General features: G+C 43.0%; 3 protein-coding genes across 14 annotated transcripts; 1 reads left to right on the plus strand and 2 right to left on the minus strand.

The window, feature by feature from the left end:
- The first annotated feature begins 1,380 nt into the window (after nt 1–1,380).
- On the plus strand, nt 1,381–10,364 carry CERS2 (ceramide synthase 2). Its single transcript, XM_061120888.1, has 11 exons — nt 1,381–1,602; nt 6,492–6,665; nt 7,090–7,207; nt 7,390–7,508; nt 7,737–7,794; nt 7,910–7,960; nt 8,195–8,287; nt 8,468–8,596; nt 8,808–8,914; nt 9,042–9,195; nt 9,368–10,364. Exons 2-11 carry the CDS (start codon nt 6,493–6,495, stop codon nt 9,506–9,508), a joined length of 1,143 nt encoding a protein of 380 aa, XP_060976871.1. The 5' UTR covers nt 1,381–1,602; nt 6,492; the 3' UTR covers nt 9,509–10,364.
- Nucleotides 10,365–10,597: 233 nt separating this feature from the next.
- On the minus strand, nt 10,598–39,251 carry SETDB1 (SET domain bifurcated histone lysine methyltransferase 1). 12 transcript variants are annotated; one of them, XM_061120880.1, is made up of 22 exons: nt 39,129–39,251; nt 37,878–38,148; nt 37,070–37,221; nt 28,382–28,416; nt 27,841–27,940; nt 26,734–26,859; nt 26,367–26,568; nt 25,618–25,691; nt 24,494–24,684; nt 23,592–23,721; nt 22,247–22,403; nt 22,005–22,163; nt 20,746–21,369; nt 20,042–20,158; nt 15,172–15,341; nt 14,022–14,650; nt 13,119–13,147; nt 12,872–13,004; nt 12,215–12,380; nt 11,641–11,852; nt 11,291–11,379; nt 10,598–11,116 (listed from the first exon to the last, which is right to left on the minus strand). In XM_061120880.1, the coding sequence occupies exons 2-22, from the start codon at nt 38,135–38,137 to the stop codon at nt 10,999–11,001; spliced, it is 3,873 nt and encodes a 1,290-aa protein (XP_060976863.1). In that variant the 5' UTR covers nt 38,138–38,148; nt 39,129–39,251; the 3' UTR covers nt 10,598–10,998. The 12 variants fall into 12 exon arrangements, 10 of the variants coding, with proteins under 10 accessions (XP_060976863.1, XP_060976862.1, XP_060976864.1 ...); XM_061120879.1 differs by having other exon boundaries at nt 39,109–39,228; XM_061120881.1 differs by having other exon boundaries at nt 22,005–22,160; nt 39,050–39,223.
- Nucleotides 39,252–54,894: 15,643 nt separating this feature from the next.
- Nucleotides 54,895–55,219, minus strand: CTXND2 (cortexin domain containing 2). Its single transcript, XM_061119906.1, has one exon. It carries the CDS (start codon nt 55,217–55,219, stop codon nt 55,052–55,054), a length of 168 nt encoding a protein of 55 aa, XP_060975889.1. The 3' UTR covers nt 54,895–55,051.
- Nucleotides 55,220–71,284: the final 16,065 nt, after the last annotated feature.

The following is a 71,284-nucleotide window of genomic DNA, read 5'->3' on the forward strand; positions in this document are numbered from 1 at the left end:
TACCATCTGAGCCACCAGGGAAGCCAGAAAAGGGAGAGGGTGCTAAGAGGTTTGGTTGAAGTGAAACTCGTTCAGTTGTGTCTGACTCTTTGTGACCCCATGGACTATAGAGTCCATGGAATTCTCTAGGTCAAAATACTGGAGTGGGTAGCCTTTCCCTTCTCCAGAGGATCTTCCCAACCCAGAGATGGAACCCAGGTTTCCCACATTGCAGGCAGATTCTTTACCAGCTGAACCAAGATCTCAAACTGGGTGAGTGAGAAATCATATTCTTTCCTAAGAAAACTGTCAAAACACCTGAACTTGACTAGATAAACTCTGAAACAAGCTGCCCTCAGAGGTTCTAACTGTGACGGTATAAAAACACCAACATTTCATTAAGGTAAAAAATGGTTACCTCTGCTAGGCGGGCCCTCTCTCTAAACAAACCCTCAAACACATCTTAGTCACACTCTGTCCTCCTTAGGAATCAAGGCCAGTTTTCTAGGATAAACATGTTACATCTTCCTGAAACATCAATTTTACCAGTCTAGGGGAAAAACATTTTATTTTTTTGGGGGGGAACATTTTAAAATATGAATTTGAACACGGGTAAGTAGTGGTCTACATGAAAACTCAAATACGTTTTACACAGCAAAAGTTGGGGACTGGCTCCTTCAGAGTCTGCCGGCAGTAGGGTATGTGTGCCACTGGGGGTAGATTTTACAGCACTGGTGTGGAAACGGTGGGGATTTTAAGGCCGGGCTGGAGTGGGGGACGCCCTAGGGGTCCCAGCCGAATCTCGAGGGCCCATTGCCCAGGTCGGTCCTGGAGAGGTGCTGGGCCTCGGCGCGCGGCCCTTGGGAAGGACCCGCAGGGGCTGCGCGGGCGGGGGGCAGAGGCGCCCTCTTCCCTCCGCTGCCCGGTGGGGGGCTGGAGGTGGGAAGTGTGGCCATCGGTCGGGCCGCTGAGAGAACTGGGGGCCGCAGCCGGCCGGAGGGCGAGGGCCGCAGTTGGGGGCTGCCGGGGTGGTGCAGGGGTACGACCGTTCCGCGCCCCGAGCCCCTCGCGGGTTTGTCCCGGGGTCCTCGAAGCGCGCCCCCAACCGAGACCAGAGGCTGGGAGACCCCACACTGCCTCCCTCATCGGGGGCTTCTTCCCCCCGGTGCAGCGCCTGCAGTGGGGCTCCGCCGCCCGCCGGGTGCAGCGAGGGCTCGGCTCCCCAGGTTCCGCCACCCGCCCCCGGCCGGGGAGGGGGTGGTGGCAGGCGGCGGGGGCTGGGCGCGGCTACCCCGCGCGGAGGCCGGGGCCCCGCAGCCCGCCCGCCCTCCTCTCCCCTTCCGTCGCCGGGCCGTAGGCCCACGCCCAGTCTCCCGGCTCCTGTGTTGCTCGCGGCCTTTCTTTCCCGGGCTGGCTGGGCTCGCTCTCGGCTCGGCTGGGCTCGGGAGGCGGCGGGAGGAGGAGGAAGGAGGGAGGGAGCGGGCAGGCGGGCGGGCGGAAGGGGGAGGAGAGGAGCGAGCGGAGCCAGTCCGGAGGGGGCCCGGAGCTCGGACGAGGGGAGAGACGGAGCAGCGGCTCCCGGCCGGGCCAGCTCCGCGACGCCGCCGCCGCCGCCGCCGCCGAGTGAGTCGGGACCCGCGCCCGGGAGTCCGCGGCGCCGAGCGCTGGGGTGGGGCGGCACGGGGCGCGGAAAAGTTGGGAGAACTGCGGGGGCCGCGAGGACGCTGCTCGGCGGACAGGGCCTGGCGGGGCCGGGAGCGGGCCGTGGAGGGGAGCGGGGCGCGGGGGCACACGCTCGGGCGGCCGGGCGCTCGGCGCCGCCGCTGGCTCAGGGGCCTCTGCCCGGCGCGCTCATGGCGGCGGGCCTGGCTGAGGGCGGGCCGGAGCGCCTCGCGGGAGCGGCCGGGCCCCCAGCGCCGCCGGAGGGCAGGCTGGCCGGGCGCCCGGGCGTCCTCGAGCGCGCCGCCCGGAGCCCGGAGGAGTCCTCCTGGGCAACAGGTAGGAGCTGGGAGGCCCCTAGGAGCTGGGGACGCGGGGCTGCCCACGGACGGAGCCCCCGGAGCCTTTTGTTGGGGAGGAGAAAGTCCGGTGAGCACTTGCTCGGGAGCCCGCTGGCTGGCCGAGAGCCCGCAGCGCGGCCCCTGGCTGGGGGATCCCGTGTCTAGGGTGAGAGGAGAGTTGAAGGGTCTTGCTTTTTCTAATCGGTTCACTGTGCCCACTCCCGGAGGGAGGTCAGAGCGTCCATGTGCTTAACGGGAAACAGGAAGGAGTGGCTCGGAGTGTCTGCCCCTGGCCCCCGCCCCGTGGCTAAGGCTCTTATACCGTTATGGGGTGTGTGGGGTAGGGGGAGCTGCTGGTGAAACTGGTTTTCTGGGCCTCACCTTGCTAATTTCTGGCCCGGAGGCTCTGTGGCAAGTAGGTTAATTGCACATGTGTGGTGTTAATCTTTGGCCTGAGTTTAGAAGTTCACTTCCTAAGGTAGACTCTTGGTGTCAAAATCTGATCCTTCACCTGAGTTGCCAGGTACAGGAGATAGGGGGTTCTGAGGATCCTGAGGAATGGAGTGAGCCCCCCTTTCCGGAGAGGTGAATCAGGAAAGGCCTCCAGCAGGCAGTCGCTCCCACATCTGTGTTAGCAGAGGTTGCAGCCCCATAGCAGAGTCCAGGTGGCTGGGCCTAATGTGGGTGGCTGACTGGGCTTGTGATGGGGCCCCTAAGGGTAAGGACTTGTCTGCAGCCTCCTGCCTCAGGGCCTGACCCTAATCATGCAGTGACCTGCACAAACCCTGTTTTGAAGAGAGAGAGTTCCTTGTCTTCCTTGGTACCCCACAATCCACTCCCTTCACTCGGGCCTCTGGCCAGCTCTCCCCCTGGGAGGGAGGGCCTCCACTTTCCTCCGGCACCGGCCACAGGCTGGCCAATCCTTCACTGTGCTTTTAGCATGGCCCCCACTCCCATCCCCATCTACTTCTTGAACTTGCCAGTCATTCCCTTCCCCTACGGGCTCATGCAATCTTTGGCTGTGTTGGGGCCGTAGAAAAAAACTGAAATTTTGAGGTGCGGAGAGATGACACACCTCTTCTCGGCTTTCTAGTTTGTGACCTGGTGTAGCTGCCTGAATACGTTTTCAACAAGGTGGACTATTCAGGTCCTCTTCCACTTCTTTCCACTTCTTTTTTGTAGTCCCTCGGGCTCCAGTGAAAGCTGGGAGCCTCTGGGATCCTGTCTTTGTCACTCTCTCTTCCCTTACTGATCGTATTGTATCTTCTTCAATTATTTCTCCAAACTCGGAGAGCCTTTGGGACTGTTATCACGTTGAGTCTGTGAGATCTCTTCCTCATAGCCTCAAACTTCTGCCCTCCTAGCAGCCTCGGTCTACAAGTCCCCTTGGGGACTCTTTGCCCCTTTTCATCTGTCTGAGGGTCTGGGATGGGTCAGTCAGAGTTGGAGCAAAAGGTAGCAGCTGGGTGGAGCTCTGTTCAAGTTCCTGGTAACCTGATGCCCACGAAATCCCTGCTCCACTGGCTGTTCTCCAGCCTGTGCCTCATAAAGTGGTGTCTGTGTCTCTGAGGCAGGTGTATTTGTGCATGAGAGAGACAGAAACACATGCACACACCCTATTGTCTCTTCATGTGTGTGTGGGAGTAAATCATTTGAGTGAAAAAATACCAATAGGTGTGATTTTCCTCACCAGGAAATTAAGTAATGTGACCCAGAAATCAAGGGTGTCTCCCTGTCACAAAGGCACATCCCCTTTTCTTGACCCACCTTTTTGTTTGTGGGATCCATTGCTTGGCTTGGTGTGCCAGGGACGCCACTAGGAGTGGACTGGTTTGTTCTGTGGGGATGGGTGTGTGCAGCCGGCGGGCCTGGCCCGGGAGCCCCGGTTGTCTTCCCTTCCCCGTCACATGGAGTCCGAAGTCCTGACCCTGCTGAATCTGGTGCCTCTTCCTGCTGGGCTAGGTCCCAGGGGGTGAGGGGCAGGGTTGAGGCCACCGCTCCTCTGCTAATGCAAGTGCTGGACAGGAGGGGAGGGCTGTGGTCACAGAAAGCCTGAAACCCGGGTGTGAGAGAGGCCCCATTCAGAACTCCCGACACATCACACTCTCTGCTCACACTGTCTTCTGTTCTCCCTGCTGGGAGCAGGCAGGGGCCAGGTGCTATCTTGTCCTGGGATTGAGATAGTTGCACTGTCCAGGAGCTTGCCTTTGACCCATTTCTGACTTTTTGCCTGCTTCTGCAGCTCCTCACCTTTGTAAGCATGAGGCATTCCTGGGCTCCCGGGAGTCACAGAGAGGGACTCTACTCTTAGCCTCCAGGATCCCAGCCAGCCCTCTGAATCTTTAATCCTCAAAATATCTGTGACAAAAGAAACTTACCTGCCGGTTTCCACTGACCAGGGTAGGAATGGGGCCCAATGTCTAGGCCCGACAGTACCCTTGGCTTTAGTCCTCAATGGAGGACAAATTGGGCTCCAGGGGACTGGCAGTCAGGTGACTGAGTCAGGTCTGTTTCTTCACCTCCAATCAGACTAAGCGAAGGAGGCGGCAAGAGGAACCGGAGGTGTGCCACCACATGTAGGCTCTCTGCCTTGTCTCTTCTCTACAACTTCTCAAAGAAAAAAGTGTGTCTGTGTGCACTGTCGTCTGGGGAGAGTTCTACTGTGATAACTGTGTTTAGTTTTGTTCAGTTCCAAAGGCTTCCATCTCTTTAACTAATTAAATATTTATTCTGGCCAAGGTGGAGAGGGAAGGGGCAGTGTCCTCAGGAGCTGAGGCCTGGAATGTGTGTGTGTGTGTGTACATATGTGTGTACGTTCGTGTGCTGTTGGGGGCGGGTGGAGCTGAAACTCCTTTACTGTCAGGGCTGCCCTCTGCTTTCATCTGAAAGAGCAGTGACCAGGAGTGGGGACAAGAGGGTAAAGTCCTTGAGCTGAAATACTGACCCGTGACAGGCTGAGAGGGATTTCGCAAGTGCTTCTCTGGTGGGTGGGGGCGGAGCTGTTGGAGGAGCAGCCCAGCTCAGCTGTGATATGATCAGCCTTCAGCAAGGCACCGGTTGGTCTCCAGTTCACAGTAGAGAACAATCTCCCAACTCTCTTTCCTCCGCAGCTGGGAGGGGACCACCTTCCTTCTGTGTCAGCTTTTAGTCTCAAGGCCAGCCTGGAGACCGCCCACCTGGCCTCCCTCCTGGGAGGATGAGGGCCTGGTAGCCTGGAAACTTTGCCTGTCATCCTACTGGGTTCACTGCTGAGTCCTAGGACTGCCGATTGTTGTGTGGACCAGCATCGCTGATTCTACAGGATCATCTTGCTGCTTCTCTCAGCTCCAAGCAGCTGCTGTCCCTGCGTGAGCCTCAGATCGTACCCTCCTTCATTCGGGTATCCAAGTGGTCACCACCACCCTGTAGATCCTTTTTCTTTCCATGGACAAAACAGGGGCGGGAGGTGGTACAAAACAGCAGCTCTTTGCTGAGCACTGAGGGTATTTGTGATGGGTGTTCCCTGAGCAGACTAGTATTTTATTTTCTAGAGGAGCCTTAATACAAAATAACTCCTAATTCTACCAGATGTCTTAATCTGCTGTATCGACTCTCTATCCTCCAACCCCCAACTCCCTGCAGCCTTGTCTTCATTTTATTTCTGAGAATAGGCTTCACATACAGTTCTTCTGCCTTATGTTTGGGAATGGATGGCTTGGGCATGGGCTCTTAAGCTTGTGTGCAATATTTTGATGTCCATTGATTGTCCTTGAGCTCAGCACTATTTGGGGGCATAATTTTGGTTTATTCTGGCCTCTTAATTTTCCCTAGGACCTGCTGCCCCAGTGGGTTATAGGGAAGGGGGAGGAACGTCTTGCCCCAGCCCTGCAACCCTTTCTTGGGCTCCCTGGCAAGGAAGCTTCCAGTTATGGGTTGATTTGGGAGCTCTGGTGGTTCAGATGGTAAAGAATCTGCCTGCAGTGCAGGAGACCTGAGTTTGATCCCTGCATCAGGAAGATCCCCTGGAGAAGGGATGGCTACCCACTCCTGTATGCTTACCTAGGGAGTTCCATGGACAGAGAAACCTGGCGGGCTACAGTCCATAAAGTTACAAAGAGTCAGATATGACTGAGTGACTAACACTTGGGAGCTCTAGGAAGAGGTTGGAGGGTGGGGGGAAGGGAGGATGACTGTGACTTAAGATTTTTGGCCACGGGCTTCTAGGGCTAGATCCTGTCTAGTTTCCATGTGAGAATAGCAAAATGATGGGGAGACCCCAAGGTTCTTGAATCTAGGGAATCAGAACTTTTAGGGGATGTTAGCATCACCTTTGGTTGATATTAAGAGTAACTGTTAGAACGAGAAAGCCACCATGTTACACATGGGCACACTGATTTGTCCACATGGCAAGACCAGAGCCCAGGGCTTGAGTCTTTGCCCCTGCTCTTTTTGTTACACTGTGAAAACTGTCATCTGTCTCTTTTCACACTGCTGCCTGCTTTGATGCCCTCTACTTCTCCCTTCCTCACTCAGGATGCTCCAGATCTTACATGACTACTTCTGGTGGGAACGGCTGTGGCTCCCTGTGAACTTAACCTGGGCTGATCTAGAAGACCGAGATGGACGTGTCTACGCCAAAGCCTCCGACCTCTATATCACACTACCCCTGGCCTTGCTCTTCCTCATCATTCGATACTTCTTTGAGCTGTGAGCATACCAACCTACCCCCATGCCTTCCCTGGCTCCCAGCCGCAGTTTCTTGTACTTCAAGTTTGTCTCTTGCTGTTTAATTGGTCCTGCACACTGGTGTTCTCACCACCCAGGTCCCTGCCTACTGTGTGCCCCCCACTAAAGGCAGCATTGTCTTTCTGAGGGCTCAGCACCCCCAGGCCCATTCCTTCAATGGTTGTTTGTTCTTGCCTTCCACCCGCCTGGTGGCTAGTGAACACAGGCAGCTTTGTCAGCTATGGGCAGCCCAAGGCAGCCAGAGAGGGGGTTTGCTGGGAAACTGAGGCCCAGGATAAAGTTGCCTGAGCTTGCAGTATCCCCCTCCAGGTCCCCTAGTTTAGGGGCTACCAGGCTTGCCTGCTTTAAGAGAGTCAGACACCCCTCACTCCTATCCCTTCCCCAGTTATGTGGCTACACCATTGGCTGCCCTCCTGAATGTCAAAGAGAAAACCCGGCTGCGAGCACCTCCCAACCCCACTTTGGAGCATTTCTACATGACCAGTGGCAAGCAGCCCAAACAGGTATGAGCTGCAGACCCTGTTCTGGGAGTTACTGAGTCCTGGTAGGGAATGAGGAGTTATGGGGTCAAGAGATGGGAAGGCATCTCCCCTTCCCTTCAGACAGGGCCGACTTGGGTCATTACTGGCAGAGGGATGGGAAGGGCGAGTGAGGCTGAACATAATGGGCTTCTCACTCCACCTAGGCAGATGTAGAGCTTCTGTCACGGCAGAGCAGGCTCTCTGGCCGCCAGGTAGAGCGCTGGTTCCGCCGCCGTCGCAACCAGGACCGGCCCAGTCTCCTCAAGAAGTTCCGAGAGGCAAGGTAGGGGAAGTTGACGCAAGAGAAACTGGGTGGCAGAGGAAGGTCTGACGTGTTTTGCTGGGAGGGGTGGGCCACAGCTGTACATGGAGAGAGTATTCCCAGGTGAGGAAGGACATTGGTTGAATACATCCTTGAGAGGGTATCCAGTGGGAGGGACTTAGGGGTTGGTTGGAGGGCTGTGCCATTCTTCCATTCCACTCTCCTAGCCATTTCTGCTTTCTCTTCCAGCTGGAGATTCACATTTTACCTGATTGCTTTCATTGCTGGCACGGCTGTCATTGTAGACGTGAGTGGGGATTACTGGGCGGGGGTGGGGGTGGGGGAGTAGGGTCTCTGGCAAGGTGGGGTGAGGCCCAGAATTTAGGTGCCTCCTCCTTTAACCTCTCACCATCTCTCTGCAGAAACCCTGGTTCTATGACCTGAGGAAAGTTTGGGAGGGATATCCCATACAGGTACATGATGGGTCCTGATTCCTTGTATGGGGTAATTAATCCTTATGTGGGGTGAGAATCAGTGTAGGATAGGATTAGGACATACACATCCTTGTGAAGAGTTGATCTCAGACATGTGGCAGAAGGGACTGCAGTCATAGTGTTAATAGGTGCAAGGAGGGCTGGGTTTGGAGAGGTGAGACCATTGGGTCCAGTGGCTCTGGGGTCCGTTAACCTTCTTCTTTTCTTTCTCAGAGCATCATCCCTTCCCAGTACTGGTACTACATGATTGAACTGTCTTTCTACTGGTCCTTGCTCTTCAGCATTGCTTCTGATGTCAAGCGAAAGGTGGGTCATGGGGCTGTGCCATTGAGTAGGAGCCAAAATGAAGCCCGGTATGAACCACCTCCCCTTTGACTTCCGGGTGCTTTGGATGGAGTGGTGGGATAAGTGGAATTAAAGACGAGGGGGAAGAACGGAAGCTAGGGAACAGGAAACAGTCCTCTGGAGGCTGCATCTTTTCTACAGGATTTCAAGGAGCAGATCATCCATCACGTGGCCACCATCATCCTCATTAGTTTCTCCTGGTGTGCCAATTACGTCCGAGCAGGGACTCTTATCATGGCTCTGCATGACTCTTCTGACTACCTGCTAGAGGTCAGGCTTCCTGGGCATTTCTTCAAGCCTAGAGACCCTGGTGCAGGTTCTTCTGTCCCTCTACCCTCTTTTTGGGGTAGTGGTGGGTGGGGGTGGATGTTCCTGGGACCAAGGAGGTGGGGGCACAGAGCCAGTGTGGTAAGTGGGACGTATGTATGAATGTATATGGGAGTCAGGAGCCCGTGATGATAGGTGGGGGCTATCTACACAGTCAGCCAAGATGTTTAACTATGCGGGATGGAAAAACACCTGCAACAACATCTTCATCGTCTTCGCCATTGTCTTCATCATCACCCGACTGGTCATCCTGCCCTTCTGGTGAGTAGGATACCAGATTAGACTCCTGTTTGAAGAAATCAGGAATCTTCTCCCCAGCCCCGTTTGTCTCCCCAGTCTTGACCCGCTCCTTTCTGTGTTAACAGTTCTTGTCTTTCCCCATCCCAAGGATCCTGTACTGCACGCTGGTGTACCCACTGGAGCTCTATCCTGCCTTTTTTGGCTATTACTTCTTCAATTTCATGATGGGAGTGCTACAGCTGCTGCATATCTTCTGGGCCTACCTCATTTTGCGAATGGCCCACAAGTTCATAACTGGAAAGGTGATGGTCTGTCCCCATTCTGTAGGCCCTACTGTCCTCAACTCTAGGAACGGCCCAAATTCCCTCCCATATCAGCAACCCTCTAAAACCTACTGTGGGGCCCCTGGGTATAGCTGGAAAAAGCCCAAGGCAGTCCCTTGGGGGTTTGTAACCCTGCTCATCCTCTTAACAGGTAGTAGAAGATGAACGCAGTGACAGGGAAGAAACGGAGAGCTCAGAGGGGGAGGAGGCTGCAGCTGGGGGAGGAGCAAAGAACCGGCCCCTAGCCAATGGCCACCCCATCCTCAACAACAACCATCGTAAGAATGACTGAACCATTGTCCCTGCTGCCCCTCAGATTAAAGTATAAAGCCAAGGAAATACCCCACCCTCCCCACAGGGTCACTTTAAGCTCTGGGGAGAAGGAGAAAGCAAGAGGAGCGTGTTCTCTGTGCCACCCTGCTTCTGTCACCCAGTTGCCTTTAAACCAAATTCTAATCAGCCTATCTCCAGGAATGGGGAGGTTGGTTATATCCTTTGTTGGGGGAGGGGGGTTGGTATTATTTTCCAAGTTGTCCTTTCTATTGATTTTGAGACCTTTCCTCAGTTCTGGGGGTGGGAGTTATAATTCACATTCCTTACTCTTCAGAATCTGGCCCTGTCTGCCTGCCTTTGACTCCCTGACCTCCAGAGCCAGGGTCGTGCCTTACTGTCCCACCTGTGGGCCTCATTCTGCCAAAGTTGGACCAAGGCTCACCTTTCTAATCTCCCTAACTTGGACCAGAAACCAAAGCTGAGCTGACTTCTAACTTTTTCCCTTCTAAGATCCAAATGAACCGAGTGTAGGCGGGTGCACATGACCCTTATCCTACCTCTGCCAAAAAGTGGGGGCCACAATGTGGACTGCTCAGACAGTCTTCTGTTACTTCTCTGCCAGCTGTCCCTGTAGTCACAGGTCCAAGATCTTACTGCCTCCTTTCTCTGGCCTCTTTCCCTAGGCTAGCTGGTTTGGAGTAGAATGGCAACTAGTTCTAATTTTTATTTATTAAACATTTGGGGTTTGGGTTTTAAAGCCTGAATTACAGCTAGCACCTGGCATTTCAGCAGAGGGACCACTTCAGACCAAAATGTACTGTTAATGGTTTTTTTTAATTAAAATATATTAAAGATTAAGTAAAACATGGCAACAAGTGTTTAGACTCTTAAGAACTGAGAAGAGTGATCAACTAAATAAACTAAGGTAGTCTTCCTCATGCCTTCCTCCTGGTTATATAACATTAAAAAATATTACATGGCAAATAAGAGAAAGCGAAAGTAGAGAAGGGTCAGGACTAATGACAGCTGCCTGTTGGGAAGGATGGGAAACTCATCTCTCATCAAGGCCTAAAACTGGGAGCTGAGGGAAAGAAATCAAATCACAGTCTTAGTTTTAACATCTTGTTAAAAGACTTTCAAGAAACAATACAAACCAGGGATAGTAAAATACACAGCCCTCATTCTAGGAATAGTCTGTCAGAAGAATGAACACTTGAACAAATGTAGGATGGGAGGGGTGAGCCACAGGAGGACTGAAGGGATGTCAGGCCCAGGTTAGAGTGGTAACCTCTCCCACTCCCAGTGCCTCTGGAGGCAGGGGAGGGGCCCTGCCTGCTAGCACCACAATGGAAGGGGTCTCCTGATCCACAACCCCCATTTCTATCTACTAGAAGCTGGGGAGTAGCTAGACTAGAAACTTGGGGGTCAGAATTCAACAGTCAGGAAGACCCAGTTCCTGAGGACAGGGCAGTTCAGGAAGGTTCAGGAGGTTAGGAGGAAGGCTGTCCTCTAAAGAAGACGCCCTCTGCATTCAATGGCCCCGCAGCAGCAAAGCAGCTCCTTGCCTTCCACGCTGCCCACCTCATAGTTGTAGTCCCAGGTAAGCTCTGTGCCAGCCCGGATTCTCCTAAAGAGGAGGAGGAGGAAGGGGTGTGGTCAAACAGCAGAAACCCAGGCCTGTGATGACTGAATGTGCAGGGGGAGCTGGATCACGGATGGAAAAGAGGCCCTTTGAATGTCCTGGCCCCTCCCCAACCTGGGCTTTCCCCACCCACCCACCCCTTTCCTGATTCCCTCTTACTTGCTGGCAAAGAAGGCCACCCACGGGAAGCGGAGATCATGAGTATCCACGAAGACATTCTGGACAAACAGGTTGGGGCTGCAACTGTGCTGTAGGTTTAAGTACAGATTCACTTACGAACCAAGGAAACAGAATCTGGTTTTGTGGGGTGAGAGAGAGCTGGATGAAAACAATGCCATTTGATCCTCCGACAGCAACAGAAATTTTGAAAGCCACCTCTTTTAAGATCCTTTGTGATCAAGAATTTATAATGAGAAAAGGTGGGTTTATGTAGTTGCATTTAAAAAAAAACTAGAAATGTGAGGACTAGGGGATAACCAGCACATACAGGTGAGGAAAAGGGGTCTCACATTGAGGTAGCGGCCCAGGTTGCCTTCAAGCTTGGCATCGATGATGTAGCAAGACTCCTCCCCATCGTAGAATTGGCGTGTGTTCTTACGAACGGGTGCACTCTCCCCCTTTTCCACGGATGCCATGTTGGTTGATTTAATGGCAATCCCATGGGTTGATTTCAAAGCAAAACCCCGGGTTGATTTTACTGCCACTTGGCGCTTCATTGGACCTGGACAAGGAGAAGAACGGGACTAGAGCTACCCTACCTCATGAGTGGAACTTCTACTTCCTTTTTTTTTTCCTGCTTCCTTTTTTATCCCACCCAATGCACCTCAGGAATACCAGTAAGCTGGGACTCTGAGGCAAAGGCCCAAGGTGGCAGTTTTTCTCAAGCAGGATTAGAGCTGCTGGATACAGGAGCAGAGGGAAAAGAATAGGGAACTGGAAAGAAGAGAGGGAGGGGATATGTCACAAATTATTAACAGTTTAGCTGGGAGTCAGGGAGTCTTCCCAGGGATGCTTCAATTCTTAGGATCTGAATTCTCCCCCTACTGGTTCCTTCCTACTACCCCACAAATCCTTCGAGACTACCAGACATGTTCTTCTTGTCCTCAAAGTCATCCCCTTCAGAGCCAGAGGAGATGGTCTGGATATCATCACTGTCCACGGCTGTGGCTGAAGTCTGGCCAGCAGTGGGCTTCCGGCTGGTCCCACTTTCCCCCTCACTTTCTGTGCTGCTGGACAGGGTCAGGATATCCTGAGGAAGCAGAAGGGTGAAAAGAAGGAATAAGAGTAAATGGAGAGGGACTTCCCTGGTGGTCCAGTGGCTGGGATTCCACATTCCCAGCAGAGGGGGCCTGGCATGGATCCCTGGTAAGGGAACTGGATCCCACAAACTGCAACTAAAAAAGATTCTCCATGCTGCAAGGAAGATGGAAGATCCCGCATGCAGCAACTGGGACCCAGTGAAGCCAAAAAATATATATGTATTAAAAAACTGAGTAAATGGAAAGGGCCCCTTGGGATCCCTGCTTTTAGGTACAGTTAGGCGGGAAGGGGTTGAGACTATAGTGAGATTAGATGCTGGATGAAGTAAAACAAGGCAGGAAGTCAAGACCAGAGAAATAAGAAAATATCCAACAGCAATTATGGTGATAGACTTGATGACACGAGGAGAATGTTCCTTTACTCACACTCTAGAGTAAAACAGGAGGCTGGGTAAGGTACAGCTTGAGAAAGGTCACTTACATCAGGGTTTGACTGAGCAGAGGCCATGAGTCGTCGGCTCTGATGCATACTAGTCTTACTTGGTGGGCGGCGAAGTCCTTCAGGCTTCACAGGAGAAGGATTATAACCATAATTTCGAGAGCTTTCAGTAACTCTGATGGGAGAGGAAGACACGAGAGGGGTCAGGTTTACTGGCTGTTTCTTAGGCTGCTTTTGTAGGCTCGAGAGAAGGAAGATTTGGAAACAGGTAAAATAGCGAGGCACTTACATTGACATCCTGTTTCGGTCATCAGGGTCCTGGAAAACAGAGCGAGTGAATGGCTGAATGTTTACATGGTTCTAAATAATATATCCAACAACTGTAGACTTCACCTCAGATGACCTCTAAAGATATCAGCCAGCGAGAGGTACACTATCTAAAGTGGGATGTGTGTGGAGAAATTACTCTCCAACTTGAGAATAACGATCATTTTCATCAGGACGCCCCACTGGGAGGGGTCTTTAACCCTTCCCAATAATAGGACATTCCAAAATGTGCATGGAAAACACCCTGGGCAGAATATTCCAAGGACAAGGGACCGTTCACCACCCGTAATGTGGTAAGTTTCAACATCATTAAAAATACGTTAAGATCAATTCTTGTTTTTCTACTATAATGAAAGCAATGATGTAGATAAATTGAGGTGGCAGTTTTAAAAAATTACTTTTAAATCCTCCACTTTGGAATTAATCAGGTACTTTCCCCACAGCAGGCTGATTTTATTTATTTATTTTTTTTTTTAGCAGGCTGATTTTAAAATAATTTGGTTCTTTAAACAAACATGGGGTCACAAGAATCAGACATGACTTAGCAACTACACCACCATAGGAATGTATTAGGGGGAAGATTGATCAGGTTTGCCATAGAAATCCATCAAATAAATCACCTGCATATGAAGACTCATAGAAAGGGAATTCCTTGGCAGTCTATCCTGTGGTTAGAACTCTGTGCTTCCACTGCAGAGGACACAAGTTTGATCCCTGGTCAAGAAACTAAGATCCCCAAGCCATGTGGCATGGTCAAAAACAGTAACAAAAGCACTCATGGTCTCATGGTGAGATTGCATTAAGTCTGTCACCACATCAAACTTATATAACAGCCACAATTCTCAGAGTTCCTGCCACTGCTTACCTCCTTCTTGGCCTGCTTGATGTCTCCCTCATCCTTGAAGCCCAGCCCTGAGGTGGAAGCTTTCTCTGCTTCCCCTTTGCCTCCCCCGGTGCGGCCTTCCCCACCTTCACTAGTCTTGAAGGATGAACGGCTGTCAGAGTCAGCAAAGCCACCTTCACTGACACTGTTGCAGCTCAACCACGAGGCCACTTTGTTCTTAGGTGTCTCTTCAGAGGAAGGTGGATTGCAGCCACCTACAGGGATTGACGGAGGGACAGGAGTATGTGGGGGCCCCAGGTCTGGGGGGCGAGAGTCCTTGGAAGACATCTCAGACAGTCCGTTCTCCCTCTGGCCCCGGGTCTGCCGCCGGGTGGCGTAGCTGCGCCACACCGAGCTGGTGCTGAAGTCCTCGTCCTTACAGAAGTTGTCGTCCGAGCTGTCGTCATTGGACTCCTCGGGGTCCTCTGTGCCGCTGTTGCCATCTTCCTGGTCCTTCAAGTCTACACCACTGCTGTCAGAGGAACAGGGGGCATCACTCTCATACCCCTCCTTGAAGTTCTCCACGCTCTCAATATGGTCCAGATTGGCAAAGTACTCATCACCCATTTCTAGGCCCTCCTTGTCAGCAAAGTCATCTGTCAGGATCTTCCCTGAGAATGAAGAGAAAGCCTTCCAGGGTTATGAGGAGCTTTTAGAAAGAATAAAGTTCATTTCATCAATACCCAGCCCCACAGTACAGAGTCAAATCACATTCATTATGGTCTCTTGTTTCTCTCTGATGATACCTCCTCCTTAGTGTCTTAACTGTTGAGAGTAAGGGGAGCTTTAGATCTTGCCCTTTCTGCCACCCCATTCTTCCTAAGTTATGCTAAATCTCTGGGTGGAGTGATGTGGGAAAAAATGACACATGTCATTTTTTCTACTACCATGTCTGTCTCTGCTGAAACATGTCCACAATTTCATCCCTTTTCGTTCTTGGTCTCCTGAAGCACTTTTGACCCTTCCTGATCCACCCAGACAGGCACATCACTCATGTTCTTTATAGAAGAAAATCCTGGCTGCTTCTCTCTCCTAGTTCACAGGTTAAGCATTTTATTCTTAAATTCAACTTGTCTCTGATTCAATGTTCCACCATGTTCTCACCCCAGAAAGCAACCCTTTCATCACCAACCTGCATAAATACAGACAAAGGAGCCTTTGGCAATGTCATCCAAGCAACGGATACCCCAGCCCTTGTTCTGGGTCTTGAAGAGCTGCAGACGAACTTGCAGGCCATGCTGTACCAACCGGTTTGTGCACATGTTAGGGTCACATTTGCAGCGTTTGTTACACTCATAAACTCTGAGAGGAGGTCACAATAAAATCAATCATAACATGATCACTACAGCATCTGTTACATCCACAGAACTGTTACAATTTTTAAGGTGTCATCATTTATCAGGTAATGATCTAAATAAGCAGACTTATTGAACTGTCTATGCTCTTCGATTTGTTTGGAAAGATAGCTCAAAGAAATAACTCAGAAGGGGGAAAAGTGATTAATACAGATATTTATAGCACTAAAGACAGTTAACAGTGAATAAAAGAATGCCTAACACCTGGAGAAAAGCTAAGTGAACCAGGATGTGAATATGGATTAAGAGGCATTAAAATAAATCAGCCTGCAGAAACAGATACAATAAAATATATTTAAGGAAATCAGAAGCCCATATAATAAGATACTGAAAGGGCGCAAAAGATGAGGAACTGGAAGTTCACGGGACTCTTGCTTTTGGTAAAGTTGATTTTCAGTGAACATTTATTAAACACCAAGAGCTGTACTAGACAGTGGGAACACAGCAATGGAAAAGTCATGATCTCTCCTCTCAGGGAGCTCATTTCTATCTAGTTTAAGGTATTACAACTTAACTATTTAAAAAATAAACTATTGAAGTTAATCAGAGAGTTAGTAAATATCAACATTAAAGGAAGAGAACACACGGAGAACACTGTCATATTTTTAGGGAGTATCTTTATGCTCTACTTCATGTTACGATTTAACTTCTTATTTTCCTGGTATGTAAATTTAAGGAAGACAATTGCTTTTATAAAGATGACAACAGTACAGTCAGTTAATTGATGACATCAGTAAAATCTCTCTAGGCAAAGGTAACAGCAGCTTCTACTTACCAAGAATATATATTTTGTGTTTGGCATTATGTCAATGCTTTATATACAATTCTCTTATTCTATCCTTACAGCAGCCCTATGAAGGTATTTTTTTAACTTATGAAAACATTAAAGCATAATACACACAGAGAGAAGAATATGTAAAAGTCTACAGCTCAATGATTTTTCACAAACTGAACACACCATGTAACCAATACCACATCAAGAAACAACTTTGTTAGGTCTCTTAAAACTCTACTGGGGTTGGGAAGGTATTAATGTTCATATCCTCTGTTAACTAAAAGATCAGTTTGGAAAGGACAAGGCCAGAATACGAATTCAGGTGTAATCACTAACAAGGGCTTCCCTGGTGGCTCAGTGGTAAAGAACTTACCTGCCAATGTAGGAGATGCGGGTTCAATCCCTGGGTTGGTAAGATCCCTGGAGAAAGAAATGGCAACCCACCCCAGTAATCTTGCCTAGGAAATCCCATAGATGGAGGAGCCTTGTGGGATACAGTCCATAGGGTTGGAAGAGTCAGACAGGACTGAGTGACTGAACAACTACTAATCACTACCACATGAAACTTTCAGACTAGCTAAACACAGTATCATTCATCCCTTCAACAGAACTTAATGGTTACCATGTGCTGTGCACTGGGTAAAAATTTGCTGAGGATACAATGGTAAGCAAAAGAAACAAGGTTCCTGCCCTCATGGAGATTACCTCTTAATATAATGGAAAGAGACCAAAAACAAGTTAACAAAATGAAAGTTGTCACAGATACAATAAAAGGACAAACTCTGAATGAGAGAATTAAAGGAGTGAAAATGACCTAGTTTTAGAGTGACCAGGAAAGGTCTCTCTGAGGAGGTGAGAGCAAATCTGAGAGCTCAAGGTTAAAGAAGATAATCATGCAAACAACAGTGGAAGGATGCCCAGAAGAGGGCACAGTATGTACAAAGGCTCTCGAGGTAGGCTGGCAAACACTGGGTGAACTGGATCCAGGCACTGAAGAGTATCAGTGTGGCTGGAACAGTTTTGGAAGGATAGAGATAGGAAGGGGTCAGATAGTACACTATCTTGTGATCCAAAATTAGGAGTCAGAATAAAATCCAAAGTGCAGTGAAAAGCTCTTAAAGAGTTTTAAGCAAGGGAGGAACATATTTGTGGTTATGTGAAAATACTTTTATGAAACATTTTAAACATATAAAAAAGCTATAGGAACACTCACCGGCATTATCAAATCTAAACATTGTTACAGGATTCAATTTTATTACAAGTAAAACATAAATGATACAATGTAGCTAAAGCTAATAGCGGTCTTTCCTTTGCTTAGGAAATGCTTAATGCACTCAGCTTAAATCTATGTCCTGGTTTCTTCTGGTGACAGTCAGACACATGAGGCTTTCTATCAAACCCCCTTTCCCAAAAGTTTCTCCTGCAGCCAAGTCTGACCTGTAGAAAACAGTGGCTGTTTTCTACATCTGGTGCATAGCTGTCAGCCTGGAAGCCCCCTTGACTTCACTATCAGGTGGGATTCCCCTCACTCTTCTTTGGAACTGGATCCACTATTTCCCGGATCAGTATACGCCTTCCTCTCTCGTCTTTCCCCCTCACTTTAGTAAACATTTCCAGTAATTTTCTGAGAGGGGAAATAATGGAAAAATTTGAGGTATTTCATGTCTAAAAAAATGTTAGCCTACTTTAACCCACAACTGATAGTTTTCCTGGGTTTAGAACTCTAGGTTAGGAATAATTTTCCTGTGCTTCCCTGGTGGCTGAGTGGTAAAGAATCCACCGGGCAATGCAAGAGACACAGGTTTGCTCCCCGATCTGGGAAGATCCCACATGCCACAGAGCAACTAAGCCCATGCACCACAACTACTGCACCTGTGCTCTAAAGCCCAGGAGCGGCTACTAGCCCACGTGTACCAGACATCGTGCTGTGCCACCAGGAGAGGCCACCGTGGTAAGAGGCCTGAGCACTGCAACTAGTGGAGCATCCTCCTTGTCACAACTAGAAAAAAGCCTGTGCAGCAACGAAGACCCAGCACAGCAAAAAATAAACAAATAAAATTATATAATATATAAAAGAAAGAATTTTCCTTAGAATTTGGAATAGATTCCTTAATTGCCATCTAGCTACAGACATTATTTTAAGAAGGCTGAAGTCCCTCTGAATTCTTATTTGAGATATCTTTCTCTTATGTAGAAAGTTTTATTGTTTTCTTTTTGTCCTCAGTGTTCTGTGGATATAATGATCACGTTTTATCACGTGCTTTCGTGGGCCTCTATTTTCATCTGTAATGCTAGAACCTAACTTCACTTTGGAAACACAGACCTTTTCATTATGGGGAAACATCTGAATTATTTCACTGATCATTCTTCCCTCTTTGTCCTTTCTGTTAATTATGTATTTCTTATGTACTAGGCTAATTACGTCACATATGCATATACATCCAGCTTACCACTTTCTATCCCACTCTGTTCACTGTCCTCTTTGCCTTCCTGTCCTTCTCCATCTCACATGCTGATCTCATGTCTCTTCTCAGTCTCACACCTGTAAGACTGTCCACACAGTCTTATCTCCTCTGTCCAATTTCCAGTTGCAGATCCCAGGACTTACTTCTGGGCACATTCTCTTTTCTATCATCAATGTTCTCTCCAGATGAACGAATCCAAGCTGTAACTACCATTCCTGAGCTGACAATTCCTAATTCTTTATGCCAATCCTTACAGTTCTCTCTAGAAATCTCAATGCCTTCCTGACATTTCCACCTGGGCTGCCTAACAGACACCTCAAACTTAGCGTGGCCAGAGCAGCTGAATTTCACTCAGACCTGAACTCTAGCTCTAGTCTTCCATTTTGGTACAAAAACCAACATACACCTAGTCGTTCAAGTGTAAAATTTAGGACTTGTCCTTGATTCTCTTCTCCTTCCCATTCCATAGTCAATCCATCACATTCTGTAGCTCTATCTCCAAGTGCATCCCTGAGCACATGTGCTGCCAACTACTGAAGCTTGTAAGCCCCAGAGCTTATGTCTACAAACAGGAGAAGTCACGGCGATGAGAAGCCCATGCACTGCAACTACAGTAGTGCTTCCCCCACAGCAACTAGAGAACAGTCTGTGCAGCAAGGGTAATTCACTACAGCCAAAAATAAATATATACAATTATTTTTTAAAAAGTCATTTTCCTTAGAATTTTGAATAGATTCCTCAATTGCCATCTAGTGTCTAACATTATTTTGAGAAGGCTGAAGTCACTGTGAATTCATTTCTCTTTTGTGGTATCTATCCTTTCTCATTTCTACTGCCACTTTCATACTAGGACAAGCCCCAGTAACCACCACTTCTTACACCTGTGTTCCTGAAATTATCTAATTGAGCTTCCAAATTCTATTGCTGCTGCCCTAAAGCTTATTTTTCACAGAGAAGTCAGAATAGTCCTTAAAAGGTAGACATCAGTAGTCTGCTTAAAATACTCTTAACAGCTTCCTATCACATCATGAATTTGGTTCTAATTTTTATCCTGATTTACAAAGTCCTATAAATCAGGCCCCTGACGACTACTCCTCTCTGAGTACGCCTCACTTGCCAGAGTAAACCACAATCTGTTAGAATAATCACACAGCTATGAGATCAAGGTCATGTTTTACTGCAACAGAAAACCACTAGATACTATTTAATCATTATATGTCTTCATTTAAAAGCTCAAGGAAGAAATATGTGCTAGGTATTTGATAAGTAAGGTTTAATTGATAAAATGTCTGTTTCAGTTTTTTGGTTTTTTTTGGCTTCAATTTTATAATGCTGCTGTTTTGTAGAAACATAAACAAAAACAATAATTCAGTCTCTGAGGTGCTAAACTTTCCCCTGACTACTTACCCTGTGGGCAGACATTCTTCTAGTCTCTTGTACTGGTAGCCAGAGTTGGGGTTGATTTGGCCTCCTGGGGTGCAGGCTGTAGCCTGGATAGTGAGCTGATGGCAGGCACACTTGGACCTGTATAAAACAGAAGGGTACAACTACTACAGCTGTGAGACTTTCTTCAGAGGCAAGAAGTATTACTAATAAAAGGACGGTGATAAGGTAGTAAAATTTCTTTTTCTTCTCCCATACGTGTAAATGAGAAAGGAAAAGACAGTAGGACTATGACAGAGAAAGATTAAGATAAAGAGACACAGAACAACAAGTAGCAACTGAAAGCATGATGGAGGGAAGCAAAGGAAACTGAGAAATCAGAGAAAAAAACAAACATAAGACACATGCACTGCTGTTCAGTTGCTACGTTGTGTCTGACTTTTTGTGATCCCATGGACTGCAGCACACCAGGCTTCCCTGTCCTCCACTATCTCTTGGAGTTTGCTCAAGTTTATGTCCAATGAGTCGTGATGCTATCTAAACATGTACCCAGGATTATGCTGTGGGGTTCCAGCCTCTCTGGAGGCCTTACAGAAGAAGCTACAGCTAAGAAAGCAGATCAAGAAAGGTGAGGAAAGGATAAGTGCAGTGAGAGCAAAGAAAGTGGTGGAAATAAAGGAAATCACAACAAAGTTGGAGGCAGGGCCACAATTCCCTAACCAACTCACTTGTCCCGGCACCCATCTTTGCAGTCACAGCCAACAAGAAATTCAGGGCCTGTGTTAATGAAAACACCCTTGCCCGGGATCCGTTCCTTGCTGTAGGCCACCTGGGGTGGGGGAGTTGTGTCAATCTCGTTAACGCAGGATAGAGGAACGTCTTCCTTTCCATAGGTGATGTCCAAAATATAGTAAAAAGGCTTATAAGGCTGAAACTTTCGGTCCACAAGAACATATGGATCCAAACAGAACATCTCCAGGAAGAGGAAGTCACAGCCAGTCTCAAAAAGGTAACGCTCAATCTCCTGCATTGACCGAAGGCAGAGGCCACAGGGTGTCTTATAGATAACATGAAAGCCCATCTTGCGGTTAACTCGGCGCCGGGCTGTCATTCGCCGGAAGTCATAGAGTAGTGGGACTAACAGAGGGTTCTTGCCCCGATACTGCTCACTTCTCATAGGTCTGACCCGAGACAGACAAGTATAGCTGCAGACATGAGGTAAGTAGAAAAGCTTCTCCATGGGAGCGCGGTAGGAGGGCTCTGCAGGGGCCCGCTCCAGCATGCCATGGAAGGCTGGGGGAGCTGGGGGAGCTGAGGGTGCTGGGGCCGAGGTTGTGGAGCCTAAAGGTGACCTGCAAATGAGATGCAAGAGATCAGATCAGAAGGAAACAGGACCTCTCTGTTGTATAAGTAGCCCATTAGCTGGCTAAGCCACTTCTCTAACCTGTCTAATAGCTATTATACTCTTGAAGATAAAGATGACACAAGTAAGTTAAACTTCCCCTTGCCTTACTGGACAATGAAACACCCTGGTTACTCTTCATTAACTGATTAATAACTGTTTCAACAGTGTGTATTTTCCTAAATTTTATTTTTGCCTGTGAATTATGGGACTGGCATCCAGTCTTCTATCCATGCTAGTTGTTTTCCCTGCTATGTTCCCTATAAATGCCTTTACTGACCCCCAGGATTCAAGGAAAGAGGCTACCAAGTTCCCTTTCTATTGTACCAATGACGACACCGTATTCAACACGCAGTCTTAACAAATGACTTTCTAGTGATTGTATTTCTAGGCACCTAGAAATTAACTAATTCAATTAACTTTTTGTTTCCAGGAAAATTCCAAGGTTAAAGCTTTCCTTTCAAGTCCAAACTTCTCACCGTCATAATCTTAACAAGGCCCCTTGTGGCCAAGGAACCTCCCCATACAGTGACCACTCAGTCCACACTGCCAACATTCCCAACAGAGAGCCTGAGATTTTCTCACCTATATGTCTGATTGATCCCAGGTTTCCCACCAGGGGCATTTTCACTGAGTGCAGGGGATGTAGGGGAGGAATGACCAGAGCCCACAGATCCTGGCCGGAAAGATGTGCTTTTTTTGGCTACCTGCTTCCGAGATTGGGCAAGCTGGCTTTCCAAGCTTCTAGGAGATTAGAGATCATACAGTAAGGGATACAGAAAATGTAATATAAAAGAAACTGGTGAAAAAGAAGGAATAGCACTCACTCACTGTCACCTGCCTGGGGGGACAGAGCTGGACCAGGTGGGGCAGGTGGGGCAGCTGGGGCTGTCGTCTGTGGGGGTTCCATAGGCTTGAACTGGGTTCCAGTACTTGTTAGATCCTGAGTGTACTGGACCACGGGGCCTTTGCTTCTCACAGCACCTATAAGAAAAGGAAACTGACCATTGAGAACATAAGAGCTGTGCCATTTATATTCATCCACAGATCTGATTCTCAATTTATATAATAAAGCAACAACAGAAACATTCTAAGTGCTAAGACTGTTAGCTCTCATTATTCATGCCAATGAGTAGGAATATTGGCACAGCCTGACTTTCATTTAAATAGTAAGATTTTATCTTCCTGCCTCAGACAATTTACATTAATAATTATTCTATTGCTGTTGTTGTTATTTAACTGCTAAGTCATGTCTGACTCTTCGTGACCTTATGACTGTAGCCCACCAGGCTCCTCTGTCCGTGAGATTTCCCAGGCAAGAATACTGGAGTGGGTTGCCATTTCCTCCTCCAGGAGATCTTCCCAACCCAAGTATTGAACCTGTTTCTCCTGCATTGGCAGGTAGATTATTTACCACTGAGCCACCAGGGAAGCCAATTATGTTATACTTTGGTAAAATTTTTCAAAAATACATTCTCTGATCAACTAATATTGTCAAGAAAAATTAACCAAAAAGTAAGCCAGGAACATATAAAAACAAGACCAAAATTTTAAAACAAGTTAACCACATGCAGTGCATAAAAATTAGACTGGAAGGCAGGGGATATGGGTTTGATCCCTGAACTGAGAAGATTTCACATTCCAGAGAGAAACTAAACCTGTGTACCACAACTACTGAGCCTGTGCTCTAAAACCCGGGAGCCAGAACTACTAAGCCTGCATGTTCTAGGGCCTATGCTTTGCAACAAGAGAAGCCACTGTAATGAGAAGCCTGGACACTGCAATGATGAGTAGCCCCTGCTAGCTGCAACTAGAGAAAGTCCTTGGGCAATGAAGACCCACTGCAGCAAAAAAAAAAAAAAAAAAAGACCACAGATAACACACACAAAGCAGATAATCCTCACGTGAATAATGGAGATAGTTACTACCAACAATACCCCTAACCTAAGCCAGTTGTTTCAGATTTTTATGTGTTTTTGAGAACAAATCAGAGCCATAGCATGTTGAGGCAGCAACACAAATTCATCACCACTACTGGAAACTTAGGAACATGTCCTGTTTTCAATGTGGCAGTAGTGTCATTCTGGTAAACAAAGGATATAGCCATCATACACACACCTCTTTGCTGATTTGTCCACTTCTTCCCTCTCCCAGAGAGCTTTTAGGACTTACCCATATTTGGACGTGTTCTGAGCTGTCCCCCTTGCTTCTTCTCTAGTGCAGAGGCGGATGATGTCTTCATGCTGAACATGGGCTCCAGTCGTGTAGAGCCTCGATAGATCCATTCACATCTTTTGTCATCCTAGGGGATTGCAAATAAGGAAAGGTGGCAGAGGAATGGGTTAAAGGCTAGAATCTACCCTGCCACTTTTGAAGAATACCATGTGCCTCCTTTGGGGGAAATCTCCCTGATGAATGCCCAATTCCCTATCTATTCAATAAATTTATGTGCTAGGCTCCACAACAGGCATCAGGAATTAAACAACAACAATAAAACCCCCCAAAACAAAAACACGTATATTCCTTGTTTAAAAAAATGACGAGAGATAGATGTTTATACTGAGTATAAGACATGTAACAAGGATCATTAGGATCAAAGGGCTGAGATAGCTCAGCGAAGAAATATAATTCTAAGGTGTGAGAGGGGAGAAAAGGACAATTACAGAAGATTTTTTTTTTACAGAAGATTTAAGAGTTAAGCTGGGCTTTGAAAGATCACCAAGACCTCAGAATTCACTGATCCCTCTTTTTTGTCCCATTAAGTTATCAAATCCCTAACCCTGGGAAAACAGAACTAGCACCCTTCTCTGTACCTATATGCATTGTGGATACTCTTGGAGAAAAGCAAAAACAAAAAACACTATCATGCAGATTAGAGTCTTAAATTCAGGGACTTTATTTTTAATAACCACGCATAGAGGAATGAAAAAAAAGTAAAATATGACCCAAAACAGTGAGAATAGGTAAGAGAGTAACAAAGAAGAAAGGCTATGGCATAGCTACATATGCCATAGTTATGCCATGCTTCCCCATCCCACCTGAATCCCTGCCTCTAAGACTCAAAAGAAGAGTACCAGAAAGAGGATCCTGACTAGGCTGCCGTCCACCTCCTCGACCCGGGACTTCCACCACGTGCCTTCCCACTCAGTCTTGATCAGCTGGCCACTCTTGAGCAACACCATGGGGCGGTTGGGGTAAGCGGTGATATACTCTTCTATGAAGTCTCGGCAGGAGATGTCTTCTATGTCCTCCCAAGTCTTTTTCACTGTCCCAAGGAAGAAGGAGGGCTGAGAGAGGGCAGGTAGGGCATGTCTTGATAGGGAAAAAGGGTTGACAAGGAGACGTTTGGCATTTTTCAAGTTGGGAGGGAGAGAAAAAATAAATGAAGAAATCATAACCTCAAGGGAAGCAAAACCATGACCACTTAAAAGTATTGAAACTAATGTGCAAACGCGCACACAAATTCTGCAAATACTAAATGCATAAGCAGTATGCAAACATAGGTGAGTCACTCATTTCCTAGAAATGGATGTATCCTCTTAGGAAAAGTCAAGTGGAAATTCTTGCTTACTTGATAAGTCTAAAGGTAAATCAAAAAGAATCAGGTGGCACCATAAACTGATTTTAGAAAACCTGTCCTTCCTTCTCAGGCTCCATCAGGCTTTTAAGGGACCCTGAGTGTGTGTATTTACTGCCATGTTATGTGGAAACAGCCATTTTACTTGACTTTCCTGCAACTAAAAACAGGTGCATCTATAAGAGTCTCTCCTAAGCCAGAGTCACAAGTATAGAGGACCCTATGAAGACCCCATCTAATACAGGTTCTGTAGAAAGCACTCTGAGAAAGTGCTTGAAGGCACTACACAGACTGCAGATTTACACAAATGTTAAACATGAGACTAGGAAAGAAGTAACATCTTCTCAAACTTAAATCACTCAGAAATGAAATTAAAACACATCTACAATACGTGCATCCACTCAAAGTCAGTCATGATCTAATGTCTGACTCTATGGCTGCCAAGACGTAACACTAGACATGACAAATAAAACTGTATCTCTCAAAGAACACTAATCAAACTTATGTTGTTTGAGACTAAAACACCAAGAACATTAGGGCTCTTCCACTGGTTGTCTTAAGAAGAAATACAAGATAGAAGAGGAAACAAAAACAGCTAAGGAAAAAAGGAGGGACACTCACGTGGCCGGCAAATGGGATATAGTTCAGACTGTGTAACATAGGAAGCATAGCCATCATCAAAGAAAATGAGAAACCTGTAAGGAAAGAGTGATGGTAGAAAGACTGGGGGTTATGATATTTAACATGACCAGAAATTATTATAGCTTGCATTCCTCTGAATCACACACAAGACACAATCCAGGGAACATGTTCCAGTGTACTACTTTCTTTTTACTATTCTTTCTTCCCACCCCAAGAATTAAGAATTCTTCCTTAGGTTAGCGGATGCAAACTATTATATATAGAATGGATAAACAATAAGGTCCCACTGTATAGCACAGGGAACTATATTCAATATCCTGTAATAAATCATAATGGAAACGAATATTAGAATTCTCCCTTAATCTAACCAACATATCCCCACTTTCCCAAAAGTGATTTATTCTTGTTATACTATTGGACTCTCACATTGCTGAAAAACATTTAGTCTCCATTTCTTCCTTCTGTATGAATTCTCTATTCCTCTAACCATTAATCAATCTGGATTATTCTGCCCCGACCAAGTTTTCTCCTTGAGAAAAGGGAAAAAAAAGGGGGGAAGGGAGCAAGAAAGACCCACCCACATGACTCTGTGGCAAAGAAAAGAGAGAGTTTCCAGCCACTGAGGACTAGGAACAACAGAGCTAACTGTGAGATCTGGACTATGGCTTGAACAGGGCAGATGATGTGCTCCTGGCTTCCACTCTCTTTACAATCTTCTATCTAGGTACCTGAGCTTGTTTTTGACGTTTGGTGTCTCAGCTACAATGCCAGCATAGAGCCAGACCTGATTCCCATCTTTGTATTTGGCCACTACTCGGCTGCCCACATACAACTTGTCAGCAGGAGGGTGGTAATCATAGGCAATGTGGTTTCCTGACAGAAGACTCTTGCCTTTGTTGTCAAATTTCACCTTGTACTTCTTTCCTGGCCCTGAGTAAAAGGGAAAAGAGAAACAAAAATTTTTAAAAACCATCAGTTTCTGTGTGAATCCTGGTTGCTAGGTGAGAGACAAAAGCCAAAGGCTGTGAGGAAAACAATCATTGATGGTGACCTGCAGATTGTCTTTCATTAGTCCTTCCTCTAGCTTGAACATACCAACCGTCTGGATGGCAATAAGGGTGCCTTTGTGCCACGTCTTAGTTCTCTTTTTGCCAAGGATGCGCATGCTGACAACCAAGTCACCATCTTTGCTCAACTCTCCAGACACTTGACTCAAGGTTCCTAGGAAGAAAGCAAAGTTGCTCTAAAGAGATATGGCACAGATTGGGGAAAGAATGGAAAATAAAGACGGTACTGGGTTATTGGGACAAATGGGGTAATCTCTGATACTTAACCACTTTTCCTGCTCCCTTGGCCAAGGGCAGAAATATAAGACACAGGTGACTCAACTCTTTATGCTAACAGAAAAAATATGAATTGAAATTCACATGTAACTCAAGACCACCTCACTGTAACCAAATATTTCTGACTCCTTATTAACAACATTAACTATTACTCATTAAATGCCAAGCAGCATGGTGGCTCAAGACTGTAAAGAATCCACCTGCAATGTGGGAGACCTGGGTTTAATACCTGGGTTAGGAAGATCCCTGGAGGAGGGCATGGCAACCCACTCCAGTATTCTTGCCTGAAGAATCCCCATGGACAGAGGAACACAGCAGGCTACAAGCCATGGGATCACAAAGAGTCGGACACGACTGAGCAACTAAGCACAGCACAGCATTTATAAATCATTTTCCTGGGAGGGATCTCTGAATAGCTACATTCTACAAACAAAGCTTCCTTCAGACCTCTTTTTTAGAGTTTGAGTTACTGTTTTCTTTAACCTTCATCTCAAAGAAGAAATCATGAGCATGGAGCTAAAAGGGTATTTGGACAAAGCCATCACATGGTAGAAAGCCAGCAGACAAACAACTTAAGCCAAGAGACATCCCAAGGGGTTCAGTGGTTAGGACTCTGCACTTTCAGTGCTGTGGGCCTGGGTTCGATCCTTGGTCAGGGAACTAAGATCCCACAAGCTGACTGATGCAGCCAAAAAAACAACAAAAAAGACTGAAGCAAACAGCAAGGAGAATCTGTGGTATTAAAAGAATCCTACAGAGGTAGAGAAGGATGTTGAAATGTTAAAACACAGTCAGTATCCATGAAATCTCTGCAGGACTTCACCTCTGCACCTATACCGAGATGCCTCCTGACTCTAACCTTTGTGTAGATCCTGGGAACTACTCTTTTTGTTGACAGCATCCATGAACTTCTGGACATCTTGAGCCGATTTTCTTAAGGCAGCCATAGCTTCACGGAGCTGTAAGGAAGGGGATGAGGGAGACAAGTTTTAAAATAGTAGCACTGCTTCTTGAGAATAACAACTTGTCTTTTAAAAAACGAAATAGACTGAGTTACGTTTAGAAGCTTACAGTTACTTCTAGAAGCTTATAGTTACTTTATCAGGCAAAACTTGCCCTTTCTTACAAATCTGGTTCAGAAATCAGCTTTAGGAAGCTTTCCTTGATTAATCAATCTGGCTTATCACTGCCAAATTCTATATTCATACAACATTCAGTGTATGTATCTATAAGGAGCTTTTGCATTCTTCTAACATCTATTAGAGAACTGCGACCCATGGGGCTGACTTCAGGGTGACTGGTTATATCTTGATGACTGAACTGACTGAACAGTTAGGCCAAAAGTTTCTTCTATCTTCATATTCTTCTCTCTCATCCTTCTTTTACTCATTTCAAGTTACCTTCTGGTCTTTTGGAGTTCTGCTCCCAGCATCACCTAGACGAGAAAAATTGAGTATAAGGGGCTTATACATAAGAAATTCCAAGAAATCAAGAACCAAGCTATCATGGGAACACTAATGATAACTATAAACCAGATATAGATACACATATCTATGTAAAAGTACAAAAAGCATTCAGAAAGATATACAGCAAACAGGTGACAGTTCTTACTTGGGGATAAAGTACTGGTACAGGTGATAGTCTATGGGATCTGGGGTTTTCAAATACTTGAATTTTTATAACAATAATTTTTTATGGGTTATTTGAATGATTTGAAAAATGAAATGTGCCCAGTGAATTAAGCTAAAATGTTTCTTCTTGAGTAGTGCTGTCCAATAGATAATGGTGATGGTTGTACAACCTTGTGAATACACTAAAAACCACTGAATTAAACATTTTAAAGGGGTAAATTTGTTATGTAAATTACATTTGATTTTTAAAATTTTTTAGTCAAATTTAAAGGCTTCCGTGATAGCTCAGTTGGTAAAGAATCTGCCTGTAATGCAGGAGACCATGGTTCGATTCCTGCTATGATAGACATATTCTGTTTCTGCACTGTCAAATCTGTTAAAATTTGGCTACTAAGCACATGAAATGAGTGTTAAATTTTACTGAAGTGAAGTGAGGTAAAAGTTGCTCAATTGTGTCCGACTCTTTGTGACCCCATAGGCTATACAGTCCATGGAATTCTCTAGGCCAGAATACTGAAGTGGTAGCCATTCCCTTCTCCAGATGATCTTCCCAACCCAGAGACTGAACCCAGGTCTCCCGCATTGCAGGTGGATTCTTTACCAGCTGAGCCACAAGGGGAAGTTCAAGAATACTGGAATGGGTAGCCTATCCCTTTTCCAGTGGATTTCCCCGATCTAGGAATTGAACCATGGTCTCTTGCATTGCAGGCAGATTCTTTACCAACTGAGCTATCATGGAAGCCTTTAAATTTGACTAAAGAATTTAAAAAATCAGATGTAATTTATGTAAATTTACCCCTTTAAACTTTTTAATTCAGTGGTTCTTAGTATATTCACAAGGTTGTACAACCATCACCATTACCTAATTCTAGAACATTTTCATCACCCTGAAAAGAAAACCCACTAAGTATGGGGTTTCTATTAACAGTCATTCCCCATTCCACCATACCTGCAACCTCCAGCAACTATTAATCTACTATCTGTCTCTACGGATTTGCCTTTTCTGCATACTTCACAAAAATGGAATTATATGTGATGTGTGGTACATCACATGAGATTCATCTATGTTGCAGCATTATTAGCACTTCATTTTTATGATTAATATTCCATTGTATGGCTATACTACATTTTATTTATCCATTCATGAGTTGATGGACATTTGTGTTATTTACACTTTTTGGCTGTTATGAATAACGTTGATAGGCACATTTGTATATGAGTTTTCAAAAATAATTTAAAAAATTATTTCTGGCTGTGCTGGGTTTTCATTGTGATGCACAAGCTTTCTCTTTCTCTAGTTGCAGTGTGCGGGCACTACTCTCTAACTGTGGTGTATGGGCTTCTCAAAGCAGTGGCTTCTTTTATTACAGCAGAACACTGGCTCCAAGGTGCTTAGGCTTCAGCAGCTGCAGGCTCAGCAGGGTGCAGCACACAGGCCTGGTTGCCTCAAGGCATGTGGGATCTTAGTTCCTAGACCAGGGATCAAACCCATGTCCCTTGCATTGGCAGAAGGATTCTTAACTGCTGGACCACCAGGAAGTCCCTATATATGAGTTTTTATGTGGGCATATGTTGTCATTTCTCTTGGATTATGGCTAGGAGTAGAACTGCCGGGCCATAAAATAACTCAGTACTTAACCTTTTGGTGAACTGAAAGACTTGTCCAAAGTGGCTGTACCATTTTGCATTCCCATCAGCAATTTTAGAGGGTTCCAATTTCTCCACATCCTTACCAATACTTATATTACTATCTTTTTTCTTAATAGCTAATGATGTTAAACATCTTTTCATATATTTGTCATTTACACATCTTCTTTGAAGAAGCATCTATTCAAATATTTTGCCTATTTTTAAATGTGTTATTTGTCTTTTTATTATTAAGTTTTAAGAGTTACTCATACGTCCTCGAAAATACTAGACTTCACATTTTACATAATTTTTTTTTTTTAAATATATATATATATTTATTTATTTGGTAGTGCCAGGCCTTAGTTGTAGCATGTGGGATCTAGTTCCATGACCAGGGATTGAACCCAGGCTCCTCTGCATTGGAAGCCTGGAGTCTTAGCCACTGGACCACCAGGGAGGTCCCATACATAATTTTTTAATTTTTGGCCCTGCCATGTAGTTTTGCAGGATCTTAGTTCCCTGACCAGGGATTGAACCCAGGTTTTCCACAGTGGAAATTCAGCATCCTAAACACCAGACCACTAGGAATTCTCACATTTCACATAATTTAAATAGCCATGTGTGGATGGTGGCTACTGTATTGTACAGTTAAGTTTTAGAGATTTATAACATTTAAAAATGGAAGGCAATGGTGATAATCATTTTGCAATAAACATATATATCAAATCATTATGTCTTACACCTTAAGTACTATATTATCAACTATATCTCAATAAAACTGGGAGGGAAAAGTAGCAAAAATAAATAAATAAATGGAAAGCAATGTAAATGACCAGAAATAAAATAAAAACTTAGTCAGATTGTCTGATAAAAAATCTATATGCAAAAGTCAACTACATGTCTATATATTACCAAAACTATTTAGAGATAAAGTTTTTTTAAAAAAAGTTAGTGCAGGCTTTCTGTGGAGAAAATCAACCAACCTCAATGAAAAATGTTAAGGACTAAATACATGATCTTTGTGTGGGAGATTTAAATACTATGAAAATTATCAACTATTCCTATATTGATAATCTGATAATGTCAACTGATACTGACATATAATGTCTATAGTTCTCGGGTTTTTACTGGTGTGTGTGGGGGAAATGGGGGAACATGAAAAGCTAACTCTCAAATATAAGCAAAATAGGTGAAAAAGAACCAAGACATCTGTGAAGAATGAGAAAGTCAAGTTATTAAGAGTTAACAGATAGAAAAACTTACAAAGTCACAGTGATGGACAGTAGAGTTGACTTAGTAAGAAATGACACACCAGTGAAACAGAAAATCCAGGAACAAACCCATAGATATATATGGAAATAATTTATGACAGAACAGCAGAGACATTACTTTGCCAACAAAAGTCCATCTAGTCAAAGCTGTGGTTTTTCCAGTAAATGGCAACCCACTCCAGTATCCTTGCCTGGAAAATCTCATGGACGGAGAAGCCTGGTAGGCTACAGCCCATGGGGCCGCAAACAGTCAGACACGACTGAGAGCCTGAATAGAACTGACTGAAGCAATGTGAATCAGTGAGAGGTGGTTCATTTCAATAATGGTGCTGGAGAATTATTTAATACGAAAAAAAGAAAATACCTCAAATATTGCACCAAAAATATATTCCAGTTAGATTAAAAACTTAAATGTGAAACACAAAACAATGAAACTTTCAAAGGCAATGTAAAAGAAGATCTTTGTTGATTCAGGGCAGTAAGGATATAAAAAGCAATGACCATAGAAGAAAGTGTTAAAAGTTACAACTTCTGTTTATTAGCAAATAACATAAAAAGACAAAACATTAGCTTGGAGTAATATGTCCATTTTATAACTGCAAAGGATTAGTAATTATAATTACAGGAATAACAGGAAGACTCTCTGAACTAAAAAAAAAAAAAACCAAACATACAGTTGAGTGAATGAGCAAGAGACATGAACAGACATTTCAAAGAAAAACTACAGATAACTCACACATGAAAAGACTCTCAAGTCCATCAATAAACAGAGAAATCAAACTTTAAAATGACAATACCACGTGCTGTCAAGGATGTGGAACACAGGCCACTTGCAGTCACTGGTGGTATAAATATAAATTCACACAACCACTTTGGAAAGCTGTTTGGTCATTAATTATCCAGCAAGGTTGAAAATTCCATATCCAAAGAACCAGCAACTCCACTCTTACAGTATCCTATGAGATCCTAAAAAGATTCTTGCACGTGTGCATCAAGGATCATGCACAAGAATATTTAGAGCATTATTTATAATTGCAAAAAAACTTAAAAACAAATGAAATGTCAGTTGTTAGCAGACAGATAAACTGGCACATTCACATAATGGAGCACCATACTACAGCAGCAACTGTATCAAGCACCATACATCAGCATGATACTGATGAAGTCATCGAAGAATGCATGCAGTGTCTAAGATTCCATTTAGCTACTTTGAATATATGCAAAACTACAGCACTTCCAGTGATACTGATGAGACAAGAATGGACAATCCCCCTATGCAGAAAACAAGTATAAAACTGGACAAAATGGCCAAAAAAAAAATTTCAGGATGCTGGAAACTGTCCAAAGGCAAACAACAGTTTGATAAGTATTTATTTTTGAAAAACTACTAAACCTGATGGTGACAAAAGTGGGAGTCCATGGATCCCTTTCCTGGGGCAGCTCCCATCCCTGCTCCACTGCCAGCATAGTGGGCAAAAACTGTTATCTTCACCATCAAGGTATGAGCACGAACAAGTAGCTTTGCTAGTCTGAGGTTGTAGCTCTTGCTTAGAGTGAGCAGCAAACCAGTCAGGGATTTAACAAGGAGATTCTGAAAATCAGAGAGCCACACTCAGGCTTTAGGTAAATTCTCTGTATATTCTTGGGTGACTATTAAAATATGCACATGCAAAGAGGACACAAGTGTACCTGATTAACCCAAGGTCAAAGAAAAAAAATCACAAAGGAAATTAAAATTTATGAGGTACATGATAATTAAAACTCAACATAAAAAAACTTATGAGATGCAGTAAAGCAATGCTTAGAGGGATATTTATAGCTTTAAATGTTTATACCAGGAAGGAAGAAAGGTCTAGAGTCAATAGTCTCAGCTTCAACTTTAAGGAGGGACTCCCCTGGTGGTCCAATGGCTAAGACTCTGAACTCACAATGCAGGGGGCCTGGGTTCGCTCCCTGGTGAGGGAACTAGATCCCACATGCCACAATTAAGAGTCCCATGCCACAACAAAGATCAAAGATCCTGTGTGCCGCAACTAAAACCTGGTGCAGCCAAAATAAACAAATAAATATTTAAAAAAAGGACAGAAACTAAAAAAAGAAAAAGAAAAGCAAACCAAACCCAAAAAAGGTGGAAGGAAGAAAATAATAAAGATCAGAGTAGAAATCAATGAAACAGGTAACAGAAAAAGAGTAACAAAAATAAATCAATGAACTCCCAATACTGGTTCCTTACAAAAGAACAAAAATTGATTAAACCAGTAGCTAGATTAACCAAGAAACAAAAAAACAAAATCCAAAAAACCCTATCAGGAATGAAAGGGACATCACTACAGAACCTACAGAAATTAAAAGGATCATAAGGGAATACTATGAACAACAATAATTTAGATAACTTTGATAAAGTGAACAAATTCCTAGAAAGACACAAATGAACAAAACCAACTTGAGAAGGAATAGAAAACTTAAATATATCAGGTAAAGAAAATGGAGGGCTCCCCTGGTGGTCCAGTGGTAGAGACTCCAAGCTCTCAATGTAGGGGCCTGGGTTCGATTCCTGGTCAGGGAACTAGATCCCACATGCAGCAACTAAAAATCCCATGTGCTACAACTAAGACCCGGAGCAGCCAAATAAATAAATAAAAATAAGTATATTTAAAAAAACGAAAATGGATTTAGTAATTAAAAGCCTTCCCACAATAAACAACAATGTGATATGTTGAACTGGATCTTGGAACAGAAAAACCAGAAATGGAATAAAGTCTGGAGTTTAGATAAAAAGAAAGTACCAATGTTTGTTTCTCAGTTTTGACCAATATATAGCATGATAACATTAACATGAGAAGAAACTGGTGACAGGTATGCAGAAACTGTCTATTACCTTTGCAACTTTTCCACAAATCTAAAATGATTTCAAATTAAAAAGCTTATTTATAAAAAAGCTTTCCATGAAGAAAAGTCCAAGCCAAGATGGTCTCATTGCTGAATTTATCAACATTTAAGGAAGAAATAATACCATCCCACACAACTCAGAGGAAGGAGCACTTCCCAACTCATCTTGTAAGGCCCATATTACCTTGATGCTATAGCCAAAGACATCACTAACAAAACTACAAACAGCCCTCAAACGTATGTGCAAAAATTGTTAAAACATTTACAAATCCAATACAACAACATATTAGAAGGATTATACATTAAGACAAAGTGTGGGGGCAGGGATGAGAGATTTATTCCAGGAACAAAAGATTGGTTAATATCCAAAAAATAATTATTGTAATACATCCTGTTAATAGGATAAATGATAAAAGTCATATGATCATCTGAGGACAATACAGAAAAAGGAGCTAACAAAATCTAAAATTGAATCCATGATATGATATGATAAAAGCTTTCAGGAAAATAGGAATAGAAGCAACTTCCATCAATCTGATAAAGGATACCTACAACTTACACCATAATTGCTATCTAAAGATAAAATGTTTTCCTGCCAAAATCAGGAATAAGAAAAGGATGTCTGCTCTCAAAACTTTTTTTCAACATCACAATGGAGGTTCTAGCAAACATAATAAAACAAGGGGGGAAGAAAGACATCTAGATTAGAAAGGAAGAAGTAAAATGACTATTTGCAGAAAGCATGATCTAATATACAAAAAGGTCTAAGGGAGCCACAAAAAACTTCCAGAAAATTGATAAGCTGATGAGAAAATTTATTTGGACTATATATGAAATACAAATGAATTTGGAGGATTTTCACGAAGTGATTTTAATAACTACTGTCAAGCTACAGTAAGACAGTGTGGTGCTGGTAAAAAATAAACATTTAGATCAAGTGAAGTGAAGTCACTGAGTCGTGTTCGACTCTTTGCGACCCCATGGACTGTAGCCTAACAGGCTCCTCCGTCCATGGGATTTCCCAGGCAAGAATACTGGAGTGGGTCGCCATTTCCTCCTCCAGGAGATCTTCCTGACCCAGGGATTGAACCCAGGTCTCCCACATTGTAGGCAGACACTTTACCATCTGAGCCACCAGGGAAATGTGACCCTCAAATATATGGCCAGCTGACTTTCAACAAGCATCCTGAAAGGATAGTCTTTTCAACAAGTGGTGGTGGAACAACTAGATAGCCGTTAAGTGAAACAAACCAACCAACTACCCTCAATCCTTACTTTAAGAATTTTTATTCTTCAAAAGACATCATTAAGAAAATGAAAAGGCCACATCTGGGAGAAAATGTTTATAAAACAGACCTAATAAATGAATAGTACCTAAAGTACAATAAGTCAGAAGACTTATATATATTGACTTAGAAAAGTCAACAGTAAAAAGACAACCAATTTTTTAAAAAAGGCAAAATGATCTGAACAGATAGTTGCCTAAAGTACATACATAAATGGCAAGTAAGTGTGAAAAGATGCTCAATGTCTTTAGAAACATACAAACTACAATCACAATGTGAGGGAGACCCCAGTGGTCTAATGGTTAGGATTCTGGGCTATCACTGCTGTGGCCCAAGATCCCGCACAGAATGATACTGCCGCACACCCACTAGAATGGCTAAATGACTGACAATACCAATCATTGACAAGGATGTCTTCCATACTTTGCTAGCAGGAATGTAAAATGATACAGTCACTTTGGAAAACACAACAGTTTCAGTTTCTTCAAAACTCATACATTTACCTTAAGACCTAGCAATTCTACTCTTGGGTGTAATATCCAAAACACATGAAACAAAACATGGACATTAAAACTTCCACACAAATGTTCATAGCAACATTATTCATAATGGTTCCAAACTGGAAACAACCCAAATGTTTATCAACTGAGGAATGGATAAAAACATGTGGATATCCATACAATGGAATGTTATTCAACAAAAAAGGAACAAACTACTGATAAATGCAACAGGGATGAACCTCAAACACATTATGTTAAATGACAGAAGGTAGACATAATAGATGACATACTGTGACCCTACTTAATAGGAAATTTCTAGAACAGGCAAAAACTTCACAGAGAAAGCAAGCAGATCAGTGGTTGCCAGGGGGTGACAATGCAGACTAATGACAAACATGTATGAGGGAACTTTCTGGGGTGATGCAAGAGTTCTAAAACTGGATTGGGGTGAAGACTGCCGTACTATAAAATTATTCACTAAAACTCAACTTGTACACTTAAGGTGGGTGAATTTTATAGTATGTAAACTATACTTTAAAAATTGTTAAAGAATACACAAAACCAAACAATCTGCTTTGAGATACATATATATATATATATATATATATGTTAAATGCCATCTATTAAAAAAAGCAAGGAAATTTAGAATACAGATTATACAGAATGGGGAAAGGAGACTAATCCAATCAGGAAGTAGCAGGTAGGGAAGATCCATGACACTAACAATCTTCTATTTTTTTTTTTTTCTGTAACAGACAAGTCCAATAGTTAGGAATATGAAATTAGTGAGAATGGTTTCTCCTCTCTTATCTTCTATCTGCTCATCTTCCCATGTTTCAGTTTCAATCCTGAGGCTTTCCAGTCCATAGCCTCATCTCTTACCTGAATCAATACTGAGAACATCATCGTCTTCATCAGGAATCTCAATTATTTCTGTAGGCCGGGAAGCTTCATCTTCAGAGCTGCTGTCCCGGTACTGTAGTCCCAGTTTGGAATAAAAGTCCTTCACCAAAGACTCACAGTTAGTCACTGCCCTAATATTGGAACACATGTAGAAAAGGTCAAAGCCAGCAGAAGCAGGGGGAAAAGCCACTATTATTTATATATATTTAACTATATACTGACCCCTATTTAAACAGACCATATTCCAAAGTGTCTCTGTTTTGAATTTAAGAGGCTTATCCCAGAGAAAAATATTTAAATTGTGGTTTCTTGAAAAATCCAAAGTAAGTTCAAAGCATGGTCCTTTCAACTTCATAGTTTACCTTTTGTTATTTGAAAATACATTCTAAGTGACAAGTTGGGCACAAGAAACAACTCTTCTGGGGGTTTAGAGTAGAAATAAGGTTCGATGAACTTGTTAAAGCTTCACAGTTACATAAAACAGCAAATCTTCACAATATGCACTCCCTAGATGATTCTAGTAAGAAAACAAAACAACTGTTCTGAAGTAGAGTGTAGCATAAAGAAGTGGAAGGGACCCAAGACCTGGACTCCCCTACTGCTGATCATATATTAACCACTGATAGATGAACACTATATGATGACGATGCAGTCAGATTTTGGCCCTTAACCTTTGAGGAAGAGCAAGATTCTACATGTCTGTACCTTCTAAAGTACAATGTCATGAACAATTTTTAAAATGTCTGCCAATGGGCAGATTTACTCCCATTTCCTATGTGGTTCTTACCTGGATGCATCATCAAAGAGTTGGTCAACATGGGCCACCTCAGATTCCTTCTGTATTACCCAAGTCTCCAGCTCTGCTAGTTGCTTCTTGCGCTGCTGTACACAGTCCATCTTTTCCAGTTCTTCATCAATGAACTGTCGAAGCTCCTCCATTGAGATACCCAGCTCCTCAACCACGGACTGTTGCAGCTCTGCAATTTCTTCAGACTCCACTGCTGCTGTTGCTGCTGCCAAACCAATGCACCCAGGGAGGGAGGACATACTGCTGTCCTCTACATGGAGCAGGAAACTAAAATTACTTTTGGAGTGATCATAACCACAATAGAGAATTTCAGTCCCCTAATAAAACTCATTCCTACTCGGCTACTTGATATTCAGATATATGTAGTTAGGTTTGACTCCATGTCCACCCACCCTCCCCACCCCCACCAATCCCCCAGTTTCCAGTGTCTGAAGCTGAGATTTTGTAGAGTTCTCAACTCCTATAGGCTGTAGACTATAGGCCTGAATAAAACGAAAAAGTTTGACAGGGCATGGAGGACATATATCATGCAACAGGGAGCTACCAAAAATAATGTTTTAGGAAACTGAAAAGAAGCAATTTATTGAGGTAGATATTTCTGTGACCTGTGTTCCTTGACTAATGAGATAAATCTTTGCACGCTATGCTAATTTGAGCAAATATCCCCACCTGGAGGGGAAGGTTTGGTTTACAACTCCCTAATTCGTTTTCTCTTTACTTTTCTCCTTACATCACTTTGCTTTCACGTTGAAAGACACTTAAGTACACAAAAGCTTGCAGCAAAAAAGGTTTTCCCAAAGTAAAATGAAATAAAATAATTTGGGAATAAAAGGTGGCTACCCAAACCGACCATTCAAATACTCGCACAAAAAACACACACTGGTGTTAACTGCTTTTTTGATCAAACGGTTAAATCAAAACTGAAGCCAGAATGTCGTGCGACCCCAGTGCCAGTTCTCACTGCCTCCATTTTTCTTTTGCCCACACGCCGCCCCACCCCCGCGCTACCCATTTTAGGGGGGCGTCCCACCCACCCGCAAATCCAGTTCAACACCGCCCCCGCTAGTCTCCGGGGAAGACTTCCTTGCCACCCTCGCTCGACCTCTTACAACAAACAAAACATTCCATACAAGCCCTTGGTCTCCAAATACCTCAATTAACAGTATTTCCCACACCTCCCCGCTTTCAGCTAAAGATGGCTCTTTCTCACCAACCAGACCCCAGACTCACGACGCAGGGGTCGGCCTCGGTAGGAAAGAACGAAACCAAAGGGAAAAGGGAGCAGGGGGAGGGGAAGAAGCGTGAGGGAGGGAAGGGGAAGCGAGGGGAAAAAAAAAACACGCCGGAAGCAAGCCTGAGGTGCCGTTCCGGTCGCCGCGACGGTAGCCTGATGGGGTCAAACCCAAAGCCGCAGGGCGCCCTACAAAGGCTGCAAAACTCAGGGGCGTACGCATGCGTCAAGGAAAATCCTTCCAGGGCACACGTGAGAAACGACTGGCGGGTAAAGTGGGCGTGGCTTAGACACATTACAGAAAGGCTCCGCCTCTTCTACCACCCCACAACTGGTGGTAGGAGTACTAAGTTTGTTGTGCAGAGGCTCAGTCGGCAAACCCTAAGGTTTAGAATTCTCCCTTGTACTTGAGTTTGTTGTGTTACATAAATCGTACAAATTGTAATAAGTCGAGTTCTGTTCAGTCGCTCAGTCGTGTCCGACTTTGCGACCCTATGGACTGCAGCACTATAGGCTTCCCTGTCCATCACCAACTCCCGGAGCTTGCTCAAACTCATGTCCATCCACATCTCAGCCTCTGTCGTACCCTTCTCCTCCTGCCTTCAGTCTTTCCCAGTATCAGGGTCTTTCCCAATGTCAGTTCTTCGCATCAGGAGGGAGGTGTTATATGAAAAACAGGAAAGTATCTTCTCCACCACCATCACTTAACCACCCCTGCTCCTTTGAGGTAAATCAACTTAGTGTTCTAGGCTTGTGTGTACAAGATTAAACATGGATTTTTTTGTTTCTGTTTTCACTTAACATGTGGACATTCCATGAAGTCAATTAAAAGATTTCTTTTTGATAGTTGTGTAATACTTCATAATATGGTTAAATCATACTTAGAAATTTGGATTGTGCTCAGTTTTTAGCCACAACAAAAATTCAACAATAAATATTAAACATCCTTTTGCAGTACTACTTTTATTTCTGTGAAAGAAATCCCCCCAAATGGAATCTGAGTTGAAAAATATGTACTTTCCCCTATTTTTATCAGAATCTGCTGTCAAATTACTTTTCAACAAGGTTGAAACAATTTTTACTTTCACTGGCAAATCTGTGAAAGTGTCTCTTTTCCCAGATCCTCATTAGGACTCTTTGTTAACTGTTTAATTTTTAAGAATTTGATATGTATTTAAATAATATCAGTGTCAGAATAGACTAGGCTATGTTGCCGAAACAACACCAAAAGTTTAAAACAAGAAGCATGTATTACTTGTTCATACCACGTAATCGGCTCTAAAACCGTGACAGTGGCGTTCTGCTCAGGATAGCTACTCAGAAACCCAGGCTGATGTGCCATCCTGCCATAAGGAGATATCACTAGGGGGTCTCACACTGGCAACTAGAATGACTCAACCTACTGGCTTTAATGAGGCCCTACCCAAACACGAGAGAGCCAGGAAGGACAGTCATATCTCATCTCCAGAAGGATGGAGAACCAGATGTGTTTGATGAATCAGCACTATTGACTGCCATGGAATCTCATTATTCCTTTAGTTTAATGAGCTCATTAAATAGTTTAATTTGTTCAGCAATCTTTACAGCAGGTGCTCCTAACTTCTTTTAAAAAGTATAAGCCAACCTTCTCTCTCTCTCTTTTTTTTTTTTTTTTGGTCATACTGCACCCATGTGGGATCTTAGTTCCCCAACCAAGGATCAAACCCATGCCTCTGCATTGGAAACACACTTTAAAAATTTTTTTATTTATTTTAATTGGAGGCTAATTACTTTATTGTAGTGGTTTCTGGCATACGTTGACACAAATCAGCCATGGGTATACGTGTGTACCCCATCCTGAACCCCCCCCACCTCCCTCCCCATCCCATCCCTCAGGGTTTGAGTGCCTGGCTTTGAGTGCCCTGTTTCATGCATCGAACTTGGACTGGTGATCTATTTCACATATGGTAATATACATGTTTCAATGCTATTCTCTCAAATCATCCCACCCTCGCCTTCTCCTACAGAGTCCAGAAGTCTGATCTTTATATCTCTTTTGCTATCTTGCATATAGGGTCATCGTTACCATCTTTCTAAATTCCATATATATGCGTTAATATACTGTATTGGTGTTTTTCTTTCTGACTTACTTCACTCTGTGTAATAAGCTCCAGTTTCATCCATCTTATTAGAAATGATTCAAATGCATCCTTTTTAATAGCTGAGTAATATTCCATTGTGTATATGTACCACAGCTTTCTTATCCATTCGTCTGCTGATGGACATCTAGGTTGCTTCCATGTCTTAGCTATTGTAAACAGTGCTGCAGTGAACATTGGGGTACACATGTCTCTTTCAATTCTGGTTTCCTCAGTATGTATGCCCAGCAGTGGGATTGCTAGGTCGTATGGCAGTACCATTTCCAGTTTTTTAAGGAATCTCCTCACTGTTCTCCATAGTGGCTGTACTAGTTTGCATTCCCACCAAGAGTGTAAGAGGATTCCCTTTTCTCCACACCATCTCCAGCATTTATTGTTTGTAGACTTTTTGATAGCAGCCATTCTGACCAGTGTGAGATGGTACCTACCTCATTGTGATTTTGATTTGCATTTCTCTGATAATGAGTGATGTTGAGCATCTTTTCATGTGTTTGTTAGCCATCTGTATGTCTTCTTTGGAGAAAGGTCGGTTCAGTTCTTCCGGCCCATTTTTTTCATTTATTTTTTCTGGTATTGAGCTGCATGAGCTGCTTGTATATTTTTGAGATTAATTCATTGTCAGTTGCTTCGTTTGCTATTATTTTCTCCCATTCTGAAGGCTATCTTTTCACCTTGCTTATAGTTTCCTTCATTGCGCAAAAACTTTTAAGTTTAATGAGGTCCCATTTGTTTATTTTTGCTTTTATTTCCAATATTCTGGGAGGTGGGTCATAGAGGATCCTGCTGTGATTTATGTCAGAGGGTATGGAAACACACTTTTAATCACTGGACTGCCAGGGAAGTTCATGGAACATTCTATGAGACTGAAAATAGGGTCTGAGCAGCCAGGACCATCAAAGTTTTTGAATTCCTCTCCTGGTGACCACCCTTTCACTTATGCTCATTTCACCTGCCCACCAGTTTCCTGGGACCATGCTAAGTACCTATTTCTTATTGTTACGACACCAGGAATTGAGGTACAGAGAAGTAAATGTCTTCTCAAAATATTTGAAATTCAGAATGTTCCAAACTCACCTTGGGATTGTATTATTTTCTTGCCTGAGCTAGAAATTTTGTTTTAATTAATTAATTATTTTGGATGCACCATGCAGCATGTGGGAGCTTAGTTTCCTGACCAAGAATCAAACACAGGCCCCTTGCATCCCTGCATTGGAAGTGTGAAGTCTTAGCCACTGGACTGCCAGGGAAGTCCCTGAGGTAGAAATTTTAGATGTATCGTTGCTGTTCAGTTAAGTCATGTCCAACTCTTTGAGATTCTATGGACTGCAGCACACCAGGGTTCCCTGTCCTTTACTATCTCCTGAAGTTTGCTTAAACTTGTGTACATTGAATCGGTGATGCCATCCATCTCATCCTCTGTCATTCTGCTGCTTCTCTTGCCCTCAGGCTTTCCCAGCATCAAGGTCTTTTCCAATGAATTGGCTCTTTGCATCAGGTTTCCAAAGCTTCAGCTTCAGCATCAGTCCTTCCAATGAATATTCAGGGTTGATATCCTTTAGTATTGACTAATTTGATCTCCTTGCTGTCCAAGGGACTCTCAAGAGTCTTCTCCAGCACCACAGTTCAAAGGCATCAGTCTTCAGTGCTCTGCCTTCTTTATGGCCCAACTCTCACATCCACACATGACTACTGGAAAAATCATAGCTTGACTATACAGACCTTTGTTAGCAAAATGATGTTTCTGCTTTTCAGTATGCTGTTTAGGTTTGTCATAACTTTTCTTCCAAGCAGCAAGCATCTTTTAATTTCATGGCTGCAGTCACCATAGAGCCTGTAGACTCCAGGACTCTTTTAGACATATTACTCCTTATAAAACACACATGGTATTTATTGGTTACTTCATAACAGGCAGTGTTTTAAGCACTTTATAGTCATTAATTTAATTTAATTCTCACAACAATCTGATGAGGTAGGAACAATAATAATATTGTCTCCCTTTTTTAAAGTAAAATTTTAAAATTGAGATATAATTGACTCACAACATCATATACAAAATAATGATTTGATATTTGTGTACATGGCAAATAGATGGGGAAACACTGTAAACAATGGCTGACTTCATTTTTCTGGGCTCCAAAATCACTGCAGATGGTGATTGCAGCCATGAAGTTAAAAAACGCTTACTCCTTGGAGGGAAAGTTATGACCAATCTAGATAGTATATTAAAAAGCAGAGACATTACTTTGTCGACAAAGGTCCGTCTAGTCAAAGCTGTGGTTTTTCCAGTGGTCATGTATGGATGTGAGAGGTGGACTATAAAGGAAGCTGAGCACCTAAGAATTGATGCTTTTGAACTGTGGTGTTGGAGAAGACTCTTGAGAGTCCCTTGGACTGCAAGGAGATCCAATCAGTCCATCCTAAAGGAGATCAGTCCTGGGTGTTCATTAGCAAGACTGATTTTGAATCTGAAACTCCAATACTTTGGCCACATGGTGCGAAGAGCTGACTCATTTGAAAAGACCCTGATGCTGGGAAAGATTGAAGGAAGGAGGAGAAGGGGACGGGACGACAGCGGATGAGATGGTTGGATGGCATCACCGACTCGATGAAAATGGGTTTGGGTGAACTCCAGGAGTTGGTGATGAACAGGAGGGCCTGGTGTGCTGTGGTTCATGGGGTCACAAAGAGTGGGACATGACTGAGCGAATGAACTGGACTGAACTGATTTGTGTATATTGCAAAATGATTACCACAATAACTCTAGTTAACATGCTACCATACATAAATTTTTTCTTGTGATGAGAAATTTTAAGATTTTCTTTGTTAACAACTTTCAAATATGCAATACAATATTATTAATTATAGCTAGCATGGTGTATATTACATCCCCATGACTTCTTTATTTTATAACTAGAAGTTTGTACCTTTCAACTCCCTTCACTCATTTTACCTACCCCCCCTCTTCCCACATCTCTGGAAACCACCACTTTGTTGTCAGTATGAATTGGGTTTTGGTGGGTCTTTTTGTTTGTTTGCTGTTAAGATTCCACATATAAATGAGATTATACAGTATTTGTCTTTCTCTGTCTGAATTGTTTCACTTAGCACTATTCCCTCAGGTTCATCCATATTACCACAAATGGTAAGATTTCATCCTTTTTTATGAGTGAATAATATTCCATTGTATATATTATTTTTTTTTAATGGATAGAAAACTGAGGCACAGAATTAAATAAATCTCCCAGGACCACAAAGTTAAAAAATGTTGGAGCATGGCCATTTGGCCCTACATCTTGTGGTCTTAAACCATTATACAATACAGCTTGTTTATCCTAGCTTGTGAATGCTTTTTATATCTTTTCCCCCTTTTTGTTTCCTATTCTGCTGCATTTATTTAGTCCTTCCTTCCTTCCTTTCTCTCTCTCCCTCTCTCTTGCTTCCTTCTTTTCACTCCCTCTCTCTCGCTCTTTCTTTTTTCTGCTACACCATGCAGCATGTAAGATCTTAGTTACCTGACCAGGGATCGAACCTGCCCGCTCTGCTTTGAAAGCCTGTAGTCTTAACCACTGAGGCTTCCTAGGTGGCTCAATGTAATGAATCTGCTTGCCAATGCAGGAGACTTCAAGAGATGCAAGTTCGATCCCTAGGTTGGGACGATCCCCTGAAGGAGGAAATGGCAACCGAGTCCAATATTCTTGCTGGGAAATCCCATGGATGGAGGAGCCTGGAGGGCTACAGTCCATGGCGTTGCAGTGTTGAACACAACTGAGTGACTGAGCAAGCATGCTGTCTTAACCACTGGACCAACAGGGAAGTCCCCTAGTTCTTATTTCTTGCCAGGACAAAGTAGCCTCCTGATTGGTAGCCCTTATTGTAGATCGGTTCTATTAGTAGCTTTGATCATGTCACTCCCCTGCTTTAAAACTGTTTTCTTTATGTTCAAACTTCAATTATAAAATTTAAAGCTCTTGGTAATTTGTCCCCCCATTTACCTCTCCGGCATATTTCCCATTTCTCCTTTTGCATTCCTGATTATATGCTTTTTCCCCAATACGTTTATGTGTTTCACTTTTATATCTTCATACTTTTGCTTACTGTGATCTATCTCCTGGAATAACCCTTCCCTTTCTGTTGTGTGCTAAGTCGCTTTAGTCATGTCCAACTCTTGGCAACCCAATGCACTGTCGACCACCAGGCTCCTCTGTCCGTGGGATTCTTCCCAAGAGTACTGGAGTGGGTTGCCATTTCCTGCTCCAGGGGATCTTCCTAACTCAGGGACCAAACCTGTGTCTCTTATGTCTCCTACATTGGCAGGCAGGTTCTTTACTACTAGTGCCATCTGGGAAGCCCACCTTTCTGTTGGTGAAATATTAGTTCTCTAAGTGTTCTTGCCTGGAGAATCCCAGGGAAGGGGGAGCCTGGTGGGCTGCTGTCTATGGGGTCTTACAGAGTCGGACACGACTGAAGCCACTTAGCAGCAGCAGCAGCAAGGTCAAACTAAATGTCTTCTATGTGAAGTTTTCTTAGTCAAACTTTAATGTGTATCAGAATCACCTGGAGAGTTTGTTAAACCACAGGCTGCTATCCCCACACCACCCTTGGAGTAGATCTGGGTGGAGTTTGAGAATTTGCATGTCTAAGATTTTCCCAGCCCATGCTGTTGGAACAGGGACCAGAGTTTAAGAATCTCTTTTCTAGGGACTGCCTTGGTTAAAAATCTGCCTTCCAATGTAGGGGATTTGGGTTTGATCCCTGGTCAAGGAACTAAGATCCCACATACCTCGGAGCAACTGTTAAGCCTATGTGCTCTGGAGCCCATGTGCCACAACTAGAGAGCCTGTATACCACAGAGAGACTATGCCCTGCAACAAAAGATCCTAAACAACATAACTTGGATCCAAACCCAATCCAATGCAATGTACCTGGGACCATCACTTACCCCCTGTGGAATCAACTCTTGCCTCTGTGTTTCCATTACCTTAATTCTTTTCCTGTCATGAGTTATCTGGGTCTGTGTGTTTCCTCTGCTGGTTTGTGATCAACTCAAGGCTGAGCTCCTATCTTAATTATCTTTGTTTTCTCGAGCACCTGACCTATTGCCCCATACATGCAGTTCTCTGGAGTTTGTGATGATTAAAGGGAAATCTTTGCTCTGCGCTCATTATGTTCCTGTTAAGATTTGTTCAATTTTCTGATATGTGTGTGGGTGGGCTGAGGGTGGAAATAAGGAATGGGGATGTTGAAGAGAAACAGAAGCAATCTGGAGCATCATATTCCAATCTGATTTCTTCATTGCCCAAAGAAACTGAAGCAATTAGTCCAATAGATCAGTGGTGGGACTCAGGGAAGTGTCTTATGAGGACTTGCTGCTAAACATGCAGTCAGGGAGCCTGCTAGAGACCCTGAATCTCTGGCCCCACTCAGGGAGTACTGAATCAGAGTCTGAATTTTAATAAGACTGCCAGGTAATTTATTCACTAAATTTTTTCTTTTAAAGCTTTTAAAAAAAATTATTTATTTTATTTTTGGCCACACTGAGTCTTTGTTGCTGTGTTCGGGCTATCTCAAGTTGCAGCGAGCAAGGGGCTATTCTTCATTGTGATACTCAGGCTTCTCATTGCAGTGGCTTCTCTTGCTGTGGAGCACAGGCTCTAGGTGAGGCCTCGGTAATTGTGGTGCTGGGGCTTAGCTGCTCTGCAGCATGTGGACTTTTCCCGGACCGGGGATTGAACCATAATCCCCTGCCTTGCAAGGTGGATTCCTAGCCACTGGACCACCAGGGAAGTCCCTGCTCACTAAAATTTGAGAAACACTGTAGGAAAGGCAGGTTTGAGCTGTATAATCCTTTCCAAGACAATAGTTAGGGAGCCAAACTCTGGCTTTTTTTGTTTGTTTGTTTGTTTGTTAAGAGTAACTCCTGTCAGAGACAATCAGACCCTGGTATAAATTACATTATTTTTAATATTGTTTATTATTTTAGATGTAATCCGATGGAATGACCTATTGGTATAAATAAGTTTTGGGTTTTTTTGGCCTTACCACATGGAATGTGGAATCTTAGTTCCCTGACCAGAGGTTGAACCTGTGCCTCCTGTAATGGAAATGTGGAGCTTAACCACTGGATCGCCAGGTAAGTCCAACCTTGTTAAAATTTACAAAATATTGAAAATAATAATAATAAGACAGCTTATTGAAGCTGAAACTCCAATACTTTGGCCACCTGATGTGAAGAACTGACTCATTTGAAAAGACTCTGTTGCTGGGAAAGATTGAACGTGAGGGGAGAAGGGGACGACAGAGGATGAGACGGTTCGATGGCATCACCAACTCAGTGCACATGAGTTTGAGTAAACTCTGGGAGTTGGTGATGGACAGGGAGGCCTGGTGTGATGCAGTCCATGGGGTTGCAAAGAGTCGGACATGACTGAGCAAGTGAACCGAATTGAATTGCCAGCTTAATAATATGAAATAAATAACTGATACACCTGTACTCATGTCAATGTTCATATTGGTGTGCTCAACACATTCACGCCTATAATCTATTGTGATATGTTGAAAAATCACAAACATATGCTGCTTATTACTTGATCATGAGAAATCGTAGTGTGGGGGCCAGAACCTTGGAATGCCAAATGATCCTTTCCTTGCAGACAGACTTAGGGGAAATAGAATCATAATCTGAAGGTTACTGCGTAATTTCAGAATCAAAACAAAGGAACACAGGGATTAAAAACTCAGAGGGTTTCAGACATCAAGAAAGTAATGTAATGGGTGAAACACAGCTGTGGTCACCCGGGAAATACATGTCTCACCTACAGGAAGCAGTTGACCAGTTCAGTTCTGTTCAGTCACTCAGTCGTGTCCGACTCTTCGCGACCCCATGAATCACAGCACGCCAGGCCTCCCTGTCCATCACCAACTCCCGGAGTTTACTCAAACTCATGTCCATCGAGTCGGTGATGCCATCCAGCCATCTCATCCTCTGTCGTCCCCTTCTCCTCCTGCCCCCAGTCCCTCCCAGCATCAGGGTCTTTTCCAATGAGTCAGCTCTTCGCGTGAGGTGGCCAAAGTATTGGAGTTTCAGCTTCAAAATCAGTCCTTCCAATGAACACCCAGGACTGATCTCCTTTAGGATGGACTGGTTGGATCTCCTTGCAGTCCAAGGGACTCTCAAGAGTCTTCTCCAACACCACAGTTCAAAAGCATCAATTCTTAGGTGCTCAGCTTTCTTTATAGTCCAACTCTCACATCCATACATGACCACTGGAAAAACCATAGCCTTGACTAGAGGGAATTTAGCTCTAGCTAATTTTTGTCCTGTGTGGCACATATGGTGCTGCCAGATCTCCAATTTTTCAAGGGAACTTAAAAAAATTTTTTTTGTATGACAGCTTCTGAGTTTTGATTATTCACAAGTAGTTTAAAAAATTTTGTAAATTTTGACTTCCCTGGTGGCTCAGTGGAAAAGAATCAGCCTTCTAATGCAGGGAAGGTAAGTTTGATCCCTGATCCAGGAAGATTCCACATCCCACGGAGCATTTAAGTCCATGTGCCACAACTGTTAAGACAGTGCTCCAGATCCTGGGAGCCACAACTGCTGAACCCATGTGCCACAACTCCTGAAGCCTATACACCCTAGATGACACTCTCAGCAACAAGAGAAGCCACTGCAATAAGAAGTCTGCACACCACAACTAGAGAGTCTCACCCGCTTGTCACAGCTAGAGAAAAGCCCAGGCAGCAACAAAGACTCAGCTTGCCAAAAAAGTAAAAAATAAAAAACTTTTTTTGTAAATTCTGCAATACTCTGTCAGCAATTCAACTTCTAGGAATTAAACTACATACCTTTGAAATGACATAAAATGCTAAATTAACTTCTGCAACATTATCTGAAATAAAATGTTTAGAAACAAAATAAATTGTCATCAGCAAGTGTTGGTTAAACAAACTATAACATACCCAAACAGGGGCATACTTTTCAGCAGTGTTATAAAAAAAAAAGCTAAGGAAGCTGTTTGTGCATTAATATGAAGTGGTCTTCAAGACACATGATTAAATGAGAAAAACAAGTGCAGAAAATGGTATATACTATGTTTTGCTGTGCTGTACTTAGTCCCTGAGTCTTGTCCGAATCTTTGGGACCCCATGGACTGTAGCCCACCAGGCTCCTCTGTGCATGGGGATTCTCCAGACGAGAATACTGGAGTGGGTTGCCGTGCTGTCCTCCAGGGGATCTTTCCTACCCAAGGATAAAACCCAGGTCTCCTGCATTGCAGGCAGATTCTTTACCAGTTGAACTACCAGGGAAGCCCCATATACCATGCTATTAGTTGTTAAATATTTATTTCTTTGTTTGGCTGTGCTGGGTCTTAGTTAGATCCCGAGGCATGTGGGATCTTCAATCTTTTTTGTGGCATGAAGGATCTTTAGTTATGGCATGTGAAACTCTTAGTTTCAGCATGCGGGAACTAGTTCCATGACCAAGGATTGAACCTGGGTCCTCTGCGTTGGGAGTGTGGTGACTTAGCCACTGGACCACAAGGGAAGTCCCTTAGTTGTTAAATAATAGCAAAACTACACATTTTTATACATATACATAAAATATCACTGGATGGATACCTAAGAAATTAATGCTGGTTGTCTCTGAAGAGGGCAAATTGAAGGTGGGGACAAGGGTGGGAGTAAGAGTTTTGTTGTTGTTTAGGCACTCAATTGTGTCTTTTTGACCCCAGGGACTGCAGCACACCAGGCTTTCCTGGCCTTCACCATCTCCCGGAGTTTGCTCAAACTCATGTCCACTGAGTTGGTGATGCCATCCAACCATCTCATCCTCTGTCATCCCCTTCTCCTCCTGCCCTCAGTCTTTCCAAGCATCAGGGGCTTTTCGAATGAGTTAGTTCTTTGCATCAGGTGGGCAAAGTATTGGAGCTTCAGCTTCAGCATCAGTTCTTCCAATGAATATTCAGGACTGATTTCCTTTAGGACAGACTGCTTTGATTTTCTTGCTGTCCAAGGGACTCTCAAGAGTCTTCTCCAGCACCACAGTTTGAAGGCATCACTTCTTCGGTGCTCAGCCTTTTTTATTGTCCAGCTCTCACATCCGTACATGACTACTGGAAAAATCACAGCTTTGGCTATACAGACCTTTGTAGGCAAAAAAAGGTCTCTGCTTTCCAATATATTGTCTAGGTTTTTCATTGCGTTTCTTCCAAGGAACAAGTGTCTTTTAGTTTTATGGCTGCAGTCACTGTCCACAGTGATTTTGGAGCCCAAGAAAATAAAGTCTATCACTGTTTCCATTGTTTCCCCATCTATTTGCCATGAAGTGATGGCACTGGATGCCATAATTTTCTTTTTTTAAATGTTGAGTTTTAAGCCAGCTTTTTCACTCTCCTCTTTCACCTTCATCAAGAGGCTCTTTAATTCCTCTTGGCTTTCTGCCATAAGTGTGGTGTCATCTGCTTATCAAAGGTTATTGATATTTTTTCCCCACAGTCTTGATTCCAAGAGTTTTTACAGTACACTATTTAATAGTTTTTGAATTCTGAAGCATAAAAATGGATAGTTTATTAAAAAATATTACTTTAAAAAGAAAAAGAAGAGAAGAATGTCTGGAAAAATACACATATATGCAAAAACAAATTACCTTAATAGCAGTTACTCTGGAAAGAAGATTTGTCAAACAAGGTAGTGTCTAGGAAATTTCTGCATTTTTAATCTTAAGTAACATTTGAAAAAAAAATTTTTTTACCACTGTGCATTTATTACTTTCACAATAATTTTTAAATGTTAACTCAAAAAGCAAATGTAAAATCCAACACACACCCGTACAAGACTGGAAGGAGTCTGCCCAATAAAACTTCTTTGCAAACCCATTGGATTTCTAAGCCACCAATTTAAGGTAAGTGAAAGGAATATTTAAGGACACCAGATTAACAGAGCTAATGTGGGCACTAAAACCAGATGGATTCAAGGTCTGTGGGCTGCAGCTCCCTGAATCTCCACACCAAGGACTATCTGACTACCAGGACTGGAAATATTCTGCTGTCCAATGGCTAAGTTGCCTTCTTTCCTGAACAGCCTTCACCACATCGACCCTGTGTGAATTTGCCTTGGGTTGCTCTTCTTTCTCTGCTTCCACATTTGATACACTTCTGATTGATGTATTTCCCCCTCCTTGGATAAGTTAAGGGAGAAAGTAAGATAGCAGTCAAATCTGTGCCTCTCTTGTGACTATATTGATGCTCTGATTAACCATGTGTTTGTCTTGCCTTTTATTTTAGATGGCCTGTGTGTGTGTGTGTGTGTGTGTGTGTGTGTGTGTGTGTGCGCGCACACACGCACGCTCAATCACTCAGTTGTATCCAACTCTTTGCAACCCTATGGACTGTAACCAGCCAGGCTCCTTTGTCCATGTGATTTTTCAGGCAAGAATACTGGCGTGGGTTGCCATTTCCTCCTCCAGGGCATCTTCCTGACCCAGGGACTGAATCTACATCTCCTGCATTGCAGACTGATTCTTTACCACTGAGTCACCTAGGAAGTTATTCATTTAACTTTAGAAGGTGGGGAAAAGGTTAATTTCTGAGCTTCTGGAGGGGAACACACGTCACCCTCAAGTACTGCTTCAATCTAAATCTGCTTTTATTTTATCCTGACCTGCACCTTACCATGAATTTCTTTTCACTCAATAAGGGTACAAATCATCTCTTTCTCTTTAACCAATATAACACCCTCTGTTCTGGTGAAGGCAAAGTCTAGTATCTCCAGTGGAAGCCTTTGGTTTCCTTTCCTCCATTTTCAAATAATCCTGAGGATTTCCTCAAGCCAGGCATGGGGGAAGATGCCCTGTTTCCAGGAATCAGGAACAGAGATAATCATCAAGTCTCTGCCAACAGTGCATGGCTAGAGTTCTATTTCCATACCATCTGGTATTGCTGCTAAAGCCTAGCCCAGCCTGGTCGCCAAGGATACAAGTCTTCTCTGAAGTGACTGCGTGCTGGTCCAAGTACCTTCACAAGCCCAAGTGATGTCCCACACTTAGATTCCAAGATTGTGACTCTCTTAGTTCACATTCCCATATGAGGTTGCTGTTGCCTAGAACATTTGTCCCAGCCTGGCTGGACCTGAGAGCTTTCGTCTCTATTATTTACCATGCTAGAACCAATTCTCTTCAGCCAGACCTGTCTTGAGCCGTCGTCAGTGGCCTAGGTGCCTCCTTTCCTTCTAGTGAATTCTCTCTCTCTCTCTCTCTCTCATTTATTTATTTACTTGGCTGTGCCAGGTCTTAGTTACAGTATGCAGGATCCAGTCCCCTGACTAAGGATTGAACCCAGGCTCCCTGCATTGGGAGTGCACAGTTTTAGCCACTGGACCACCAGGGAAGTCCCTCTCTCTCTCAATAAAAATATTTTAGGAATAAATTTGAGTCAGTGGTAGTGAGGTAGATGAGCCCAGAGTCTGTTACACAGTGAAGTTAAGTCAGAAAGAGAAAGACAAATATCATAGATTAACGCATATATATGGAACCTAGAAAAATGGTACTGATAAACCTATTTGCAGGGAAGGAATCAATCCCTTGCAGGGAAGACGCGGATGCAGAGAATGGACTTGTGGACACGGCGGGGTGGGGTGGGGGGCAGAGTGCAAAGAGAGAGTGGGGTGAAATGGAGAAAGTAGCACTGACATATATACACTACCATATGCGAAATAGATAGCTCGTAAAAAGTTGCTATATAACATAGGGAGCCCAGCCTGGGGCTCTGTGATGACTTAAAGGGGTGGGATGGGGGAGGGGAGGGAGGCTTCAGAGGGAGGAGATGTTTGTATAATTATCGCTGATTCACATTATTGTACAGCAGCAACCAACACCTTGTAAAGGAATTTTCCTCCAATTAGAAAATTAATTTTTTTAAAAAGGAAAGAGAAAGTAACTTTATGCTTCTTAAGTGTGACCCGCACATAGTGACTTCTAAAGAGGACAGTATGGAAAAGGGTGACAAAGAATGATAAGAAAAAAATTTTAGTTAATTTATTTATTGCAACAGATTTTAGTTGCATCATGAGCGATCTTTCTCTGAGGTAGATGGACTCTCTAGTTGTGGCACACAGACTTAGTGCCCTGCAGCATGGGGAATCTTAGTTCCTGGACCAGGGACAGAACCCATGTCTCCTGCATTGCAAGGCGGATTCCTAACCACTGGACCACCAGGGAAGTCCCTCTAGTGAACTCTCTTACAGACTTTCCTGCCAGTTAGCCGTAGTTCGCTCTACCAAATTTCCATAACTTCAGACTTTGGAGAGATGGAGTTATGATTTCCTTCTCTTTTCTCTTAAAAAGTCCCTAGGATGGTGATTGTGACACTTATCATCATGTATTATATATTAGTTTCCTGTGACCGCCATAACAAATTATCACAAACTAGGTGGCTTAAAACAACAGAAATTTATTCTCTCAGATTTCTGAAGGCTAGAAGTCCACAAGGTGTTGGTAGGGCACACTCCCTCCAAAGGCTCTGGAGGGAAAACTTTTTTGCCTCTTCCAGCTTCTGATGGTTCCAGGCAAGGATTCTTTAGCTGTGGTTGCATAACTCCAATCTCTGCTTTCATTTTCACATGATCTTTTCCGCTCTCTGTGTGTGTCTTCTCTTCTGTCTTTCATAAAGACATTTGTCATAGGATTTAGGGCTTACCCACTAATCCAGGTTGAATTTATCTTGAAATCCTTAACTTTACATCTGCAAAGACCATCTTTCCAAATAAGGTCATGTTCATGGATTTCAGGGATAAGGACATGGACATATCATTTTGAGGGCTCCTTTTCAACTCACTAGATGTTATTTCGTAAGTGAGGAAATGTAGGCTGAGGGAGGTTAAAGGGTTACCCAAGACAAATTAGTTCCCCTCTACCACAGAACTCTGCCCACTTGAGAAGGGCATCAGCTTTTACTAAGCTTCATACACTAAAAAGGTCCTGTTAGATTCTTATCATAGGATAACTGGTTCCTGCTGGCCTTATATTTGCATAACTAAAGGGACATCCTAAGACCACCTCTAGGTGGTCAGGCATCAGGTTTTAGATGCACCTTACCAAGCATCATGATATTATATTACATTACCTCATAAAATTATGGCCAACTGTCTAATTATCTTAAGAATATTAGATATTGGAGGATTGAAATCCATGACCTTATTTTTTAATTAATTTATTTATTCTTTTGTTTTTGGCTATGCTGGGTCTTTGTTGCTGTGTGGGTTTTTCTTTAGTTGCAGTTAGAGGGGGCTACTCTCCAGTTACTGTGTGCGGGTTTCTTACTGTGGTGGCTTCTCTTGCAGTGGAGGATAGGCTTTAGGGTGGCCAGGCTTCAGTAGTTGTGGTTCCTGGGTTCTAGAGCAGAGGCTCAGTAGTTGTGGTGCTTGGGCTTAGGTGCTCCGCGGCATGTGGGATCTTCACAGACCAGGGGTCAAACCCACCTCTTCTGCATTAGCCGGCTGATTCTTCACCACCAAGCCACTGGGGAAGCCCCTCATGGCTTTATTTTAAAAGATAAGTTCAACCTGTCTCAGCCTCGCTTTGGTAACTATTTCCCTGAATAGAACAATACAGACTAACTTGTGTTTCATCCCTATTATTATTCTCAACTCACCCTCATGTGCCTATTGTGGAATGCAAGGGGGAGGAGGCTGAGGAATAGGGAGGTGGAGTAATAAACAGTCTGTTTCATAAACGTCTGTGTAAGAGATTTCAAATCTGTGAAGGGAAGTCTATCAGGTTTTTTCATACTTCAGCTCAGAGATGGTTCTGTAGCTGTAGAGCTGGCCTCGTAGGGATTCTTCACCAACTTGGCACACCGAAAAATCATCACTATTAGGAAGAGAAACAGAAGAACAACAAAGGCAATGGCAAAGCCTTTGTCTACATCAACACTACTGGACAGGCTTGAATCATCCATGGGAACACACACCTCTTTACCCTTGCCCAACTGTAGCTACTTCCTCAGGAATATCTTCAGATTTGTCATATTCCTAGACAAAAGAGGATAAAACAAGTTTATTGGCTTATATTTGTATGTATGTAATTTTTTAAATTGGGGTATGTGTTAGTTGCTCAGTCATGTCCGACTCTTTGAGACCCCATGGACTGTAGCCCGCCAGGCTCTTCTGTCCATGGGATTTTCCAGGCAAGGATACTGGAGTGGGTTGCCATTTCCTTCTCCAGGGGATCTTCCTGACCCAGGGATTGAACCTGGGTCTCCTGCGTTGCAGTCGGATGCTTTACCATCTGAGCTACTAGGGGAGCCCTAGTAGCTTGGGGTATAGTTGCTTTATAATGTTGTGTTGATTTCTGCTATACAACGAAGTGAATCAGTCAACCCACTCCAGTATTACTGAAAAATTCCATGGACAGAGGAGCCTGGTGGGCTACAGTCCATGGGGTTTTGAAGAGTAAGGCAGGACTGAGCTCTGCATTGCACTGCATATCCCCTCCCTCTTGGGCCTCCCTTCCATTGCCCCCCACCCCTCATCCCACCCCTCTAGGTCATTACAGAGCACCAAGCTGAGTTCCCTGTGTTACACTGCAGGTTTCCACTAGCTATCTATTTTGCACATGATAGTGTATATGTGTCAATACCAACTCCTAACCCAACGCACCCCTTTATGTATGTATTTTCTTAACACTGTTACGTTGAAACCAAAGAGGGTTTCCAAAAAAAATAGCAAGATTTATTTAAGAGGTACTCATGAAACTGATAGGTCTTCCTTCCCTTTACTCAGACAGTAAAGAATCTGCCTGCAATATGGGAGACCTGGGTTTCATCCCTGGGTGGGGAAGATCCCCTGGAGCAGGGAATCTACCCACTCAAGTATTCTTGCCTGGAGAACTCTAAGGACAGAGGAGCCTGGAGAGCTACAGTCTATAGGGTCACAAAGAGTCGGACATGACTGAGCGACAAACACAGACACATTCACACACACATGAAACTGATAACATTAGTATAGATGACCTTCAAGATATAAGCATATGCAAAAGTAGGTGAAATACTCCAAGGCAAGACATGAAAAATATGTGTAACTCAGAAAACAAATGGGGCATCCTTGCTCTGTTAAATCCCAGTACAATTGTCTTGAACACCCCAATTCTGTGTTAAGTGCAAACCGTTCTCTAATATTTTTTCAAATTCTGAGTACTAACTGTAATTTATTTACTGTGGTGTCTTAACTTACTAGGTATGAGCATAAAATTGTTTTATTTTTTCTAATCACTATGTTTGTGTTTGTCATTACTATCTCTTAACAAAAAATCGGGTATGTCCCAGAAGCGATCAATTTCAGTTATTAAGTCCACCATCAAAACAATACTGAAAAGAAAGTCAGAGGACTCTCTCTTCTCAATTTCAAAACTCACCATAAAGCTACAGTCATTAAGATAGTGTAGTATTGGCATAAGAATAGACATACACATCATTGGAATAGAATTGAGAGTACAGAAATAAATATATATGTATTGTCAACTGATTTTTGAGAAGAGTGTCAACACCATTCAATAAGGAAAGAAAACAAATGGTACTTGGAAAACTGGATGTGCATGCATGCTCAATCACTTCAGTCATCTCTGACTCTTTGTGACCCTATGGACTGTAACCCGCCAGGATGCCTCTGTCCATGGGATTCTCCAGGCAAAATACTGGAGTGGGTTGCCATGCCCTCCTCCAGGGGATCTTCCTGACTCAGGGATTGAATCCACCTCTCCTGTGTCTCCTGCACTGCAAGGGAATTCTTTACCCACTGAGCTACCTGGGAAGCCTGGAAAACTAGATAGTCATATGCAAAAGATTGAAGTTAGACCCTTACTTCACACCATATATAAATATTAACTCAAAATAGATCAAAGACCCAAATGTAAGAGCTAAAACTATAAAATTCAGAAAAAAAAGGAATAAATTTTCACAACATTGGATTTGGCAAAGGATTTTTAGATATGACAGGCGATAAGAGAAAAAAAGATAAATTGGACTTCTTCAAAATTTAAAACTCTTGAGCTTCAAAGGACACAATCAAGAAAGTAAAAAGAACCCACACAACGGGGAAAATTGTTTGAAAATCTTATATCTGATAAGGGACTTGTATTTAGAATATCTAAAGTATTTTTACAATTAAATAATAAGAAGACAAATAACTCAATTAAAAATTAGGCAAAGGATCTGAATAAATATTTCTCTAAGGAAGATTTACAAATGGCCAAAAAGCACATGAAAAGATGCTCAACATCATTAGTCATGAAAAGTTACTAAAGATAAGACATAAGGTTTCAGTGAAGTAAGAGGAATAAGCTCTAGATATCTGCTGTAAGACATTGTGTATATAGTTAATGATAATCTATTGTGCACTTAATTCTTTGGCAATGCCAAAGAATGCTCAACTACCACAAAACTATACTCATGTCACGTGCTAGCAAAGTAATGCTCAAAATTCCCCAAGCCAGGATTCAACAGTACATGAACCGTGAACTTCCAGATGTTCAAGCTGGACTTAGAAAATGCAGAGGAACCAGAGATCAAATTGCCAACATCCACTGGATCATTGAAAAATCGAGAGAGTTCTAGAAAGACATCTACTTCTGCTTTATTGACTATGCCAAAGCCTTTGATTGTGTGGATCACAACAAACTGTGGAAAATTCTTAAAGAGATGGGAATACAAGACCACTTGACCTGCCTCCTGAGAAATGCAGGTTAAGAAGCAAGAATTAGAACTGGACATGGAACAACAGACTGGTTCCAAATTGGGAAAGGAGTGTGTCAAAGCTGTATATTGTCACCCTGCTTATTTAACTTATATGCAGAGTACATCATGAGAAATGCTGGACTGGATGAAGCACAATCTGGAATCAAGATTGCTGGGAGAAATATCAATAACTTAGATATGCAGATGACACTACCCTTATGGCAGAAAGTGAAGAAGAATTAAAGAGCCTCGTGATGAAAGTGAAAGCAGAGTGAAAAAGTTGACTTAAACTCAACACTCAGGAAACTAAGATCATGGCATCTGGTTCCATCACTTCATGGCAAATAGAGGGGGAAATAATGAAAACAGTGACAGACTTTATTTTTGGGGGCTCCAAAATCAATGGATGGTGGCTGCAGCAGCCAAGAAATTAAAAGACGCTTACTCCTTGGAAGGAAAGTTATGACCAACCTAGATAGCATATTAAAAAGCAGAGACATTACTTTACCAACAAAGTCCATCTAGTCAGAGCTACTGTTTTTCCAGTAGTCATGTATGGATGTGAGAGCTGGGCTATAAAAAAGTTGAGCGCCAAAGAATTGATGCTTTTGAACTGTAGTGCTGGAGAAGACTCTTTTTTTTTTTTTGGAGAAGACTCTTGAGAGTCCCTTGGACTGCAGGGAGATCCAACCAGTCTACCCTAAAGGAAATCAGTCCTGAATATTCATCGGAAGGACTGATGCTGAAGCTGAAGCTCCACTACTTTGGCCACCTGATTCGAAGAGCTGACTCATTTGAAAAGACCCTGATGCTTGGAAAGATTGAGGGCAGGAGGAGATGGGGATGACAGAGGATGAGATGGTTGGATGGCATCACTGTCTCAATAGACATGAATTTGAGTAAACTCCAGGAGTTGGTGATGGACAGGGAAGCCTGACATACTGCAGTCCATGGAGTTGCAAAAAGTTGGACACAACTGAGCGACTGAACTGAACTGATTGTACACTTAAAAATTTGTTAAAAAGGTAGATCTCACATTAAGTGTTCTAACTGTAATAAAATAAAATTTGAAAAAAGAAAGAAAAGAAATTGGCTAAAGCAGCCTGTGGCAGTAGAAAAGAAGGCAGAGTTGAGATTGTATTGACTGAGGGGGATTTTTAAAATATATTCATTTTTTATCATTTATTTATTTGACTGGGTCTTAGTTGTGGCATGTGGGATCTAGTTCTCTGCCTGGGGTTCAAACCTGGGCCCCCAGCATTGGGAGCTTGAAGTTCTTAGACCACCAGGGAAGTCCCGAGGGGAATTTTTTTTCTTTTTCTTGTGGACCAGGTATGGACTACAGATAGGGACCACCTTTAGGGAGTCACATAAAAGAGGATCTAAGCCAAAAGGGCTTCCTGCTATGATGAAGTTACCTTAATAGAAAATGGCTGGAGGTGAGCTTGGATTCAGCATTATAATGACCAGTCAGAGTAGAAATATTGACCTGAAGGGATCTGCAGTTAGGTAACCCTAGTAGAGAATTTCTGAGGAGCTCATGAAAAAGGATAGAAAGAGCCCTGAACAACATCCAAGCCTAAAGAGAAAAAAATACCAATAGATTTGTTTTGAAAAATAGTTTGGATCTTTTGGAGAGATGTGCATGTGTGCTTGTTGTTGTTCAGTTGCTTAGTTGTGTCCAACTCTTTGTGACCCCATGGACTGCAGCACACCAGGCTTCCCTGTCCATCACCATCTCCTGGAGCTTGCTCAAATTCATGTCCATTGAGTCAGTGATGCCATCCAAGCATCTTGCCCTCTGTCTTCCCCTTCTGCTCCTGCCTTCAGTCTTTCCCAGTACCAAGGTCTTTTCTGAGTCGGCTCTTTGCATCAGGTGGCCAAAGTATTGGAGTTTCAGCTTCAGCATCAATCCTTCTTCCAATGAATATTCAGGTTTGATTTCCTTTAGGATTGACTGGTTTGGTCTCCTTGCAGTTCAAGGGACTCTCAAGAGTCTTCTCCAACACCACAGCTCAAAAGCATCAATTCTTTGGTGTTTAGCCTTATGATCCAACTCTCACATCCATACATGACTACTGAAAAGCCATAACTTTGACTATATGGACCTTTGTTGGCAAAGTAATGTCTCTGCTTTTTAATAGCTGTCTAGGTTTTTCATAGCATTTCTTCCAAGGAGCAAGCGTGAGTGCTAAGTCGCTTCAGTTCTGTCCGATTCCTTGTGACCCTTTGGGCTGTAGCCCGTCAAGCTCTTCTGTCCATGGGATTTTTCAGGCAAGAATACTGGATTGTGTTGCCATGCTCTCTTCTAGGGGATCTTCCTGAACCAGGGATCAAACCGTCGTCTCCTATGTTTCCTGCGTTGGCAGGTGGGTCCTTTGCCACTAACACCACCTGGGAAGTCCTTGGAGAGATGTAGAGAAAGCCAAAATACTGTTTTTGTTTTGTTTTGACTGCACCAGACAGCATGTGGGCTTTTAGTTCCCCAACGAGGGATCAAAACTGTGCTCCCTGCAATGGAAGTATGGAGTCTTAACTACTGGACCACCAGGGAAGTCCTAAAATATTGTTTTGTAAAAGATTAGCTGGGGACTTCCCTGGTGGTGCCATAGATAAGAGTCTGCCTGACAATTCAGGAAATGTGGGTTTAATCCCTGGTCCGGGAAGATTCCACATGCCCTGGAGCAACTGCATTCATATGCCACAACTACTGAACCCTGGTTCTAGAGCCCATGAGCTGCAACTATTGAGCCACAACTACTGAGGCACGAGTGTCTTATAGCCCGTGCTCTGCAACAAGAGAAGCCACTGTAATGAGAAGCCTGCGCACTGCAATGAAGAGCATAGCTCCTTCTCCCCGAAACGAGAGAGCCCATGAAAAGCAATGAAGACCCAGCACAGACAAAAATAAATAAATTTTAAAAATTAAAACAAAAATTAGTTGGCATGGTGAGAAGCTAAATTGCTCCATGAAATAGTATCAAGAATTGTGTTCATAATGGGTAGAATTGTACATTGGCAGAGAATTGCAAGGCTGTTGTTCAATCACTCAGTCAAGTCTGGCTCTTTGCCATCCCATGGGCTGCAGCATGCCAGTCTTCCCTGTCCTCCACTATCTCCTGGAGCTTGCTCAAACTCATGTCCATTGAGTCAGTGATGCCATCCAACTATCTCGTCCTCTGTCGTCCCCTGATGACGAGAGAAAAACTAATCTGGTACCTGGAAAATGTGGGAAAATTGGTAGATATTTGTACCATTTTAAGGTATATATCTCACTTATATATGTATTATATTCTTTATGTGTCATCCTTTCTACAGTGCTTTCAGAGCAAGGATGTGTATTTTTGTGTTCCACATTTCAGTGGCTTATCACTAGGTGGTGCTAGTGGTAAAGAACCTGCCTGCTAATACAAGTGACATGAGTCTTGGGTTTGATCCCTGGGTCAGGAAGATCCCCTGGAGGAGGGCATGGCAACCCACTCCAGTATTCTTGCCTGGACAGAGGAGCCTAGCAGGCTACAGTCCATGGGTTGCAAAGAGTTGGACACGACTGAAGCGACTTAGCGCATATGACTCTACCTCTGTTAATATCCTTCTGGACCTACTTCCAAAATATGTCTCAAATCCATTCCCTTTTCTTTACCCCTATGGCCACCATTGTGCTCTAGGCCATCAAATGCCAAACACCTGCAAATACTTTCTGACTTTCTGAAAACATTCTTATTCCCCTCCAAACCACAAAGCAATCTTTAATAAATGTAAATTAATCAGTCTTGTGATTAAAATATTACAGCATCTTCCTACTGTCTTCAGTGGGTTACCAAGCCTGGCCACGATTTTGTCTTACCTTGTTTCTGCCACTCTTTTCCTTGTACATTTTTTACCCAGCAATGCTGGACTTGTCACCGCTCTATGAGTTTTGCACGATCCTCCTTTGCCTCCAGGCCTTTTCCATTAACATCATCTTTGCAGCTCCCATCCTTCCATATTCAACTTTTAGGCTATATATTCAACTTTTAGGCCTTAGCTTAAATGTCAATTTCCTAGGGAGATATTCTAGTAACATTCACTATAGTTTATTGAGATTACTTTAATTTCTGTCTTCTCTGATAAAATAGTAATTCTACATGAGACTAAGGACCCTATATAATTTGTTTTTATCCTAAAAGTCTGGGATGTATTAGATGTTCAACAGGTATCTGTTCAATGAATGATATAGTACTATACTTTGCAAAAGTGAGCATGTAAAAATGTTGGTTGAATGAATGAATGAGTTTGAGAATGTGGCATTGAAAGAAGACTGTTGCTAATCTAAAAGAATGGTGGTAGCAGAGTGATAAAGAAGGAGTCTAGACTTTCGTGGATTAAACAACAAAATGCAGTGAGGAAATGAAGACACCAAGATTTTAAATCATTTATGAGGAGTTCAACTAGGAAACAAAGAAGTAGAACAGCAGCTAAGAGCCTATTGCAGAATCAAAGAAGGGATTCCTTTTCAAAGGCAGAATAGAAAGGTATCAGGTAGGATGTGTTTGGTTGCAAGTGACAGAAAAGTCCACTTAAGTGAGATTAAACAACACATGAAGTTTATTGACTTATGAGACTAAAGTTCAGAGTAAGGATAACTTTAAGTAGGGCTTGGTCCAGAGAGTCAAGGTGTTTTCACAGTTCTGCCTTTATATATCTACCTTTCTTCTACATTGGGTTTCCCTGGTGGCTCAGCTCGTAAAGAATCCACCTGCAATGCAGGAGACCAGGGTTTGATCCCTGGGTTGGGAAGATCCCCTGGAGAAGGGAACAGCTACCCACTCCAGTATTCTGGCCTGGAGAATTCCATGGACTGTATAGTCTATGGGGTTGCAAAGAGTTGGGCACAACTGAGCAACTTTCACTTTCACTTTCATCCTTTCTTCTACATTGATTTTATACCTGGACCAGCTTCTCTGTGGTAGCAAGAATGGCTACAGAAAATCCAGACTTCACATATTCCCTCTTCATATTATCTCCTCCTCAATTCCAGAGGGAGAAAGAACAATTTTATATCAGTCAGGATTCTTCTTTGCAAGTAATGAAAACAGGGCCTCCTTTACTTAAGCAAGAGCTTCCCTGGTGGCTGAGATGGTAAAGAATCTGCCTGGAATGCAGGAGACCTGGGTTCAATCCCCGGGTCGAGAAGATCCCCTGGAGAAGGAAAGGACAACCCATTCTAGTATTCTTGCCTGGAGAATTCCATGGACAGAGGAGCCTCGTGGGCTGCATTCCATGGGGTCACAAAGTGTCAGACAAGATTGACCGACTTTCACTTACTTAGGCACAAAAGGTATTTACTCTAAAGAGACCAGGTGACTTCCAGAATCAAGGAGAAGGATAATTGGCCCCATACAACTGGCAGAAACCAAGGGAGGCCAGGCACTGGGAATCATAACCAAGGTCAGCACAGGAAAAGTCTAGGTAAGGCACCATCGGCGCTGGACACTGGCCACCACCACTGGACACGGCTGTTGCTGAGGACTGCTGCGACTGTCATTGGATACTGCTGTCCCTGCCATGCCTGAATTATAAATTGTGTCATCCTTGTGTCACTTGATATTCCAGACCCTGGCTGGAGCATCCGACTGGTCAAGGCTGAGTCACGCACCAGCACCTTAGCCACCACGGGGGTAGGAGAGGGAATATTCATTATCTCTAGGTACTGTAGTGAAAATGAAGTTCTGTCTCTCATAGACTCACATAAAGGAGCATTTCTCTCAAGTAAGAAGGAGGTCTGGATGTTGAGCAGACAAAAAATGCCAGACATCTAATTTTTGGTCTTGGTCCCGATCCAAGCTATGTGCTGTTCTAAGAGATTCACCTAAAATTTAGAGGCATGGAAAGATTGGAAGTAAAAGGTGTACTAGGTAAATGCTCACCAAAACAAAATTGAGGTGCTGTATTAATATCAGACAAAATAGACCTTAAGACCAGAAGCATTATTAGGGAACAGAGGATTAACAGATTATAATGAAGTGCGAAATTCAATAGGAAGATGTAACAGTTCTAAATTGCATATACCTAATAAAATAGTCTCAGGATAAATAAACAATAGGACTACAGGGAGGAATTGATAAAACTTGCCATTATTGTGGATAATCACAATATTCTTCTCAATCATTGATAGGTCAGCTAGACAGAAATTGGTGAAATACAGAATATTTGCTTCATATGGTGAATAAGCTTGATTCATAGAACATGTGTCCAACACTTAGCAAATTTGTACTTTTCCGTATATTATTTAATCTCATTTGAGTTGGGTTTGAGGTTTTATTTTTGGTCATGTGAAACTAAAAATATCCTAATTCCATTTATTAAATCCCTTTCTGCTGAGAATAGCTAGAATGGTTTCTGGTCTCTGCAAATAAGCCTTGATGTATATAGATACCAAGCTGAGTTTATCCCAGAAGTAGAAGCATGCTATGTATATAAGCCATATGAATACCACAGTTGTTGCAGAAAAAGCATTTGATAAATTTCAATACTAAAAAAGCACCTACATTAATATTCTTAGCAAAATAGGGGTAGAAAAGAATAGTTTTAACTCAATTAAGGGTATTAACAAAAAAATGTAGAGCAAACATCCAGATAATGGTGAAAAGTTGAAAGATTTTCCTCTTAAAATCAGGAACAAGACAAAGAGGTTCATTACCTTTAATTTATTCAACATCATTCTGGAGGTTCTAATCAGTGCAGTAAAATAAAATAAAAAAACAAGGATCTAAAATGAAGAAACAAAAATGTTCATTATTCACTGATATTATTTCCTACAGAATAGTCTACAGAAAATATGAGAAATAAGTAGTTTAGCAAGGTGTTTGGATGAGATACACAAGTCAGTTACACGTGTAAATGCCAGTAACAAACAATAAGCAAATGTAATTTTTAAAAGACCATTTAATTTAAAAGGGTCATTGGGAACTCCTTGGTGGTCCAGTAGTTAAGACTCAGAGCTTTCCCTGCTGTGGTCCTGGTTCAATCACTGGTCAGGGAAGTAAGATCCTGCAAGCCGTGTGGCACACCAGAAAAAAAAAAAGGACATTATTTACAGTAACATAAAAATATATAACAAACCTAGACAGCGTATTAAAAATCTGAGACAACACTTTACTGACAAACCTATGGTTTTTCCTCTAGTCATGTGTGGATGTGAGGATTGGACCATAAAGAAGGCTGAGCACCAAAGAATTGATGATTTCGAACTGTGGTGTTGGAGAAGACTTTTGAGTCCCTTGGACGGCAAGGAAATCAAAGCAGTCAATCTTAAAGGATATCAACCCTGAATATTCACTGGAAGGACTGATGCTGAAGTTGAAGCTTCAATTCTTTGGCCACCTGATGCGAAGAGCCATTTCACTGGAAAAGACCCTAATGTTGGGAAAGATTGAAGGCAAGAGGAGAAGGGGGCGACAGAGGATAAGATGGTTGGATGGCATCATTGACTCAATGGACACATGAGTTTGAGCAAATTCAGGGAGATAGTGAGGGACGGGGAAGTCTGGCATGCTGCAGTTCATGAGGCTGCAAAGAGTCGGACACAACATAGTGACTGAACAAAGTAAATAGAGAGATACATGATATTTATGAATTCCACATGATTAAGTTGTTAATTCTCCTCAAATTTACTTATAGAGGCAATATAACTCCAACAAAATTCCATCAAGGTTTTTGAGAAAACTCAGACTTTTTCTTAAGTGTACATGGGAGCTCACAGGTGCAAGAATTAAAAAGACATTCTGAAGAGAAAGAATATGGTGGAGAGATTTCCCGTATCAGTTATTAAGGTTTATTACAGAGCTATAGTATTTTTGACAGTGGGATATATGTGCAGGTATAGATAATAGACCATTTGAAGAGACTAGGAAGCCCAGAAACAAACTGCACATTTAGGGATACTTGACTTATAGCGGAATGAGCACTGTTGACAGAAAAAATGGCCTGTTTAATAAGGGATACTGGAAAATAAGATGTCCATTAAAAAAAAAAACACATCTATAGTTACATGTCAAGAGCAAACTTTAAAACCCTTAGGACTTCCTTGGTGGTACAGTGGGTAAGAATCTGTCAGCCAGTGCAGGGGGCATGAGCTCAATCCCTGGTTTGGGAAGGTTCTGCACGGGGTGGAGCAACTACGTTCACGGGCCACAGCTACTGAAGCCTGTGTGCCTAGAGCCTGTTCTCTGCAACAAGAGAAACCACTGCGGTGAGAAGCCCACATACTGCAACCAGAGAGTAATCCCTGTTTGCTGCAATTAGAGGAAGTCCTAGCACAGCAGCAGAGATTTCAGTGCAGCTAAAAGTAAAAGAAAGACAAATTCTTGAAAAAAAAAAAAACAACAAAGAAAAAAACTTTAGAGGAAAATATAGAATGTTTTTATGACCTCAGGATAGGAAAAGATCTCTTCAACAAGACACAAATGGTACACCATATATTTTAAAAGACACATGAGTTTAACTTTAGAATTAAGAACTCCTGATCCGTTCAGACACCATAAAGTAAAAACACAAACCACAAACTTGGAGAAACATATTTCTAAAAAAGGGTTAATATCCAAGTTAGCAGACCAACTCCTCCAACTGAATAAGTAAAGGACAAATAACTCAAGGGGAAAATTAGCAAAAGACATGAACTGGCATTAAAAAAAATAAACATGAAAGGTAAAAAAATTCATGAAAATATGTTCAATTTCTCTAGTAATCATTGACATTTTTTTATTCACTAGATTGGTAGACATTAAGAAGTCTGATAATACAAAGTGTTAGCAAGGATGTAACTCATTCAAAGTTCTTATACACTCCCCATCAGTAGTATCAGAGTACAGACTGATTAAAAATCCCCTGTAGAAAACCATTTAGCATTGTCTAGTAAAGTTGAATGTACATATTCACTACAACCCAACTCCCCCCCAAGTCCACTCCTGTATATACACCAGGAAAATTAAAAGAAGATTGCTCCTGCAGTATTGTACACAAAAGCAAAAGTTGAACAGCTCAAATGACCACAGCCTGGAGAATTATCACATAAATTGTGGCATAGTCACAGTAAATACTATAAAGTAGTGAAAAGAAAGAGTGAACAAACTAGAGTTGCATTCAATAACATGGGTGATTCTTAGAAACATACTAGTGAGTGATAGAAGCAAATTACAGAAAACTGCATTCAACTCCAGTACTCTTGCCTGGAAAATCCCATGGACGGAAGAGCCTGGTGGGCTGCAGTCCACGGGGTCGCTAAGAGTCGGACACGACTGAGTGACTTCACTTTCACTTTTCACTTTCATGCATTGGAGAAGGAAATGGCAACCCATTCCAGTGTTCGTGCCTGGAGAATTCCAGGGACGGGGGAGCCTGGTGGGCTGCCGTCTATGGGGTCACACAGAGTCGGACACAACTGAAGTGACTTAGCAGCAGCAGCAGCAGCAGCAGCATACATTATTATATTATTTTTTATAAATCTCAAAACAAACAAAGCACTTTTTACAATAACAATACATAATTTAGGGATGCACACATATGTGATAAATTTACTTCTGAAAAAGCAAAGGAGGGAATTCCCTGGCAGTCCAGTGGTTAGGACTAGGTACTTTCACTGTCTCAGACCAGGCATGTGGCCAAAAAATGAAGAGGAAAAAGCCAAGGAGTAAGTGATATAGATTCATGGTAATGATTACTTCTGGGAGGGAGGCAGGCAGATGATCTAAAGGAAAGAACACTCAGGTAAATGCACTGAGATGGTTCAGTTATTATTGTATTTCATAACTAAAATATATTACATGTCTTCTTTTCAATGTATCAAGTATTATACACATTTTTGAGAAATGGTGGGTTAAAGTATTCGGTTTGACTATCTTGCACTGCAAATATGCTATCAGAAATCAAAAAGTTCTGGACTTTCCTGGTGGTGCAGTGGTTAAGAATCAGCCTGCCACTGCAGGGGACACGGGTTCGATCCCTGGTCTGGAAGATTCCACATGCTGTGGAGCAATGAAGACCGTGTGCCACTACTGAGCCCACGTGCTGCAACTACTGAAACCCCAGCACCCGGAGCCTTCGCTCCACGAGAAGCCACCGCAATGAGAAGTCTGTGCACCGCAATGAAGAATAGCCCCTGTTCACCGCAACTAGAAACACGTCATGTGCAGCAACAAAGACCCAGCACAGACAAAAGTAAATAAAAAAAAGAAAGAAACAAAAAGTTCTTTGGGATACAGTACTCACTGGCTCCAGAGATCACTGTGTGTTTGAAGAGCCAAAAAGGGAACAGTTTAGAGAGAGCTCATTAGAAACTGTTGATGGCCCATACAGTTCTTGGTTTTGGAAGGGCAAAGGGTATTCCTTCTAGATAAGTCAACCCCCAGTGAGAACAATTCAATGGCAATCATGAAATATAACATGGTAGTGGAGAACACGGGTTCTGCAGTCAGTCCATCCGGATTTGGATCCTGGCTCTAACAAAGCTTGCTGATCCTAAGCAAGTTACTTAAATTTTCAGAACCTTGGTTTCTTCATCTGTAAAATGGGGATAATAATACAATAACCCTATGATGTAGATGCTAAGATTAAATAAATATGTAGAAGATAGCACAGTGCCTGGCACATAACAACTGCTATGTAAGTGTTTACTGTTATTATCCTCCCTGGGTTTACTATGTTCCTCATTTCTTGCACCCTTTCTCTTGCTATGGAGTATCTGGAAGTCATTGCTGTTTCAATTTTTCAGTTAAGTGGAGTTAAAGAGCAAGTTTTCCCCATATTACGGTTGTACAGTATTGATAGTGTGTAACATCAACAGAAAGGGGAAGATAAGAAGGGCCACACTTCAAAGCACTGAAACTACTCAGGGTTATATACAGTTCATTTGGTGCTAAGAACGTAATAGATATTCAATGTATTATATGACTTGAAGAAAGGGTTACAATTTAAGCTTAGGCTGTGTGTTTCACAGAAATTAAGTGTCAAAACAAGTCTTTATGATGACTGGAAATGTGTCTTCCAGCCCCCTGGTTTATTTTTAACTTGAGACTTTCCTGGTGAAAAATTCATTCTAAGGGAAGAGCTAGTCTAGGTTCTGAGTTTAGCTAGAGTCAGAGAAGAGGTAAGATTCTGACAATACAATCTCTGAGACGCAGTGTTTTTTGACACAGTTCACTCAAACGTCAGTCCAAGGATATGGGAGAGTCAAGAACTTCTTTATCACTGCTCTTGTTACTTTATTTTATCTACAGACTTGTGTGCTTTGGGAACTAGAGATTACAAACAGGTCCCTCTCTATTACAATGCAAACTCTATTAACTTTCAATTTAACTTCAATGCATCATTTACTATTTAACAAATAAAGCACAAAAGCTAGGACCTGTGGGCATAAAAAGATATATGATAAGGCCTGATTTCTGTCTTTAGAAAACTTACAGTCTGATATGGGAGATAAGACATATCCATACAACTATGACACAGGTGAGATGATAAACACCAAAACAAAAAGTAGCAGGCCTCTGCAATTGTCTGCCTGACACTTCTGCTCCTGTCCACCAGATGGCTACTAGGGGAGCTACCGTGTTGCTGACTCTCTCAGTTAAGTGGTCTCGGGTAAGCATCCCAGCTAGGCCAAAGCTCTTCTCTTGAATTTTTGTAACTGGAATGGGAAATGCATCCTGGCATTTACCAGCTATTTAATACGTACTTGCTGATAATTGAGTTGTAGTGAGAAAACCAATTTCATTGTATTTTTAGTACCTTGTCAGTGTCTCTATCCACTTGTATATACCTCAAATGTCATTTTCTAGATATATTTCTTTAATGTCTCATTACATGTGGAGGCATATACCTTCTCTTTATTCATCAAAAAGTCCATATTCTCTCAAAAAATTCATATTATTTCACTCTGGTACTCACTAGACCCCTTACAGTCTGGATAGTTTATTAATTTTCCAACTTCTCCTCTCAATTGCATTTCAAGAGACTTGTGTCTTTCCTATCATTTGTTCTCCTTGTCACAGATTCCTAGCTATGATTTTATATACTGTATAAACCATCTCCATTTTATAAAGTTAAGAGAAAAATAAACAAAAATATATACTTACTGAATGTAAAGAAATCATTCCAAAGTAATCTGCTGGTAAAGATGTGAAAGGAACCCAAGGGGAAGAGTCAGGAAAATTTCACTGAGGAGACAAATACCTTAATTGAATTGAGGCCTGAGAATGAGTAGCTCCTGGTAGCTCAGATAGTAAAGAATCTGACTGCAAAGAAGGAAACACAGGTTTGATTCCTGGGTTAGGAAGATCTCCTGGAATGGGTAATGGCAACATGCACCAGTATTCTTGCCTGGGAAATCCCATGGACAGAGGAACCTGATAGACTATAGTCCATGGGGTCATGCGGGTCACAGAGAGTTGGACACAGCTGAGCAACTCACTCTTCAAGCTGATCAAGGTGGAGAAGGGGAGAAGCAGGAAAGAAGAGAGGACAGCATAGTATGTTTGAGAAACAGTAAATGTTCACTAAGTGCCTGAGATATATTCTCCCATTGAATAAGCAGCCTAGGCAAGTTCACCTGGGCCCTTGTATGGCACATTAAAGACTCTGGGTTCAGCTTTGCAATCAGTGGGGAGTCATCAAAAAGCTTTTAAGCATGGAAATCATACCATTAGATGGTTGTTGTAGAAATATTAGACTGGCAGGAAGATGGAGGGTGTGTGAGAGCAATTAACCTAAAGTCTTTCATTAATATGAACTTCTAAAGGGCAAAAATCTGAAAGTTTTGTGGTTTTTTTTGTGATTTCTCACAGCATTGATTAACATAGTGCCCACACCCAGGTGGCGCTAATGGTAAAAAATCCATCTGCCAATGTAGGAGACATAAGAAACATGGGTTTGGTCCCTGGGTTGGGAAGACCCCTGGAGAAGGGAATGGCAACCCACTCCAGTATTCCTACCTGGAAAATTCCAGTCCAGGCAAGAATGGACAGAGAAGCCTGGCAGGCTACAGTCCATGGGGTTGCAAAGAATCGGACATGACTGAAGAACTTGGCATGCACACACCACACCTACTAGGAAATATTTGTTAACGTGGAGACCCCAGTGTCAGAAGGAACACTCTGCTTCTCTTGGGTGAAGGGAATAGATAGGATGACACTTGTCTGGTTAACAAACTCAGCTAGGGTAACATCAGTCATAGAAATCTTTCTACAAGTGATGACCAGGCTCAATTTGGAGTAAGGAAGGTACACTCCCAATGAAGGAACAGTGATAGAGACAGGGAAC

Source organism: Dama dama, chromosome 20 (assembly GCF_033118175.1).
Source record: "Dama dama isolate Ldn47 chromosome 20, ASM3311817v1, whole genome shotgun sequence".
Lineage (NCBI taxonomy): Eukaryota > Metazoa > Chordata > Mammalia > Artiodactyla > Cervidae > Dama > Dama dama.

What these genes read in the sequence shown, in the direction of transcription:
- CTXND2 (XM_061119906.1), bottom strand. Translation starts at nt 55,219, where the DNA reads ATGGATGATTCAAGCCTGTCCAGTAGTGTTGATGTAGACAAAGGCTTT.
- CERS2 (XM_061120888.1), top strand. Translation starts at nt 6,493, where the DNA reads ATGCTCCAGATCTTACATGACTACTTCTGGTGGGAACGGCTGTGGCTC. An exon ending in GTGGCAAGCAGCCCAAACAG is followed by an intron (nt 7,208 to 7,389) that starts GTATGAGCTGCA and finishes CACTCCACCTAG; the next exon opens with GCAGATGTAGAGCTTCTGTC. An exon ending in GCACGGCTGTCATTGTAGAC is followed by an intron (nt 7,795 to 7,909) that starts GTGAGTGGGGAT and finishes ATCTCTCTGCAG; the next exon opens with AAACCCTGGTTCTATGACCT.
- SETDB1 (XM_061120880.1), bottom strand. Translation starts at nt 38,137, where the DNA reads ATGTCCTCCCTCCCTGGGTGCATTGGTTTGGCAGCAGCAACAGCAGCA. An exon ending in CTTTGTCTGTATTTATGCAG is followed by an intron (nt 14,651 to 15,171) that starts GTTGGTGATGAA and finishes CTTCATTCTCAG; the next exon opens with GGAAGATCCTGACAGATGAC. An exon ending in GTGGCCTTCTTTGCCAGCAA is followed by an intron (nt 11,117 to 11,290) that starts GTAAGAGGGAAT and finishes CCTCCTCTTTAG; the next exon opens with GAGAATCCGGGCTGGCACAG.